The 60,948-nt window shown below is 43.5% G+C and overlaps 1 protein-coding gene across 2 annotated transcripts; it reads left to right on the forward strand.

Annotated features, from left to right (window-relative positions):
* Nucleotides 1-29,726: 29,726 nt before the first annotated feature.
* Nucleotides 29,727-50,822, forward strand: LOC147867462 (truncated transcription factor CAULIFLOWER D-like). 2 transcript variants are annotated; one of them, XM_087315249.1, is made up of 8 exons: nt 29,727-29,972; nt 30,069-30,168; nt 36,804-36,877; nt 37,244-37,349; nt 49,778-49,819; nt 49,943-49,984; nt 50,104-50,396; nt 50,598-50,822. In XM_087315249.1, the coding sequence occupies exons 1-8, from the start codon at nt 29,791-29,793 to the stop codon at nt 50,665-50,667; spliced, it is 909 nt and encodes a 302-aa protein (XP_087171375.1). In that variant the 5' UTR covers nt 29,727-29,790; the 3' UTR covers nt 50,668-50,822. The 2 variants fall into 2 exon arrangements, with proteins under 2 accessions (XP_087171375.1, XP_087171376.1); XM_087315250.1 differs by lacking the exons at nt 49,778-49,819; nt 49,943-49,984 and having other exon boundaries at nt 29,729-29,972.
* The last annotated feature ends 10,126 nt before the right edge of the window (nt 50,823-60,948 follow it).

A 60,948-nucleotide genomic window follows, 5' to 3' on the forward strand; every position in this document is an offset into this window, starting at 1 on the left:
CCATGTGTGCTTACCCTTGTAAAACCCGTGAATAATAGGATTCAAGTCGAGACAGAGAATCTCATGTAAGTTGGGATTTATCCCACATTGTAACGCATCCCTCTCCTTGTTCTATAAAAGGAAGGGATGGTCCCTTGTAGAGGGGTTGCCCATTTTGAGTTAGGAAGGGTATACCACGTAGGATTAGGGTTTGGTAGTTTTCTGGGTCTTCACCCTGTTTTCGTTTAGGGTTTCATCCTGTCTTCTCCTTCTTCTTCTTCTTCTGCCCCTTCGTGTCTGTTTAGGGTTTTGGCCCAGTGAAGAGCTTGTATGTTCTGTGGGGGTGTACTTTTACTCAGCCTCCTGTGCAAGACCCCGCTCAGTGCGACGAGCCCGAGAGCTCCCCCAACGTCGGCTTGGCGGCAGATTGTTGTTGTAACGTAACCTACCTTGGTCCGGCTCGAAGCCAAGGTTGTATCTTTCCCTATATTATATATATATTCGTGTTTGTTTGTGCATATCGGTGTCTTTGGTGGAGTCGGGAGCACGGCCCCTTGTTTCCTGTGTATAAGAGTCGGTGTCACGCGCACACTCTCCCTCTCCTTTGTCTCTCCCGCTCTCTCTCTCGTGTTCGGTTTCATCCGAGTCCTGTCCGGCATCAGTTTTCTTGGCATCCCTCTTCTCCCTAGTCCGAGATCCCCGTGCTCTCGCCCCTTCTACATGCACGCGCGTAATAACGCGACATATTTGGTGAACCCAACGTGAAGGGCGGCAAGGGAGAATGGAGCTGGAGGAAGACAACTTCGCGCAACTTTTTGTCGAACCGGTGAGGGAGTTTTGACGAGCAACAGCAAGACGAGAGATGGTGCAGTAAGCGGTTGAGCGAGTGGTCGAAAGAGTCAGTCGTTTCCACGTGGACAAAGTCCCATTCTACTTGGAAGCCTACAATGCGGAAATGGAGGAGCGAGATGTAGACAAGGCGTTGAGGCTGGAATTCTTCCACCGGGTCGTCGTCATCCGTATGCACGTGGAAGTGAAGGAGCTCCAAGAAGCTCATAGTTCGTGGGAGGCCTTCGAACAAGAGCTCCTGTCGGCATGTGGGGGACGGCGGAAGAGCCGGGGACGACACAACTTCGACCAGTGGGTTGCATCGGCGAAGACCCACCAGGGCGCAACGAAAGCGTTCCGAGAGTTTGAGCAACGGCTTGCTCGGCTCCCAGAGCGGGAACAAGGTTTGTTAGGGGCGAACAAAGTCCTGTTGTTCGTTAAGTCGATCGACCGAGCAGAACGAGAGGCCATCAGGGTTGAGCTCAAAGACGAGGACGGAGTGAATGGCCTTACCGAGAACTGGTCGAAGGTTGGAAGGGTATGCCAATGGCTAGATGACGAGCGAGTTGAAAAGGCTAGTAGGAAGGCGCGCGACGGCGTGCCATCACAGCGGGAAGAGGTCGAACGACAAAGAGAGTTGGCAAGGCTCGGCTTCGCGGCCAAGATTGCGGAGGCGTACGCAGCTCTCGAGGCAATGCTCAGGGAAGAGGGAAGATCGAGACCGCAAGCCGGCACTGAGGAGACAAACTTGCTGTTGTCTGTCTGGCCGGACTAGCCTCAACACAGGTGTCTATCCGACACTTCTCCAAAGGGGTGGTAAGGATTGGATGCTAGGTTACACGCGTAAGATGATTACAATTAAGCATAGACGGTAAACAATACAAGATACAGATAAACACGCAATAATTACTATTGTATTGCTTTCCGTCCAAACCCTTTACAAATCATCGGATCCTTTTATAGGCATCCGGCAAGGTTACAATCGGTGCGCTTAGGCAACCGACATCCGAATCGGTCCGGATCCGGATCGGTACAACTGTACCGGATCCTCCCTCCGAATAATAATTCTACTATTATTTACTTCCTATTATCCGATCCGATTCCGCCTTCCCACTTGTCCTTGCTCTTCTGACCGGCCAACACATGGCACGCCCGTGGGAAAGTGCCTTGCACTTCGAATCCACTCCCGGCCTCAGTCTTCCTCCAAAATATCGAGCACACTCTGCTCGATGGTGTCAAGTGGTGCTTCTTCCTCCTGTTCCTGTTCCTTGCCTGCCTGGTCTCCGACCTCCGGTTGGGTGGGTTGTTCCGTAAAAATTTGTTGCTCCGGCTCTGCTTGATTCTGTGGTGCCGGTGCTTCCTCACCGCTTCGTCCGGGTTCTTCCTGTTCTCCCTCCGTTCCTGGCTCTGTTCTGTTACTAGTGTCGCTTTCTCCGGTCTCGACTGGTCGACTCGATATGCCTCCTTCCTCTGCTCTGGTGTCTTCCGGTCTCAACTCTTCTTCTTCTCCAGCATCGGTCTGCTCCTGCTCTTCTTCAAGTTCGTCTTCGGGTATTCCTCGTCGGGGTTGTTCGGTGTCGGTTGGTTCATCTTCAGCCGGTCGCATTCCCTCACCAATAGTGGTTGGCGTCGTTCTTCCCTTAGCTTCCTGTCGTAACCGGTCCTGCTCATATCTCTCCAACTCCAACTGAATTGCGAGCTGCCCGTCATCCAACCTCTCTACCAACCCTCGGATTTCTTTGAGATGTTCTTCCGCTAAAGTGTAGAAATCTTCCGACAATTCTTCCCGAATGGCGACGATACTTTCCTCATCCATCTTGTAGAACTTGTCACCGGTCTTCCTCCGATTCTCGGCATCCGCTCGGAGTGTCTGCAGCTCGGCTGCCTGTTGTGCCCACTCCTTCCATACCTTTTCCGTACTTTCGTTGATGCTTGCCTGAGCTCGGGTACTCCATCCTGACATGATGAGCTTGATCCGGTCAACCCCAGCCTTAACATGCGCATAAGCTTCCTGCTTTTCCTTCCTTGCCCGTTTTATAATGTCGGCCATTATCTGAGCCTGGGCCTCGTAATCCGCTTTCTGCTTTTCATAGGTACTTTGCAGTTTGTTGATCGTGAAGGTCGATTTTTCCTTTTCTTCATTCCTGATCTTGGTCAGGTCTAGCTTTTCCCGCCTTAGCGCCTCTAATTCCTTCCTTCTCTCCGTTGCTTGGGCTATTTCCGCCGACAATGCTTCCTTGTTGGCACTAACCTCATCCATCGCCTTAGCCAGGTCTAATCGGGTCTCTTTGAGCTGTTCTTTCAGCTTCTCTATTTGCCGGTCGTAGTCTGCTGCCCGTTTTTTGTTGTCCGACTCGGTCGGCTTGTGATCTCGGTAGAGACGGTCGAAGTCCTCCGTCTTCTGCTTTAGGCGTCGGTTTGCCTGAGCTCTTAACCGATCGTCCCGGTCCTTCTGTTGTAGGAGTTCTTCCTGCAGTCGTTCTATCTCTTGCTCGGCATGTCGACGTAGTCGGTCCTTCTCCTTTTGCAGCTTCTCTTTTTCTTCTTGCAGTCGGTCATTAGCGGCTCGACCTTTCCGGAGGCCTTCTTCCATTTTTCGTCTGTCGTCCTCCACCGCTTTCCGCTGCTCCCTTTCTCTTTCCCTTAATGCCTCCTGAGCTTTTAACTCCTCTCGTAAGGTTTCTATTATTTTTTCGGTCTCAGGGCCGGTTTGCAAGGCTACCGGTTCCGGTTCCGGTTCTGGTTGCTTCCTTGTTGTCCCGACCGGCTCGGTGACAACTTTTGCTTGTTGAATTCCTTCCCTTGCCTGCAACAGCTCCCCTTGCATTTCCTCGATCTGTGTTCGGAGCGCGACGAACTCCTGAGTTGTTGTATGCGTCAGCTGTTGCCTACACGTTTCTTCTTTTTCTAACTGGTCCGCTACTCCCGATAACTGCTCCGAAAGCCATCTCAGCCATGGCTTTGTTCTTCCGGTGTCGGGGTGGCCTTGCTCACTTAACTCAGGCTGTTTTTCCGGCCTCTTCTCTAGCTCCGGCTCTGGTGCTTGTTCCTTCTTCTTCTTTGGGATGACCAGTTCTCTGAAGTCCGGCCCAACCGGTGTCGGTGCTGCTTCCCTGGGTACGGGTTCCGGTGCTGTTTCCGCCTCGGCTACTGGAGATGGTCCTTGCGCCCTCTGCTGAGTTCTGTCCACTGGTGGAGCCGGTCCTTTCGCCCGTTTCTCCCGACCTTGTCTTGCTGGGAGTCTTACCAGTGGTTCGGATGAGTCTTCTGTTTCAGCTTCCTCCTCCGGTGCGGTTACCAGACGAACCTTTTGTATAAAGACCGCTGGTTCTGGTTCCGGCCGTCGCAGCGTTATATGGATTGGTTTGCGCGCTACCGATGCCTCCTCGGCCGATTTCCCTTTGCCTTTACCTGCCGGTTTTGCCTTTGTTGCCGGTTCCTGTTGCTGTCGGGATGGTCCTTCCCCCTGTTGTTCTGCTTCTTGCTGGGTCCATCCGGGGGTGTGTTTCTCCAAAATCTGTCGGCGCTTTGTGACCTTTTTCGGCGTCGTCTCCTGCCGACCTCTTTTCTTTTGTGTGATGGGGAGCACTGGTGGGACTAACACCGTTAGCCATTGTGCTATCCCGGCCCATGGCTTTTTTCCTTCCACAAGATTTTTGATGGCCTCCTTCAATCCTTCGGTTATGAAATGGAGCCAGTCTATTTGTAAGCCTTCGTACGCTGCTATTAAGAACGCTGCCCGGTACTTGGCTATGGCCGGGGGATGGGGATTCACGAATCCGTATTCCATCATGGCGCGGGCCACTTCTCCGAACAGCAGGTTCTCTCCGCCCTGCGTTCGATACGCCTTGCTGCTGATAGAGTACTCCCCGAAATATTCGAACAGGATTTCACTTGAAGGGTTTTCGATTGTTTGAAGTCCTCCTGCTTTTATCCCCGTGAGCGCCTGCACCGCTCCTTCCGTGACTTCTGATATATCGATCGATGTTGTCGCCTGCTCTGGTTCTGCGTGTGGTGGAGCGTCGGAGATCCACAGCAATACTTTTAACCCGTTCTCCCTCATCCATTGGCGTGCCTCTTCCGACAGTACCATTGTTTCGAATTCTTCTTCTGCTGCCTGTTGTTCGGGATCGCGCTGTGTGTGCTCTGTGCGTCGGGTCGCTCTTCTGTGCTTCTGCGCCTGTATGTAGGAAAATTCGTAAAAAGTGAGCCCTTCGCAGGCCTGTGTCTTATATAGTGGGTTGTGCCTCGAGCCGCCCTTTTTCGTTTCCCGTGCATGTTCCTCTCCCGCCATAATTAGTATGTCCTTTCTTGTTTGCCGCGTGTGAGTGCCCACGTTCCATGCTTTAAATAGCAAGTCCGCGCACGTCCTTCTTTAATGCATGGCGCCTCTTCGTTGCATGGTGGCGCTCCCACCTCTTGTGATCTTCCCATCATTACTATGATTCGCGTCGATTTTGCCCACGTCTTCTTTTTTTCTTTTTTTCTTTTTTTTTTTTTTCTTTGTTTGGACCACGTCATTTGCTAGTCCCCCCCGATTTGTTCGGGTCGGTTCATGTGGATACCGGATCCTTCTGTCGGTTTTCCGGGATAGTCTTCGTCAGTATCGGTGTCGGTTCTTCCTCGGTCCGGATTTCCGGGTTTCGCTTGAACGGGTTGGCTGGCATATTTCCCTTATACGGCTTTAGCCGAAATCCATTTGCCCACTTGCCGATGACATCTCCAGACAACGTGCCGAGCTGATACGACCCATTGTACTCCTTGGTGATCCAGAACGGTCCGGTCCATCGAAACCGCAACTTTCCCGGCATGTTCCCCATCCATGTCTGGAATAGTAGTACCGGTTTCCCGACTTCGAACTCCTTTTCATTGCCACGCCGGTGTCGGTCCACGAAGGCTTTTCTCCTCCTTTGCTCCAGTTCGAGTTGTAGTAAACTGGCTATTCTGTTTTCCTCTAATTCCAACAACGTCGCCAGCCGGATTCGTTCGGACTCGTTCTCACTTAAGCGCTCCTTCACCTGAATCCGTAAGCTGGGGATCTGGAACTCTACCGGCATGACCGCTTCTAACCCGAATGCTAGTCAGAACGGGGTTGTCCGGATGCTGGTTTTGTACGTTGTTCGGTACGCCCATAGCGCGCTTTGCAATTTCGTATCCCAGTCGGTCCGGTTCTCGTTGACGATTTTTCGTAGGATGTTCTGCAGAGTTTTGTTCGTTGATTCCGCTAGTCCATTGGCTTGAGGGTAGTAGGGTGTACTCTTTTTATGTACCACCGCGTAAAATGACGTCAGGCTTTCTACTACCTGCCCGAGAAAATGCCCTCCTTGGTCACTTATAAGCTCGATCGGGCAACCATACCGGCACCATATGCACTCGTACAGGAACTTTGCCGTGGACGCGGCCGTGTTGTCCCGTAAGGCCTTTGCTTCTACCCATTTGGTGCAATAGTCGGTCGCCACTATGACATACCGATTTCCGGTTCGCATTGCCGGTGGTTTGAAGGGACCGACAAAGTCCAACCCCCACTTTTGAAACGGTTCCAAGGGCAAGACCGGGTGGTGTGGCATCTGGGCCTGCTCTGTGGGTTGGACCAGTCGTTGACACAAATCACATTCTCTGCTATACTTCACGGCATCTTTTAGGGTGGTCGGCCACCACAGTCCGCTCTGCCATATTTTCCGAGCGGTTGCGTCGCCGGCATAATGCCCGCCGGCAATTCCATAGTGGGCTTCCCTAAGGATTAGATCCTTCTCATCGCTCCGCACTGCTCGTCTCCAGATGCCATCTGCCCCCTTGTGATAGAGGGTGTCTCCAACCAAGCAGAAATGTCTGCTTCTTACTGCTACCCTTTTCCTTTCATCGCGGTCCATGTTCTCCGGGGGAACTCCGGTGCTCAGGAACTGATGCATCTCAGTTAGCCATGTGTCTTCATCGGCTACCGTTGTATCCGTTGCCGGTTTTGTCGTGATCCGGAACAATTCGGCATTGGGAAACTCATCCTGGACGCCGTCCCCTGCTTCTCCGGATTCGAGTCTGCTTAGGTAGTCCGCTACCGCATGCTGCGCCCCGGGTCGGTGGAAAATGTCGAATTCAAATTCCTGTAGCAGCAGTGTCCACCATGCAATTTTTCCCGTCAGGGATGCCTTCGAGACCAGGTAGAGTAGTGCCAAATGGTGGACATGGAAGGAAAACTTCCTTCCGAGCAGATAGTGCCTGTACTTTGTGACACTATACACCATTCCCAATGCCTAGCGTTCCGTCGTAGAGTAATTCCGTTTGGCTTTTGAGAGTTTCCGGCTTGCATAGTACACCGGTCAGTACCATTTCGGCTCCATGAGTTGCATCAGAACGCTGCCGATTGCTACGTCCGACGCGTCGACGAAGACGTGAAAGCTTTTACTCCAATCCGGCGGTTGCACCACCGGAGCTTGCGACAGCATAACCTTCAACGCTTTGTAGGATTCCTCCTCCGTCTCCGCCCATAGGAAGGGTACCCTATGTACGGCGGTATGTAACAGTGTAGCGAAGTCTGCGAGGTGCCGTATCATCCGGCTATGCCACCTTATTTGGCCCAGGAACCGGCTTAAAGCCTTTGCGTTACATGGTGCTGGTGCCTCGAGAATCGCCTTGACTTTATCCGGATCTACCGCGATTCCTTCCTTACTCACCACGTGCCCTAGTAAGTTGCCGCTTGCCACTCCAAAGACGCACTTGGCCGGGTTCAGGCTCAATCGGTACTCGCGGCACTTCTCCAAGCACAGCCGGAGGTGATCGAGATGCTCTCCGTGCCGGCTGTAGACTGCGAAATCGTCAAGGAAGACCTGCATAAAACCGGGGATATATTCCCCGAAAATTTCCATTATTATCCTTTGAAAGGTCGTTGGAGCCGTCTTTAGTCCGAACATCATCACGACCGCGATGAACACTCCTCATTCCGTCACGAACGATGTCTTCTCCTGGTCGGTCGGGTTCATTCGTATTTGGTTGTAACCGCTAAATCCATCCAGGAAGCTGTAAACTTCGTGGCCGGCTACCGCATCTAACACCCCTTCCGTAAATGGTAGTGGAAACGCATCGGTCACAATTGTGGCATTTAGTTTTCGGTAGTCCACGCATACCCGTATTTTGTCGTTCTTTTTCGGGACCACCACTATCGGACTCGGCCAGGTTGCCTGCTTGACCGGTCGGATAAATCCGACCCGGAGGAGCTTATCAATTTCCTCCTTCACCTTGGCCGCATAATTCGGATTCATCCGGTACCTACGTTGAGCAATCGGTTTTGCGTCCGTACTTAGGTGAATTTGGTGCTGATAGAGCTGGGGGTCCAGCCCTCTCATGTCTTCGTACGACCACGCGAACACATCCTTGAAGTCTGTTAATAATGCTACCATTGCCTTCTTTTCTTCCTTCGGCAATTCCTTTGCAACATTTACCGGTCGGGGCTTGTCTGCTGTGCCGAGGTCTACCTCCTCGAGTTGGGATGCTTTCACCCTCTGGGATATCGTCATTTCCCTCTCTAGGGATTCCTGCGCTTGTCGCAGTTCCTGGATTGCCGCTTGGTCCGGTTCTTCCGGCGTCGTAATGTACGGTTCTACTGCCGCCGTGATATCCACCTCAAATAGTGGGACGATTCGTGGGTGTTCCTCGAGGTACCGCTCGACTTCCTCGTCCGGTAATCCCTCCAACATGTTAATGCTTTCCGCATACAATGGAGTTGCTTCCTTACTAGTGATTACCCGTGGTTGCGTCGTTACTCGTACCTTTGTTTTCCCTCGCCAGAATGTGATCATGTTCTTTTGCCAGTTCTGCTTGATATGCACCGTTCGCAGCCATGGTCGTCCTAGCAGTAGGGGGTACGCGCCTTGTACATTCAGCTGCAGCACCACGGCCGATATCCGGAATACGTGGCCTCCGATCGTTACTTCCAAATCCCGGATAAGCCCGGTCAGTCGGACTGAGCTAGTATCCGCCATGCGTAACCAGAAGGGGCATGGTTCCCATTCCCGGATGCCCAGGTCGTTGCATGTCTGTTGGCTGATGACATTTACCCCGGAGCCTCCGTCAATAATCGTTCCAGCAATTTCCTTTCCTTTCACGATTGCCGTGATCGCCGGGCTACTTGTATCGACCACCGCTGGTCCTTCCTCCGGGTTGGAGAAGAATGCCGGTGCTAGCGTCGGCTTCGGTTTGCTGACGGATGCTTGTAGGTCTGCCGTAAATCGTGGCACTAACTGTAGTAGTCGTGCTAACGGCAGCACGATTTGACAGTCCTGTAGCGCTTGCCACGTCGGGTTTTCTCCTGGCTGTATGATTTCTTCGTCTTTGTTGGGATTTTCGGTCCCTCCGGATGGGATGTCCGGAGATGAATGACGGCAAGCCCGGTTGCGGTTACGGAACCGGATGATGAAGAGTACCCGGCATGAAGCCGGATGAAGAGTACCCGGATACGGATCCGGATGATGAAGACCCCGGTTACGGAGCCGGATGACGAATGTACCCGGAGAGAGATCCGGATGCGGGGAAATATTTGTGAATATGTTTGCCAAGGGCCCTTGAGGCTACATTTGTAAATAAGCCCGAAAGTCATATGTGTATAAATATGACTTAGGGCAAACAGTTTTTATGTTGCTACTCATTTTTTTCTGTTTTTCCACTCAAGAGGAGTGAAGAGAGAGCAGCCGTGAGAGAGATAGAGCGTGAGAGAGGAAGAGGTCGACGCCTCTGTGTAATTCCGCCGCCTGTGGTGAGGACAGCGAGCTCAAGGTCGTCGCCTTGCAGCTCGCCATTGTATATTTCTCTGTGCATAGTTTTGGTTCGGAGTCTTGTACTCCCGTGGTTTTTCCCGTACAGGGTTTTCACGTTAAATCGTGTGTCCACTCTATTTTTCGCATTTCCCATTTTCTGCAACAACGATTCGTGTGTTTCCTTGGTTGCGGCCGAGATGTGAAGTTTGGAAAGGGACGATTTTTTTCCATCAATTTGGTATCAGAGCGAGGTTGCTGCAGAAAATGGAAGGCGGCGGCAGCGGGCAGCCGGGGATGATGGTGCTGAATGCGCAGAATTACGCCGACTGGAAGATCAAGATGGAGGATCTTCTGATTGTTCGGGACCTGTACGAACCGATTGACAGGGCGGAAATACCGAAGGGGGTACTTGAGTCGGAATGGAGGCTTCTGAACCGGAAAGCCGTTGCAACCATTCGGCAATACGTCGACGTGAGCGTTCTACAACATGTGGCGAACGACACCAACGCATATGAGATGTGGCGGAAGCTGTCGGGCCTCTACGAGAGGAAGAATGCGTTGAACCGGACCTCCCTGATGAGGAAGATAGTGAACCTCAAGTACCGGGACGGCGAGAGTATGGTGGAACACGTAAGCACGTTCATGGGATTCGTGAACCAGCTTGCGGCGATCAAGTTCCCGTTGGAGGATGCAATGCAAGCCATCATCCTGATGTGTACATTGCCGGACAGCTGGGAGAACCTGGTGGTGACTCTCAGCACCTCCTGCACCGAAGATAACTTGTCCCTACAAACAGTAAAGACAAGTATTTTGAACGAAGAAGCGCGTTGGAGAGATAAAGAACCGGCCTCCGACTCGAAGGCGCTGCTTACCGAATCGGAACGGGGAAGACAATGGAACTGGAGTCCGCAAAGACGGGAGAAGTCGGGGACCCGGTCGCAGTCAAGAGGAAGACCCACATGCTTCCACTGTGGGAAGCCGGGGCACTTCCGGAAGAATTGTCGGCATTACCGAAAGGACAACGGAGCCGACGACACCGATTCGAAGAAGTCACCGGAGAGAAACGGTGCATACCGGGGAGCCACGGACCGGAGAGGTCCGGATCGGCGAGGGCAGGACCGGAAAGGAACGACGGCACTCGCGGCAAGTGAGGAAGAAATCATGCTCATCACCGAAGAAGGTGAACTAAACATTGCCGACGATGGGACGACCTGGGTGGTCGATTCCGGAGCATCGTTCCACCTGACCTCGGAGAGAAGATACTTCTCATCCTACACAGCCGGTGAGCATGGCTGTGTTCGGATGGGAAATGAAGGTACGTGCCGGATTGCCGGCATAGGAGACGTGTGGTTGACAACCTCGACCGGATGCAAAATGCTGCTGAAGGATGTCCGACACGTTCCGGAGGTTCGATTGAACCTGATTTCGGCCGGGAGGCTAGACGATGAAGACTACACAGGTAGCATCCGGAACGGCGTAATGAAGTTCAGCAAGGGGAGCCTGATAGTGGCTCGGGCCCAGAAAGTCAACACACTGTACCTGATGAATGCCCGGTTATGTCCGGAAGAGCTGAATGTGGCAGCCGACACTGCCGGTGAGCTGTGGCTCAAAAGACTGTGCCACATGAGTGAGAAGGGGATGAAGAGGCTTGCAGAAGACAACCTTATTCCAGTGAAGCATGTGCACCTGGAGAAGTGCACCGATTGCCTGGCCGGTAAGCAGAACCGAACCTCCTTCCACTCAAGGCCACCGACGAGACGTAGTGTACCATTGGAGTTGGTACACACTGATGTGTGCCAGGTAGAAACGAAGTCACATGGCGGAGCCCAGTACTTCGTGACATTCATTGATGATCACAGCCGGAAGCTGTGGACGGCACCGTTGAAGACAAAGGACCAAGTGTTGTCCGTCTTCAAAGAACTCCACGCGAGAGTGGAAAGAGAATCCGGCAAGAAGCTGAAAGCGATACGAGCGGATAACGGAGGGAAATACCGGGGGCAGTTCGCGGAGTACTGTCGCTCGAAAGGAATCCGGCTCGAGTTTACTGTGCCGAAGACGCCGGAACTGAATGGGCTGGCCGAGAGGATGAACCGGACCATAATGGAGAGGGTCCGGAGTATGCTGGCGCATGCGAAATTAACCAAGGGATTTTGGGCTGAGGCAATGTCGACGGCGACATATGTGATAAATAGATCACCCTCAGTACCCCTGGATGGAGACACGCCACCGAGAGTGTGGACCGGTAAGGAAGTGTCCTACCGGCATCTGAAGGTGTTCGGGTGTCTCGCATACGTGCATGTGGCAAAGGACCGGAGAGGAAAGCTAGATCCAAAGACCCGGCCATGCATATTCCTCGGTTACGGCGACGACGAGTTCGGCTACCGAGTATGGGACCCGGTCGACAAGAAGATATTCAGGAGTCGAGATATCATCTTCATGGAGGACAACACACTCGCCGACTCGGAGTCGGAGAAGAAGATGAAGAGCTCCAAGTCGACCGGTGAGGATCAACTCTACGAAGAGCAGTCCCGACCGGCAAGGGACCGGTTAGCACTCGAGGATCCGGCCGAAGACGGTGAAGAAACAGAACCGGCCGAGGAAGATGAAACTGATACCGGAACCGGCCCCGATCCCGAAATGGATTCGGATGAAGAGGAAACGGAGGAGCCGGTTACCGAAGCTCCGGAACGGAGATATCCTCTAAGAGAGAGAAGGGCCCCCCGGAGATTTCCGGAACCAGAGCACGTGCTGCTAACCGACGAGGGGGAGCTGGAGAGCTTTGAAGAAGCAAAACTTGACACCCATAGCCGCAGGTGGTTAAGTGCCATGCAGGAGGAGATGGTTTCCCTGCATGAGAACCACACATATGAACTTGTGGAGTTGCCGAAAGGAAAGCGGGCACTTCGAAACAAGTGGGTGTTCAAGCTGAAACCGGGAGATGCCGGAAACCCCCCGAGATACAAAGCCAGGATCGTGGTGAAGGGGTTCCAGCAGAAGAAGGGCGTCGACTTCGACGAGATATTTGCCCCTGTAGTGAAGATGACCTCCATCCGGACGATGCTGAGCATAGCGGCAAGCATGGATCTCGAGGTAGAACAGATGGACGTGAAGACGGCATTCCTTCACGGTGACCTCGAAGAAGAGATCTACATGCAGCAACCGGAAGGATTCGAGAAGAAAGGGAATGAGCACCTGGTATGCCGGTTGAAGAAGAGCCTTTATGGACTGAAGCAGGCTCCCCGGCAATGGTACCGGAAGTTTGACTCTTCTTTCATGACCGACGAAGGGTACCACAAAACGCAGTCCGATCACTGCGTGTTTGTGAAGAAGTTCGAAGGAGGAGACTTTCTAATACTCCTCCTGTACGTGGACGACATGTTGATCGTCGGACGGGACCAGGTCAAGATACGGATGCTGAAGAAAGCACTCCACCGAACCTTCTCAATGAAGGACCTGGGTCCGGCGAGGCAAATACTAGGGATGCACATCATCCGGGACCGGAAGAAGAAGCAGTTGTGGCTGTCACAGGAGAAGTACGTGACAAAGGTGCTTCACCGGTTCAACATGTCGGAAGCAAGACCGGTCGGGTCAACACTCCCGGCAAACTGCAAGCTGTCCAGCAAGCAAAGCCCCAAGACAAAGGCTGAGAAGGAGGACATGATAAAAGTACCATATGCCTCTGCCGTCGGGAGCTTGATGTACGCAATGGTGTGTACAAGACCGGACATAGGATATGCAGTCGGAGTGGTGAGCCGGTACATGAGCAATCCCGGCAAAGAGCATTGGAACGCAGCCAAGTGGATACTCCGATACCTGAAGGGCACGGCAAACGTGTGCCTCCGATTCGGCTCCGGTAAGCCCGAGCTCGACGGCTTCACCGATTCGGATATGTCGGCTGATGCAGATACCAGCCGGTTCACATCAGGGTATGTGATGACGTATGCAGGGGGAGCTGTTTCATGGCAGTCGAGGCTGCAGAAGACGGTTGCGTTGTCAACCACGGAGGCGGAGTACATGGCGGCTGTTGAAGCCGGCAAGGAAATAATATGGATGAAGGACTTCATTAGAGAGCTCGGGATCCGGCAGGAGGAGTACCGACTCTACTGCGATAGTCAGAGTGCCATCCACCTTGCGAAGAACGCGGCCTATCACTCCCGGACGAAGCACATCCAGCGAAGATATCACTGGATCCGGGAAAGGATAGAAGACAAGGAGTTCGTGCTGACGAAGATTCACACGGACGAGAACGGGTCGGATATGCTGACCAAGGTGCTCACACCCGACAAGCTGGAAGCATGCCGGAAGAGGATCGGATTGGAGAGACATCCCATGCCGAAGTGAAGGGGGAGTTTGTTGGGATTTTCGGTCCCTCCGGATGGGATGTCCGGAGATGAATGACGGCAAGCCCGGTTGCGGTTACGGAACCGGATGATGAAGAGTACCCGGCATGAAGCCGGATGAAGAGTACCCGGATACGGATCCGGATGATGAAGACCCCGGTTACGGAGCCGGATGACGAATGTACCCGGAGAGAGATCCGGATGCGGGGACATATTTGTGAATATGTTTGCCAAGGGCCCTTGAGGCTACGTTTGTAAATAAGCCCGAAAGTCATATGTGTATAAATATGACTTAGGGCAACCAGTTTTTATGTTGCTACTCATTTTTTTCTGTTTTTCCACTCAAGAGGAGTGAAGAGAGAGCAGCCGTGAGAGAGATAGAGCGTGAGAGAGGAAGAGGTCGACGCCTCTGTGTAATTCCGCCGCCTGTGGCGAGGACAGCGAGCTCAAGGTCGTCGCCTTGCAGCTCGCCATTGTATATTTCTCTGTGCATAGTTTTGGTTCGGAGTCTTGTACTCCCGTGGTTTTTCCCGTACAGGGTTTTCACGTTAAATCGTGTGTCCACTCTATTTTTCGCATTTCCCATTTTCTGCAACAACGATTCGTGTGTTTCCTTGGTTGCGGCCGAGAGGTGAAGTTTGGAAAGGGACGATTTTTTTCCATCAGTCTTTTGGCATATTTTGGTCTCTTACTTTTGCCGCATTCTGTTCATTGGCCTCCTTGATCCATTGTGTCGCTTGTTTTCTGATTGCCTCCTGGGCTTCCCACTCAGCGGTCTTTCCCTTTGACCGGGTTGTGACCTGCTGTACTTCTGTTATTTCGGCTGTAACCATGTTGACTTCCGGCTGCTTGTCATAGCTTTTGCTTGGGCATTGGTTACTATAGTGGCCTTCCTTACGGCAGTAATAACAGTACACCTTGTGACTGTTGCTCGTTTCTCCTTTGTCCCCGGTTTGGAGAGTGGGTATGCTCCGGCGGTCGTCTTCGGTTTTTCGGTTATCCGGTACCGATACCAGGTTGTCATTCCTTGCTGCCTCCCGACGTTCCTCTCTTCGGAAAAATCCACGCTTCCGATTCCGTCGGAAATTTCGGTTCCCTTGTCGCCTCTCTTCTCTACGTCGGTCGTATTCCGGGGATTCGTCTCGGTCGTACCGGTCCCGGGGGTAGCTATCTTTGCGTCTCTCCTCTCGGTCATAGTTATCGCGTCTTCTATCAGCGTATCCTTGTCGCCTCTCTTCTCTGCGTCGGTCGTCTTCCGGGGATTCGTCTCTGTCGTACCGGTCCCGGGGGTAGCTATCTCTGCGTCTCTCCTCTCGGTCATAGTTGTCGCATCTTCTATCAGCGTATCTGTTACCGCGTTCGCTTGGTAGCGGTCGTCTCTCCGGAATCGATCCTCGTCCGGGTTCTGATTGCGCGGTTCTATGTGTCGAACCGGTGCTACTTGCCGATTTAACAGGTTATATTCGCATCGGTCCGTTGTATGGGCTCGAGAGTTGCAGATCACACATTGTGTCCGCAGGGTGCAGTCTACTGTTGAGTGCCCCGAATTTAGGCATGTTGTACATTGTAAGGCCTGTCGGAACCTCAGGTCTTCCTCCTTTGGGAGTGCCCGGTGTAACATCCCCATCGACAAGAAGGGGCTAGTCTTGTTCATTTCTAAAACCCGATCAATAACTTGGTCCATTGTGCTGGTTTGGAAATCAAGGACTCCGCACATTGTTCGAAGTGGCTCTTTCAGTGCGGCCAAAAAGACTGCTTTGGCTTCGTCTTCGGGTGGTGCTCTTGTCAGTTGGCTGTGCAGGGTCTGGAACCGAATGATGAATTGTGGCACAGTCTCGTTCTCTTCCTGTCGGGTGGTGTAGAACTGGCCGACCAATTCCCTTTGCTCAAATTGTCTGTGAAAAAACCTGAGGAATCTGGCCTTCAAGGCATCGAATGTGGCAAAGCTGCCTAGTAAGTGCTTTGCGTGCCATCGGGCCGCTGGTCCTTCTAAGGTTATGCCGAATTCGGCGACTTTGGATCGTTCGGCTTCGGGCTCCGTCAGTCTTTGGGAGATATGGTTGGCTTCCCATGTTTGGAGGAATGCGTACACGTGTGCCTCCGCGTCGGCCTCATCCCGATACTTTGGGTATGGGTACGGCATTGTGTCGTCCAACTGACTCTCTTGTTTCCTCCGCTCTCTGTCTGCTGTTGGCGTTGGTGTGAGAACCTTTGGTTCCTCCGCGGGTGTTGCCGGTGTCCGGTCCGTTGGTTCCTCCGCGGGTGTTGTCGGTATCCGCTCCTTCGGTTCCTTCGCGGTTGTTGTCGGTATCCGGTCAGCCTTCCTCGGCGATTGCCGGTCACCGAATTCCAGGGTTATTTCTTCCTCTGGCGCCGGTGTTACGGAGTCTTCCGATCCCTCGTCCTCCCGGTCGTTTGGTGTGTCCTGGCTGCTTTTATACCGGGACGCAACGCTTCCGTCGCTTTCCGACTCCGCCTCAAGTGTTGCGAATGCTTCCGAGTCCCCGTCGCCCGTGGCGAGCGTCTGCAGTATCATTTCCGCCTCTTGCAGGCTTGTTATGCTACTGCCTTCGTCGGGGATTTGCAGAATCCGTAACTGCAGTGCTTCTTCTGCGACTCTCCGAAGAGTTTTGGAGAATGACCGATCCCGCCAGATCTCATCGACGGCTTGCTGCAGGGCTTCCCGTCGTTGCTCGCGTTCTGTGTATCGTCTCCCTCGTTTAGTGATGTGGTCGTCATTTGGTCTAGACATCCATCCCCCGGTTGTCCTCTACACTTTGCAGGAATCGTGGTCGCCAAAATTGTGTTGTCTGTCTGGCCGGACTAGCCTCAACACAGGTGTCTATCCGACACTTCTCCAAAGGGGTGGTAAGGATTGGATGCTAGGTTACACGCGTAAGATGATTACAATTAAGCACAGACGGTAAACAATACGAGATACAGATAAACACGCAATAATTACTATTGTATTACTTTCCGTCCAAACCCTTTACAAATCATCGGATCCTTTTATAGGCATCCGGCAAGGTTACAATCGGTGCGCTTAGGCAACCGACATCCGAATCGGTCCGGATCCGGATCGGTACAACTGTACCGGATTCGTCCCTCCGAATAATAATTCTACTATTATTTACTTCCTATTATCCGATCCGATTCCGCCTTCCCACTTGTCCTTGCTCTTCTGACCGGCCAACACTTGCCCCACGAGAAGGCAGAAAAACGGTACCACGGTACCATGGGAGAGGATGCGAAACAAAACGCCCTCTCGACTTGCGGAGATAGAACGGCCGAGGACAAGGCCGAGATACCGATCGCAGAATCGGAACGTTGGGACCGAAAATTTCGGGCACGTCAGCCCGAGGCTCCAGACATTGGAGAAGCAAGCCCAGGCGGGGCTTGCGCGATCGGTAAGGAGACGATCACCGACCACGAGGAGTCGGTGGCTACAGACAAGGCCGAAAATCGGATGGGCGCTTCTTCGCATCTTCCCACACTTGCTCCCGAGGCAATGGCATTCGGGCCTGAATGCCCACGAGAGTCCCAAGAGGAGGAAGGCGGCGGTGTGAGACCGAGAATCGCTGGCGAGATGATACGAGGAAGGAGTGGATGAAAGCCCTCGAACCCGATTCCGGAGAACTCGATATTCAAGCCCTTACGCCCATGTGAGACTGAGGAGATGGATGACGGTATTGAGGAGTCCTAGCACGATGCCAGCGAAGAAGGATGGGAGGTGGCCTGCGAGAAGGTCGACGAAGAGACCAAGAAACGACCTGACCGGGGACCGAACTACGCAACACTCCGAATCGGTTGGAGCGCGATCCGATCGTGGATTGTCCGACCGGGGCCAGAATCGGCATGAGGGTGCCGATACGGGAGAGGGTGCGGAATGAGCCGCCCTCTTTTACATGGGGAGAAAGACCAACCGGGCGAAGGTCGGGAATCGAGAAGAAGATGATCGAGGGTACGGAACAAGTCCGGCAGGATCAGCATCAGAGCGGAAACTCCGGACATTGGAGAAACAAGCCCATGTAGGGTTTGATCGATCTAAGGACGGATGCAGAGAATGAAGACCGGTCCTATGGGTCACCTCACACCGGATCTAGAGACTTCAGTGGTCGGCATCGGATCCGACGTAAGACCAAGTTATTGACGGTGGCGGCAGGAAAACGAGACCCGGCAATCCAGAGAATGACGGATGAACCCGGACGAGAACCGGGCGGACCGGACTTCCAGATAACCATTCCAAAAGGGAGGAAGAGAGCAGGCCTACGAAGAGGCCGGGAACATGGTACGTCGGTACTCCGGGAGAGGGTGTGGAGCGGCCACCCTCTCAACATGCGGAGAAGGACGACCCGGGAAAGGGTCGGGAAGACGAGAGGCCCAAGGAGGATCCTTCACACCGGATCTAGAGACTTCGGCAATCGGTAGCGGAGCCGACGTAAGACCAAGAGACTGATGATGGCGGCGAGGGGACGAGGGCAGAAGGCAACGATGGACAGTCCTATGGGTCACCTCACACCGGGCTAGAGACTTTGGCGGTTGGCATCGGATTTGACGTAAGACCAAGATACTGACGGTGGCGGAAGGAGAACGGGACCCGACAATGCAGAGTGACGGGCGGACCCGGACGAGAACCGGGCGGAGCAGACTTCCAAATAACCGATCCGGAAGGGAGGCAAAGGCAGGCCTACGGAGAGGCTGGAACATGGTACATCAGTACCACGGGAGAGGGTGTAGAGCGAGCCACCCTCTCAACATGCGGAGAAGGACGACCAAGGAAAGGGTCGGGAAGACAAGAAGCCCAAGGAGGATCCTTCACACCGGATCTAGAGACTTCGGCAATTAGCGGCAAAGCCGACGTAAGATTAAGAGACTAACGGTGGCGGCGAGGTGACGAGGGCAAAGGTAGCAAAAGACCGGTCCTATGGGATCCTCACACCAATCCGGAGACACTGGCGGTTCAAGCCAACGTGGCAACGTGAGACCGAGTGAGAAGGATGGTGACGGCAGGAAACGGGAACCAGCGATGCGGAAGTGTGGATGGCCGATCCTACGGCGATCCTCACACCGGATCTAGAGACTTCAGCGATCGGCATCGGATCCGACGTAAGACCAAGACACTGATGGTGGCGGCAAGTGAACGTGATCGGACGACGGGTAGCAAAGCGAAAGGAGGTATGAGGCTGGTGAGGTGGCCACGAACTGGATACGAGCCCGACTAGCAGGGTCGGCAAGACAAAGATTGGATGCACTTGGTACACGAGTCTGTGACCCAACAAAACGGAGGTCCGAGAAGGATCCTTCACACCTACCCGGAGACCCCGACTGTTCGGCCGACATGGCAACGTGAGACCGAGGGTAATTGAAGGTGGTGGCAAGGGGACAAAGGTGGCAACAACAGAGGCACCGACCTACCAAGGTGTTACGAGAACAAAGGAGGCCATGCGGGCCAGGACGCGACAAGGGTGATCTTCCAGTAAGCTATCGGGGACACACGGTTAAGGAGCGGTGTGCGAAGCCGGGAAGGGCACACCCGAAAGCAGAACGGAAGGCGTGCGTGTGGCACCGAGGGCCAAAGCAAAGCGCGAGTACGGGATGGTGCTCGGCACAGATGGTGTCGAGCAAGGAAGGCGGAAGACAGCACACGGTGGTGTCGGAAACGAGAACATGGGCGCGCGCAAACAGACTACGCAGAATGGAGGCCGGAACAAGGTAGATGGCCGGAGAGGGATCCTCCACACCGGGTCCCAGAGACCTTGGCAGTTCGAGCCGACGTGGCAACGTAAGACCAAGGAGAAGGAAGGTGGCGGCAAGGGGACGACGGCAAGCAGGAGGCTCCAAACCGGTGGCAGCAGCGCGAACGAAAGCGGCCAAGCAGGCTACTATGAGGTGATCCTCGGGCGGAGGACACCGCGTATCTGAAGGAACGAGAAGTGTGCATGCGGTCGAGAAGTGTGAACTTTCTTGGGGGCCTTGGGTATCGCTATAAATAAGAGGCCTAACTACCCTCATTTGATCATCTTGTTGACTACGTCAAGACTTTGTCTTCTGGTGGGTCAACTCTCATAGTTAGCGCGCCAGCACCAGGTACGACTCGACACCACGACGGTGGTATGGGACGTCGATCGAGGCCACGGAGGTGGTAGGGGATGTCGATCGAGGCTCGAGTCCATATCTATCCCTTCGCTCGGGGGTGGTTGGGTGGATCGGCACCCTTCTTTCTCTATCTCCTTCTATCTAGATCTATCTTTTATCCTTATTTTATGCTTACATTAGTTCATGTCTCTAATATGTAGCCATGTGTTTTGGTGAGTACATATGTGTCAATCTAGTTGTACCTTGATCACATCAGGATCTACAATCCATTTATGCCCAGTATATGTTAGTACTAGAATTGCCTTATTATGTGTTGGTGTCTCATTGTCTCGCAATTCAGAGCTTGCGATCCTATTCGGTGTTTCCCTACCTCTTGGGATCAAAGAGCCCTCCTCCTTGTAGCCTATCCATTTCTCCATTGTCATCCTTTGATTCGCAGCTTCCCTAATCAATAGAGCGTTAATGATTTCATATCTTATAGCCTTTCCGCCCCTAATTCCATGGAGTATGTTGGCTTGGTCTTGTATTGTCAATGACATAAACCATCTCCAACATTCTATACTTTTTCCAGGACCTTCCACAATGTATCCCCATGATAGCCCCTTACTTGATCCAATTAGTTGATTAGATTCATCTCGGATACATGGGTTCCATACGATACGTTGACTGAACCAAGCAGGTTTAGAGTTAGGTTGATCGCACTTGAGCCCTTGTCTAATGTCACACCACGCCTTCCACATGGATGCACCGAATCTATCCTCCAATTGGCGGGAGAAACTAGGTTTGAGATCTATGTTTAGAATACATCTAGTTTGGGGGAGCCAATTGGCCTCTTTTTTTGGCTTAAAGTAAGCGGAATGTAACCGCAATAGCATTTTCCAGCAATCATTCCCTGGTTGGAATCCTCACACCACAAATTTGGCAAGTAGGTGTCAGGAACAGTGCTGAGACAGAGAAGGAATTAGTACTAAACGAAGGATTAGTACTATGAGAGGTGTGGAACTTCTTCGAGAGAGAGAAGGAAGAAGTGAGCGAGACGGAGAGAAAGAGAGAGATCGAGAGAGAGAGTGTGTGATGATAAGAAAGATATGTATTATATGAAGAGAATATACAATGGTGGCTAAAAGGCTTAAGACTGGCGTTGAACCAATTTGGTTCAACATAATGCCTAGTGCCCTCTTTTATAGTGTTTTCAGGAGTAATCCTGAAGCTTCTAGAATGTTCCAGAGAAATCTGGAATATACACTTAATTTCTTATAATAAAATGTAAATGAAAATAATATCCTACGTATTACAAGAGATGATCTAATGGTCAAGAGCTCAACCCATATAACCTAAGATCATGGGTTCGAGTCTTGCCATATCATGACACTATCCCCCCTTTAAAACGACGAGTGTTACGGGTCGTCTTGGATTGAGGACCTGGTTCGTGTGGATATTGACGATGGAAGTCTTCAAGAAGAGCACGAGCATTGGTCACATTCTCGATCGGTTCCCAAGTACGTTCGTTGGGGCTATAGCCTAGCCAATCGACTAGATAGTAGACCTTGTTGCGAACAATCTTGGAATCAAGGATGGCGGCAACCTCGTACTCCGGCCCATCTTCAAGCTCGATCGGGGGTGGAGGTTGGATAAGACGTCCTGGGATGGTGCTCTCGTGGTAGGGTTCGAGGAGAGAACTATGAAACACCGGATGTATCCGAAGTTGAGGAGATAGCTCGAGACGAAAAGCGACATCATTAATTTGTCCAATAATACAGAAAGGACCTAATCGCCGATAATCTAACTTCTCACATGGACGAGTAGTCTTGATGTGTCGTCGTATCAGCCACACCCGATCTCCAATATTAAAATTTGATGGAAGTCGATGACGATCCGCATAGACCTTGTGTGTTTGTTGAGTTTGTTGGAGATGAGTAGATAAATCCGTTTGTATCTTGCGTAACTGCTCCAAACGATCCTCCGCGCACGGATTTGTGGACACTTTTGGGGTTTCAAGTACACTCCACCGGGGATGATATCCCGTATAAGCATAAAATGGCGTAACTTTAGTGGATGCGTGGATAGAGTTGTTATAGGCAAATTCGGCGAAGTGGAGAATATCTGCCCAGTCATCTTGATGATAGTTGAGAAAGCACCGCAGATACTGCTCCAATGTTTGATTTGTTCATTCAGCTTGGCCGTCGGTTTGTGGGTGGTAGCCGGAGGAGAGGTTACAAGTGACCTTGAGCATGTTAAAAAGGTGCTTCCAGAATTTTGACACGAATTGGGGTCCACGGTCGCTGATGATACTATCGAGAAGTCCATGATGCCGACATACTTCACGCATGACAATGTCGGCAGTGTCTTCACTGGAGATCTCCTTAGTACATGGCAAGAAATGAGCCATCTTCGTATATCGATCGACCACCGTTCGAATCGCATTGAACCCCTTAGAGACTAGAAGATCTGTGATGAAGTCTAGAGCAATGGATTGCCACGGCTTGCTTGGAATTGGTAATGGTTCTAATAAACCATATGGATGATGCCTTGGCATTTTCGCTCTGCAACATGTATCACAAGTCCGAACAAAATCCTCGACAAATTGTCGCATACAAGGCCACCAGAATGTTCGTTGTACTAAAGGTAATGTTTTAGTACTACCAAAATGCCCAGCTGTATATGTGTCATGACAGTTTTGTACTACTCGAAGGCGGCAAGAACCATTAGGAACATACAAAAGTTCTTTAAAGAAGAGTAATCCATCATGGTATTTGAATTGCCGATAGTCCGTACCTGGTGGTTGCGACTGTGAACACGACACTCGAGAGGGATCAATTTGTGCTAGTATAGCTTGGGCGAACGCATCTGTCTTCAAGTCTTCACGTATGGTATCGATAACGCGGGAATCCATAGGCATGTCAAAGATTTGTGTTGCTTGTAGTCGTGCCGGTCCCAAGATGACTTGTTTTTGGTTATCGAAAGCCAGCTCCTCGGGACGGGGTGCTAGATACGAATGCCGTGATAATGCATCTGCCTTCCCTTGGTGCCTCCCCGAATGATATGTAATTTTGAAGTCGAAACGCGTGAGGAAGTGGGCCCACCAAGCTTGACGTCAATTCAACACACGAGCATCCTGAAAGTAGGCAAGATTCTTGTGGTCACTAAATACGGTGACTAGATGAGAGGATCCCTCCAGAAAATGCCTCCATTGCATAAAAGAATCCACTATTGCCAATAGCTCCTTATCATGAATTTCGTAGTTGATTTCAGCGGCATCAAACTTGCGTGAGTGAAAAGCCACAAGGTGTAGCTTCTCATCATTCCCCTGTTGTGACAGAATGCTCCGCAATGCAAAATCCGATGTGTCAGCTTCGATAATGAATGGTTTTTCCGGATCGACATGAGCTAGAATTGGAGCCGATGTAAATGCCTTTTTAAGACTCTCGAAAGCCATGTCCGTTTCTTCAGACCACATGAACGGTTGTCCCTTCCTGGTAAGTTGTGTGAGAGGTAGAACGATCTTTGAGTAATCTTGTATGAACTTCTGGTAAAAATTGGCAAAGCCTAAGAAGCATTGCACATCCCGCACTGAACGCGGAGTCTGCCATTCTACCACCGTTTTGACCTTAGCTGGGTCCATGGAGATGCCTTCTGACGAAATGATGTAGCTGAGAAATTCCACTTGGTTGCACCCGAAACTACATTTTTCCAGCTTTGCATACAGACCATGTTCTCGAAGTCGTTTTAGTACTAATAGTACATGAGAATCATGTTCTTCTTGGGTCTTTGAATAAACTAGTAGATCATCCAAATAGATGATCAAATAATCATCCAATAGATCTTGGAATATATCATTAGCCATGTGCTGGAAGACTACCGACGCATTAGTGAGGCCGAACGGCATGACCGTATACTCGAAGTGCCCATATCTGGTGCGAAACGCGGTCTTCCATTCGTCTCCTGGTCAGATCCGTACGAGGTTATATGCTCCCCGTAAGTCGATCTTCGTGAAGAACCTGGCACCATTGATCCGTTCTAAAAAACTTGAGATAAGGGGAAGAGCATACCTATTCCTGATTGTAACCTTATTCAAGCCACGGTAATCTACAACGAGACGAAGCGATCCATCTTTTTTCTTGACGAAGAAAATGGGCGCGCTAGTTGGAGATTTCGAATGCCGGATGAAACCATTTTCCAAATTCTCCTCTATATAGGCCCGAAGGACTTCCAGCTCAGTTGGTGACAAATTGTAGATCAGTCCCCATGGCGGCTCTTTTCCCGGTTGTAAATCGATGGGGCAATCGTACGGTCGATGATGAGGAATTGTGTTGGCTTGTACTTTATCGAACACATCGACGTAATGACGATACTTCTCGGGAAGTTGAACGGTGGATTCTTCTTTAGTGTTGTTGGAGGGGTTTACTGATATTGCAAAGAGGAACATTTCCTCCTTGCGCCCTTCTTTATGCAACTGACGTAGCGAAATGGTTGCCATCTTTTGAGTTGACCCTTGGGTTTGTCGACACCGGATTTCTCTTGTTCTCCAATCTATGTCTAGGTTATGTAACTCGAACCACGGTAATCCTAAAACTATAGGATGTTCTAGGATACTAATAATATTAAATGATACTACACATGCTAAGTTATCTAGGACAATATTAATGGGCTCTGACTCTTCTATGATATTTCTGGAAGCAATGGGACGTCCATCAATGACTACTACAAAGGCTGGACATTGGAGTTTTCTTAGGGATATCTTATGAGCTTGAGCAAATTTCTTATCGATAAAGCAAGAGTTAGCTCCGGAATCTAGGAGTGCTAGGACACGTACTGGAGGGGTACTTTTAGTACTAACTATTACTTGGGCTACGAACACATCACTAACTTGCTTAGAGGGAATGGAACCACTAATGGGCTGCACAGATCTAGGACTGTCCAACCAAACGGCTCCTATTTTGGCTGGACTTAGTCGTTTAACTCTTCTTCTAACTGACTAAGGACATCAAATTTGTTTGCTAGATCTGGGATATTAGTACTATTAGGACTATCAGATATCCCTACTGAAATAGGCTCGGGTTTAGTACAATTAGAACTTGCGACTATTTGGTTTACCTGTCTTCTTGGCCTATGGGGGCAATTTATTGCGATATGTCCTGGTCCACCGCAGTAAAGACATAGTCAATTTGTACGGTGTCGCTGCTTTTCTTCTTCGGATAATGGCCCTCGACGACGTGCAGTGTCAATCTCCATCAGAGTCGGAGTATTCACTGGAGGCGCATTATATGCCTCCCTTGAAAAAGGTCTTGCTACCACTGAGGCGTAGGGGGGGCTCTGATCTTGCCCTCGGCTTCTGTAGCTGTCGTTTTGAACGTCGCTCAAAGAGGCGGTTGTCACATCTCACCGTGCGACTGATTGCTTCTGTTAAGGACTTTGGCTCTTCGGGGAAGGTCAAGAGTAAATCCTTGACGTCGTTGCGTAAACCATAACGGAATTGCTCCATCAACGCTTGATCATCCCAAGGAATATCAGCGGTGAGTAGGCGAAAATCTGCAACGTATACGGAAGCTGGACGGTCACCTTGGCGTAATCGCCAGATTTTGTTGATTGCGGTCCTGATGCTGTCAGTATCTCCGAAACATGCTTTAAACTCACCTAGAAACTCTTCAAAATTGTTGAGTAACGGAGATTCCTTTTCTAATAGTGGAGTGAACCATGACAATGGTAAGCCACTTAACAAAGTGCCTACTAAACCCACTCGTGATGCATCGGTGGGATATCGGGAAGGATGCATTTGAATAACTAATCGTACCTAGTTAAGGAACCGTCTAAACTGCGTTCGTGTTCCATCGAACTTCGTGGGAAGGCCAATCTTGGGTTCTTTATGAATCCCTTGTGTTCCGTGCCCTTGTTGTTGCATCGCTACGATGGTTGCTTCGAGTTGTTGCACGCGTAACGCAAGTTCCCCATGCTGTTGTTGTGTTTGCTGCTTTTCTAAGGAGATTTGCTGAAGATCCCCCAGCAACTGTTGGTTTTCTTGTTCCAAAGCATGGAACTTCTCCTTCAAGCATTGAAATTCCGAGAAAACAAATTGATATTCTTCAGCACTAATAGTGGCCATGGGATGGAAGAAAAGAGGAATAAAAGATTAGTAGGAAATGAGAGAGACAGAAGGTAGGGCAAATTGGTTCAAACTGTCAGGAACAGTACTGAGACAGAGAAGGAATTAGTACTAAACGAAGGATTAGTACTATGAGAGGTGTGGAACTTCTTCGAGAGAGAGAAGGAAGAAGTGAGCGAGACGGAGAGAAAGAGAGAGATCGAGAGAGAGAGTGTGTGATGATAAGAAAGATATGTATTATATGAAGAGAATATACAATGGTGGCTAAAAGGCTTAAGACTGGCGTTGAACCAATTTGGTTCAACATAATGCCTAGTGCCCTCTTTTATAGTGTTTTCAGGAGTAATCCTGAAGCTTCTAGAATGTTCCAGAGAAATCTGGAATATACACTTAATTTCCTATAATAAAATGTTAATGAAAATAATATCCTATGTATTACAATTGATGATCTAATGGTCAAGAGCTCAACCCATATAACCTAAGGTCATGGGTTCGAGTTTTGCCATATCATGACAGTACGGCTTTTGATTATGAGAGGGGATCAATAAGACCCAATCCTCCTCTCGACTTAGGTTATGTGAGTATAGGCCATGCCACCTTGGCCCGAGATGCATGATCTTCCTTACCAGACCAAATGTAGTTGCGTACCAATCGTTGAATCTGGTGTATACTTTCCTTGGAGATTGTCCAACATGATATGTTGTACCATGTTGTTGCGAGTAATACCTAGTTTGCCACTATGATGTGCCCCACTAGCGAGAGTTTTGTCGAATGGAGTGAATAACTAGTGCAATCATAGTCTCCGGAGGTATGTTGAACCCAATTTAGAAACCCAAATATTTGGTGGTCGCTCCTTGATTGATCCACTTGAAAGCAGGATGGGGGTGCCACGCAGGATGTGCTTCATGAGAAAGCCATATTGCACAGAATTTGTGCCAATTGATCATGACATTGGATCTCTTGCAAAATACGTCTAGACCACTTTCTAGCTTTTGTAGATTTTCCAAGTCCCCTTGTAGGTAAACAGGAGGCTTTGGTCAACATGTGGCACACGAAGACCACGTAGGTTTAGATGTCGCGAGTCGAGAAAGCAAGAAAATGCTTTGGAGTATAATAGAAATAAGGATGGAGCTAAAGGGCATCCCTGTCGTACAGACTGCGATATTCGGAAGAAGGAACCTCTTTCACCTACTAATGAAACACCATTGTTGGCGTTCCTATAAAGTTCTGCAATGCCTTGGATCCATTACTCTTGAAAGCCGAGTTTCCCCATCACACTTTCTAGAAAGTTCCAGCATACCCTGTCATATGCTTTCTCAAAATCTAGGAGCATCACAACTACCTTGTTGTTGGTACGCTTGCAAGGTCTACTCCTTCCCAAAAAGAGAAAAGGTTGTCTAGGATGCTCCGATTACTAACGAAACATGTCTGGGACAGATGAATGAGTTGAGGGAGAAGTGGTGCTAAGCAGCGTGCCACGGTTCTTGCAAGCAACTTATTGACAGTATTGAGAAGAGTTATGGGTCGCCACTTACTAATGTCGTTGGCACTCCCACCACTTTTAGGAATGAGATGTATCATCCCCTATCCAAATTTCTCTAGCATGTTTCCAAAGGTGATGATCTCCTCTTATGCTTGGAGGATGTCTTCTTTAATAGTATCCCAAAGGCACGTGAAAAAGTGAGGGGTGCAGCCGTTGATTCGGGAGCAACTATCTGCATCCAAATCGGAGAGGGCCTCTCGTATCTCGATGTTTGATAAGGGACGCAAAATCCATGTATTCATATCTGACGTGACTTTCTCGGGTATGCTCTGGAGGATAATATCTTGTCTTATGTCTTCCCCTGTGGCTATATTATCTTCAGTAAGTAGTCGCTTATAGTAACTTGTGGCAATATTCCTCATTTCGTCGCTGCCCTCCCTTCCCTTCTAGGGCCTAGCCTACATAAATGCGGTCGATGCAAGATAGGGTGGGTCCACTATTTCACCCATCTGATCGGGAGAATAAGAGAGAGTCCCTTTTTCGTTGGAAGTTGTCAGAGTCCCATCTATCTCTCAAGTTAAGGACTTGTACACATAACTGCTCGCATTGTTTTTGTTCTCTTCCTTGTAGAACTATGGGATTGTTGTTGGAGCTATCGTGAAGGGATTCGATCATATTAAAATCCCCTCCAATGCACCACTCCTCCGCATCAGCTACTTGTAGGCGAATGCCCGTTCTGTGCTGCTATTTGGAGCATAAACATTCATGAAATTGTAAGCTATAATTTGTTTTGTTATTGTGGTAGTTGTTCTAATTCTTCCTTTTTGTTTGATGCAAGGTCATATTTATTCTAATATACAAAAAAACATTATCGGTTTGGAAATGATGCCTCCGTGGTAGACACTAGAAAGCATAGCATTTATGTATTACTTCAAATAAAACATATGTTTAAAAACAATCTATTTTGGAGATTGTTGACGAGTCCTCAAGGAATCTTTGGAGGGCATCTTCTGACATAAACCATTGACATTGGAATTGTTGTTCAACACTATGATTTACATAAAGAATTTCTCTAATATGGTTCTATTTCTCAAACAAACAGTTTACAAATATATTTATGACACGAACAGTTCATGGAGTATGCTTTACACAACGAACAAAACATTTCCCAAGTATGTCTCAATATAGACCAAAAACGTGAAATGTTTGTTATGGGTAGCACAAGAATCGATTTACTAAAGTATTGATACCATAAGGAGCTTGGTTTTTTCTTTTAACGTCCAAACACGGTAATAACGAACACGTCATTATTCAACCACCAAATTGAATGTGATAACATGTAGGCGTAATCAGTTCAATAATGCAAAGGGGTATGCATTCGTGATTAGTTGGAGGAAAAAGCAAGATAGAGAGGATCACCCCCCCCAAAACAAAAGACCCTCTTTGGGGCACCACCTAAATGGGAAGTACGCTCAAAAGAGCTTGTTTGGGGCCCACATTTTGGGCTGGCTCCCAATAATGTAGGTTTGCGAGTTCTTTTGTTGAGTGCGACTACATATGTACTAGTAACTACATACTACTAATGTAGTAACTAACATGTTGTAGAAAAGCGACCCATCAATTATATACATATACGGTGCATAAATAAATATATATATAGAGAGAGAGAGAGAGGGAGAGAGAGATTTTATAATAATTGTATTTATGGGCATATGTACATATGTATTATGGATGGAAGGAAATTCAATTGACGCGTGGCAGGAGGCTTTAATTCTAGAAAATGGGTAAAGGAGAATGCTTCCTTTTTATGAAGAGAGAAAGGCGGGCGGGCCCCTCAAGGAAGGGGATATCTGACCACTGTTCGGCAGACACGTGCCCCCAGCCACTCGCGGTAAATCACGTGAACCATTTTAAATTTATTTATTTTACGTCACATATTTGATTACCACGTCCAAGCGAATTTGTTTTTTAAGACAAATAGACGACGAAGTATGTGTGTACATAATATGTACATAGATACATACATAAATATGTATGGCATAAATAACAATAATTAATAAATAAAAAATAAAAAAAATAAAAGGTATTTAAAGAAGAAATAGGCGGTGGGGAGATAAAAACAAAAGCGACAGCCGAGCGAGAGCGAGAGAGTCTGAGAAAGAAAAGAGGCGGGGCGGGCTCTGAGAGAGAGAGAGAGAGAGAGAGAGAGAGAGGTGTTGGATGGGTCGCTGCAAGATACAGATCAAGCGTATCGAGAACGCGACCAGCCGGCAGGTGACCTTCTGCAAGCGCCGGGTGGGGTTGGTGAAGAAGGCACGTGAGCTCTCCGTCCTCTGCGATGCCGACGTGGCCCTCATCATTTCCTCCAGCTCCGGCAAGCTCTACCACTTCGCCTGCCCCCGGTATCTCCTTCCATCCATCAGGCCATCCCATCCCATCCCATCCATTCTTTCGTGCCGTATTATTAGTCACGATTTTGCTTGCCTCTTTTTTCTCAGCCGTTTGGAAGATATCATTCAGATTTACCGCACTCACAGCCAGCATGATTTACCGCTCTCTATGGACTCCACCCAGCTGCCTTCCCCAGCTTTTCATCCTGTGAGTCCCTTGCCATTAATTTGAATATTGAAAATTTGGCTTCTCTTCTTGCTTTCTGGAATTATTTGTGTTTTATCTAGCAATTATTGCCAGCCTTGCTTTATTTTATGCTCATTTGCAGACATCATATTGTTTAATATGGAAATATATATTAAGTAATGAGCAATTCGCCAGCGTTGCATAATTCAGCTGGGCCGTCATCCACTGTATGTTTTGAGTTTGGACCATCCATTTGCCTTTGAGTGGCAAGTGTTTGTCTTGTTACTTTGGATCTTCCTATCTTTATAGGAAAACCCTTAATAAGCTCCCTTGATTAGTATGGAATAGGTCCTGTGATCCAGCTGCTCAGCTACGTACTTTATATGCGAGCAGCATATGAAAATATTACATTAAGAAATTTTTGGATACAAAATTGGGCCCAAATTAGGCCTTCTAAGAAAAGCCATATCGTTATCTCTTAGAGTGAACTTTATCCATTTGAGGGATGGTTTTTGTTAATGGGTTTTAAGTAAATGTCATGTGTTATTCAAAAAGGTCTACCATGAAATTCTCCCACTTTCTTATTGGTAAGGGAGAATCATCAGGATTTGTTCCAAGATCTTAACAGGCCAAAGATTAGATCCAAATTTTCCTGATATATTTAGTCCTGACCTTCATTTGAGAAGCTTGAGATATTGTGCCATTTGGAATATGCTTTAGCCTTGAATCCCATGTTGATTAGGGTTTGTTCCAAAAACGTTGTCGGACAAAATGTGTGTCCAAGCAGATGTTTTGAACCAGGAGAGCCTAGAGTGTGAGAAGGAACGGAAGAAGAAGAGAAGGAAGACACAAAGCCAATCCACCAAACGAGCAAATCCCAAACCGTGAGCAACAACTTTTCGCAGACACCACTAAACTCAATAGCAAGCTCCTCTGGACAAGCTTTCCAATGAGCTATAGGACTGCCTGCACAACCAACCCTAAAATGGAAAAGAAGGAAGTACGGGAACAGATAATCTGTCTTCCAGAAAAACATTTCCCACGATCTGCTAAAAGTTTCCCAACATTACCATACGTTCAAATCACATCTTCCACCAAAAATTTCGGAACAGTCGATGTAGACTTGTTTCGGAGTGGCCTTCCTTCCAACTGATTGGACAAATCTTCACAAGCAAGAACCAGGTACTTCATCTGATTCTGACATTGGGGTCATTTTGGAATATATTTTATATAATATGCTAGGGAAAACCTCCATTCAAGCACATCCTATTGTTCTCTCTACGTCCTTTATGTCATCGTTTTGATATTCATGCACTCCTATACAATGGCATGGTGGTTGGTTGTGTTTTATTAATTCCTACCTTTCCATTATTGGAATGGCATCAGTTTGGAGGATATATTGGCAACGTGCTTTCTTTACAGGATAGATTTAAATAGCATTATGCACTAAGATATGTCATTAACCACTGCTAAGACATGTCATTGAAATGATGTTGAAACCATATTAGCAGGCTATAGCTAGAATAGTCAACTCTGCACTCATCATGACGTTAAAAACATAGAAACTAGGTACTATGTTGTCGTCATAAGGCTATGCCCATTATAATATAGATTATGATAATCTAATAGAATCTCCTAAAGTATCTGCAAAATCTGCAAAGTTCGAGGGCATCAGCTTGGGGGATATGTTTGCGACATGCCTTTCAAGATTTTGGTTTCAATAGCATTAAGGACCACCTTTAAAGGCTAATTTTTGTCTCTTTAGGAGTCAAAAAAGTGTGAAATGGATTATTTTGGTTCTTGGAACAAATCCGTAATGGTTAGCTGGGGTATGTGGCCATTTAGGAACTTAACGAATTTAGCTATGTAAAGAACTTTCACAAGCTACCCCTTTGAGATGGCATCATGTTGAACTGTGTCAAATGTAGTAGAATAACCGGTAAACCATGAAAATCACCCATTAAATTTGTTGCATATGTCTATGCTCGTAACAATACTAAATAATTATTATTATTATTATTATTATAATATTGATAATATAATAGGATCTCGACTTTTCCTAGCCTTAAAACCATGAAAATTAGGCTTTAAATTTGGTGCAGAAGGCTCTGCTGATAACAATAATAAATCATAATAATGTAATAGGATGTGCTCAAGTTTCCGGCAATAAGACATTTTACTCTAGTAGTTTGTATATCGCATTGAATTTGATTTAGCCATATTATTGCATATTCTAGACTTATGTCAGCCATCTCTCAATCTTGATGTTAATGTTTAGATTATGAAAACGCGTTCTGAAGTATGGCACTAAAATTTTATAAGAGTAACACATATATTGCGCAACATTGCAGAGAAAATAATGTTTTGATATTCCCATTAACGACGTTCAAAACATTGTCCAAAAAAGGAGAAAATATCAAGGATTTATCCGTTAAGGCACACATCAACATAAGATATTAGCAAAATGTATGAGAAGTAAATATTCATAGTGTGTTGATAATTGTGCTTCAAAATTGATATTTGCATCTCTTCAAGTTGCACAACAAAAATGTTATTCGTCTTGAAAACTGCCCATTCTATTGTATTGAGCATTGTAGTTTAAACTGGTTCTGCCATTAATATAGGTGATTGGGCTTTAGCAAAAACTTGAGGGTTACAAAAGATATTCAAGAAAGGAATATAATCTTGACAAAAATATACTAATAAGCTATATGTAAACCTCATAGAGTATTTTAGCTCCTTCCCTAATGGTTCTTGATCTTCATTTCCATATCCCCACTTCGACACTTGCATATTCAGTCATATGTTTTCTTTCATTAATCACCCTTCCATGCTAAATAGCCTTGTCAGATATCAGGGGCATCAATGTCTTCAAATGCAACTTGAAAAATCTATTTTTCTCTGATCATATGTGCTCCTACCTCATCTGCCAAAATGGTTACAATGTTAGGCATGATCATGATCACAATCTTGATGACACCAACACCCCTTAAGATTAGAATTATGTCTTCATTTTTTAAGATTTTCCAATTACGCTATCTTTTAAACCATGGCCATCTGTTTTTACTCTAGTTGAGTTGTAAGATGCCCGTAGAGAGAGTAAAACTTGTGAATTACCCAATTTTTTCCATATACTCTTAATGCAAAGAAATATAGAATATGATTTGTACACGCATGCAAAATTATTTTTGTATATTGCATGTGTGTCTCACGATTATTTGCCAGTTATATACAATCGTGTGTGACACGCGTTGATTGCTTGAATGTAGGTTGGTGTTACATGTTCCGCATGAGATTGATTTATGGAAATGGAACTATTAGTTTACACATTGAGAAATTACCAATTAAATTAGTACATGAACTCACTACATGCTAGAAACACTCCTAAGTAGGATTTTAATTCTAAAATCCGAGCTACATATCAAGGCATTAACATTTGAACTGCTAGTTGTAACAACTCATTGTAAGTTGGAATGATCCCCATCTATTAAGGCCAGATATCTATTAGTGTAAATATCAAGCTTGGCGGGATTAATATCTTAAAATTTCATGAACGTTGAATAAGAAGAGGTTGTGTGTGGACTACTGGATAAGAGCAGATCAGAGGATGAGGATGAGATAGGGCAAATAGGGTGGGGTTTACCATGAAGAAAAGAGGAGGATGGGAGGATTTAGAGATGATGTACTAATGGATGAGCCGAGTCAGCCAAGTGGGCAGAACGAAGGTGCAATTAGTTGCCTATCCACAGCATAGGGTTGAGTAAGAGAAACCAAAAGGAAGCGGAAGTGCAAACTATGGGATGAGAGTGGATTTGGAGTATAAGGATAAGAGAGGATTGGAATGAGGAATAGGAATGCAAACTATGGGAATAGGAATAATTGGAAAAGTAACCTAATTCCGATTTGAAAATTGTCATTTTCTTATTTGGTTTCCCTAGTTCTTGCAGCAACCAACCTTCTCATTCTCATTATGAAAATTATGGTTCAAGTTTCTCCGAATTTGGATCTCTACTCTCCTTCATGTCTCAAATTTATCATGGCGAAGGGTAGAAGTTGAATATGGAAGGAAATAGATGAGACTGTAACCTTGTTTAATGAAAATGATAGCAATGGTGATTTTGCATTTGCGACTAACTTAAATGATGTGAGGCTGTAATCTTGTTTAGTGAAAATGATAGCAATTCTGATTTTGCAACAGCTATTTTACTTTTTCAACTAACTTAAATGGATGAGACGAACATTTTTTAGTGAAAATGATAACAAAGGTGATTTTGCACTTAAATGGATGAGATTGTCACCTTTTTTATTGAAAATGGGAGCAAGCGTGATTTTGGATTTGCAACTAAATTAAAGGAGATTTATAATTATGATGTTATTATGTGCGAGTCTTTATTCGATTATGAATGAATTCAACAGCTATCCACGCTAAAGCTAGAGACATTCTAGGATTTTGGGATGTTCTAATTGGATTTTTGATATTGAAAAATTACATCCATGTGACAAACTCTGTGATTTTCTTGCTAATCCAATATATTGAATATCAATATTTGGAATACGGATATGCCATTTAATGTATCCAACCATACGCATGGGAAAGCAATGAAGTGATATAGTATGCTGTACATCATTTATGTGCTTCAATTTGCACGCAGACATGGAGAAAGCAATGGAATAGATGGATTCAATTCCTTTTCATGCAGCGGAGAGGTTTCTGACGTGTCAAGAAGTGGAATGTCAAACCTTGTTATGGAAACCCCTGCAAAACCAAGCTTTTGTTTTCTTGTCCTCAAATTCGACTGCTCTCGCACTGTGGTATAAAAGCCTATGCATTCAAAGGGATTTCTATTATATTAAAGTCCGATTCCAATGTTCATGCTTTATATTATGCCAATCTCTCACACTATGATATAAAAGTCTACCCATTGAAAGGATTTCTATTGTATGCAAATCCAATTAATAATGACCAAGAACATGATTCCTATGTCCAATGTTCATGATTTATATTATGCCAATCTTAGATATCAATGATATCTCTAATAACAATCTTCAGCAGGTTGAGTACTAGCTCTTTGTGTGAAATGAATAGTATTATCTGATTGTTATGGACCACCAGCTTTGCTTGCAAGCTGTTTGCGATCTCAATTCTCAAGACCGCATGAGAGTGTCTGAGAAATAGAGCCTAAAGTACGGGTGGAACGTACCATAAATACTTCGTTTTGAGAACCTATTGGAATCTTCTAGAAATCTATTATTGAAAAGTTTGTTGTTTGGTATTTCCTTCAATTAATCCAAACTTATCCATATATATATATATATATATATATTATATTTATGTATAATATATATATATGTATGTATGTATGTATGTATGTATGTATATTATTGTTATATTTTATTCCCATCTCTAGCTAATAAACCATAAGGATGAGTCTACATCATGTAAAGCGAAAGTATTGAATATCTGAGGTCATAGATGCCATCAAACTTGTCCTAGTAGTTGCTGAAGTTTATGAAAAAGCAAAGTAGCATCCTATCAATTGGTGCCACGGTTTTGCTTGGCTCTCATGACTAAACGTTACTCTAGCTTGTTATTTAGGCATTCAAACACCTGCAAATTACAGTATGTCGTCTGTACTCAATTTGAGTGTGGTCATCGACTCTTAGTACAATGGTACTCGCAATCAGTGGTGTATATCTACGTCTTTTGAATGTCATATATTTGCAAAGCACGTCATGTGCATAAAAAAGGTGACCAAATCATATGCTACCACCAATATTTTGAACGAAGAATATAGGCAGTTTATAATGTAGTTATCTCATAGATTTGCTGGCAATCCGTATTCAAGCAACAATGAAACATCAAATGAGCAGGAGAATGTTGTATTTGGTACCATCAATCCTGAATTAAATGCCCATGTTCCTTTCTTCTGGATACTATACATCAAAAATCAACATCATTAACAGAATCCTTAAGTACGTACCATTCAAGAAAGATCGCAAGACCAGCTTAAGCTAATATGAGACCAAGATTTAATTCTATTGTGGATATTTATGACAAGCAGAGATTCATGACACCTCATAAAATTTTAAACGCCTTTATATTTGTTCTGTTCTATATCTTATGGAGAACATACATTCCACTACCCCTGCAAATGGAGCCAAAGTTTTATATTAAATATGCAATGCATCCAACATTGGGTCCTCGATTTTAAGTGATTACTTGACATGATATTTTGAGCATATGCAATATTTGTTGGTGTGCTCTCTCATTCGCTCTACACCGTTGCCTCTCTACTTTCTCATGTCTGTTTTCTGCATCTTTGTTTTATTGATGTCTAGCATATGCACATGCTACATGCTATAACATATTAACGTTCTATATATTCACAAAGAGCATGATAATGTTTTTTGCCACTAAGTCTATTATGTTCATAAAGGTGACCGTGGATAATTTGAGCAAATGCAATATTTGTTCGTGTGCTCTCTCATTCGCTCTACACCGTTGCCTCTCTACTTTCTCATGTCTGTTTTCTGCATCTTTGTTTTATTGATGTCTTGCATATGCACATGCTGGATGCTATAGCATATTAACGTTCTATATATTCACAAAGAGCATGATAATGTTTTTTGCCACTAAGTCTATTATGTTCATAAAGGTGACCGTGGATAATTTGAGTCAGGAGGTAATGACATTACGAAATGAGGTGGAGAGGCTTCAACAAGAGCAAAGGTATTACATGTCTCTAGAGGCCGGCTCTTAATGTTTTTGAGCATTACATTTTTTACCATGAACACTTCATTAAAACCATTATGATGGTCATCACTCTCATGAAATTGGTGGGCATATTTACTCCCAATGTTTTCAATGGTGTTTATGTGGGTTGTTACCTCACACTTGGAAATCTACCATCAATAACATATGTACTACATAGCTAAATATATCTTTTGAATATTTCTATTCATAAAGCAAATATATCAACCCTTTGTTCATTTTCATTTTCATAATAATTTATTGGGATTTTTTACGTCACATTTACATGTCCTACAAATAGATATAATGTAGTACAGAAAAAGAAGTGTCTGTGTATGTATACAGAATCTGGACCGGAGATATGGAGGCACTACGAAAGCTGTCATTTGAACATCTTAACAAGTTGGAGAAGGAAGTAGAAAAAGGATTGAAAACAGTCCATCACATTAAGGTAAGATGTGTACTCAATCTAATGATTATATGTTGTTAACTTTCACAGTAAAGTTAAGTGGAGCGTTATCCAATAACGCATACATTCGTTGAAAATATGGGAAGATTGCCTAAGCAGATTCTTGGCAATGAAGCAATGAACCAAAGAGCCAAAAAGAAAGTGTTTCACGAAATGATTTTAGATGATTACAATTAGGGTTTCTCAAAGGCGAGTTATGCGCCCTTTGATCATGAATGAGAAAAACAAATATAAGGCCATGAATGTAGTTAACGGACAAATATTTAATTCCTTCTATAGTCATCCCATGTATAATAGGCATTGTCTAAATTGTTAGCCCATGTACCATGATAAATATCTATTGCTCACACGTGCAGTTGTACGTGCTTGTTCACACCCAACGCTACATCTCAAGTGTTTTATCAATACCAATCACATCATCTGTTCAATGAGGAAACTACTTCATCATTTATATAGCAAAATCTTGAATCATTCATTCTTTGAGCACCAATAACATCTGTTATTGACTAACATATAATACAATTGTTGCACTTCCAGATTGTACTTCGTTGTTATTCTATCCCACTTAAACCTTTTTGTTGTCCTCTTTATCAACTAGGGTCCTGAAGCCTCTGTGAAAAGATCAAGATTTCTCTTTCATAAAAAGCTCTAGCTTAATCGAAATTGTTGTACTTGGATAGGTTTTCCCCATGGTCAATCTTGACACACTTGTATTGTGAGAAACTTGTGAATGTTGTGAGCGAGGGCACGGGGGTCCCATGTGCGTGCTTTTGTGATTTGATACCCCATCAAATTCTTTTCATCGAAGTTTGGGCGCTTACTCTGGTAACATTCTCAAACCCGATAATGACCTCCCTCTCTCTCTCTCATAATATAGCTCTACTAAAAATAGATTTTCCCTTTTTAAATCCACCAGTGATTTTATGATAACCTTCTTACCCTTATCTAGTTTTCATGGGTGCCTAGTTTGAGAAAAAACGCATTGAACATTTCTTTCTTTCCACATGTTCTCTTGTCGTCACTATGTAGAACTCTTTCATCCTTTTCCTATTTGTGTATAGATGGCATCAGACCCTTCAATAGAATCAAATGACTGCCTTGGCTGACTCTTTCATCATAGTTCTAGTTCCAAACTCAAAGATAAAGCGAAAACTTTGCCGGTTGCTAATCTAGTGATAATTCAAGTTATTAGAAATTGCATGCCCGGTGCCGATAGATCATTGCTATCCATCGTCCGAAGAGAGGAGAGCCTCGACAACTATTCGTCCACCAGAATTAGAAGTCAAAGACCCCAGCTGCTTGCTGCTTTCGTTGAGATTCAGATAGTCTTTTAGGCTTGCTAAATGGTTCATTTGCTATTTCTACATAAATAGAAAGGAAATAAACCGTTTTCACCTTCTTTAGGGATGGTTGGCTCTTAGTGTTTGAGCTGTCGTTCATTGATATCTCAATTTGTCCTCTTTTCTTTTGCCTATAGTGCTTAGTTTGACGTGATCTATGAATAGTGATGAAGGTTGACCTCGTTTTCTTCTCCTGTTCCAATCACCATGTCATAACATTTACTCCTACCATACCAGCACATTCTCTGGTATGTACCAAAATTGCTGGCATGGGCAATTTCGACAATTAAATTACTCTTCATCCGTTGGCATCCCCCCCTTAATCTTTGTCTCTATCAAGATCCTCTATTTCGTGATGTGCATATTTCTGCTTGTAGAAAAACTTAATCCTTTTTCCTCACTATCAGTACTGAAAATGTTGTCCAATTAAGCTCAGTGTATATTACCATGTATGACCCAAACCATGGCTTCAAGAACTTCCATGTCAAGTTGTGTTCGTTGTTGAAGCTATTGTCAAATCTTCATTCCAAAGTGTTCAGTACTCATGTCCTTGTCCCATGGTACAATCGCCTCTGAGATAATCATAGTTGTAGAATACTTGGGATGCAATACACATAGAGTACGTATACGAAGTATTCTATCTTTGTTTTAAATACTTAGAATACCTATTCTATATTAAGTACATAAAAGACATGTAGAATATGTGTAAAATATGTTAAATACGTCTTCAAATTTTAAATTTAAAAAAATTAATTAATTTCTTTAACTTTTTGGACACGTTAAATACGTAGAATACTCAAATAACGTGAAATATTTTAAAATGGAAGTTCTAAAACGTAGAATAGATGTAGAATACTTCAGAGTATTATAAACATAAAATGCATGTTTTTAACAAGTGTGGATATGATTGACTGTCAAGTGTCCACTACATGCTTTTATTCATCCCGGTAGATCATGTATCCAATCACTGGTACTAAGGGTGGTTTTGTCAAACCACAAGATGCAAGGTAGTAGTCATGACCATTCACCTCTACTTCCTTCACAAGTATTAATGATAGGACCATGCCCTTGTCAAACCGTGTTGTTAGCCATGGGAGAGTTTGAGACCAAGTCATGAGAAGAGGTCCTTTGCTTTGTGAGAATCCAACTGGCCATTCTGAGGCATGATTTTAACTACACATCTGTGTTGATAGATAACATCTTGTAGCATCTTTTCCATGGCATAATGCTACTTAGAATCTTTGTGTTTTATGAGCTCATCTACGCTATGCACCTTTATGAAAGAACATCCCAAGATCATGCTGAGATTAGGAAGGTAGTCTTTCTTGATGATGATTACCTCTTTGCTGATAAGATAACTGTTGAAATGCCTGGACCAACAGCACAGTTCTGTCTCAGCAGTTCTTCCAACCAAGTTCCCCACAACTCTATTTGTTGTAGCTCCTCTACTTCTCACTAAAAAATGCTTTTTCCTCAAACCTGTTTGCACAGTGACTCCATCTTCACTCTCTTGATTAAACACCCAACGAATTGGTGTTTACCATCACAAAGATGGAAATTTCATCGACATAGTTGGCTTTCCATAGTAATGTTGGTGCTTCAAGGAATGCCCTATTCTATCTCAACATAAACCATCTGTTCTCTTCTTCCCATTTAATCTTTATCCCCTTCTTTAATAATTCATTCGCGCGTTTGGCAACATGGGCATAGTAATGTGGGATCAAGATGTGATCAAATGCACTTGGTTGGAAGAACTGCCTCACTTCTGTTTTAGTTCACACAACTCTTTCATCGTGCACATGAAACTTTCTTCTCGAAAGAGAGCTTCCGCCCACAAAAATGTCTTATCACTAGTCTTGAATCCGAATATTTCATTGTAGAACATCAACTATGCATCCATAGTCACCAATGTGACTAGACATCCTTCTAGTCCTCCAAGCATGGGGGTGTCAAGGATACAGTCTTTCAGCACCTTATTCATTGCAGTCATGATGTGGGATATACAAATGGTGGCACCTTGACATCATCTTTACAAGGTTGATAGGAGTTTATAGCATGATGAATATATGTCTACTGTCCATGTTTGGTTGAAATTTCTCATAACTCAATCGAGCAGAGTAACCTCCCCATTAAAGTTTTGGCCAATATCATCAGCACTTGGCCTGATTCAGGCATTGCAAATTGTTATTTTGTTGATGGTTTGAAGGTCTTGAGTAAAATATAGAGGTTCATACATTTTCAATACAATATATATTCTAGCAACATTTTAGAGTCCATGGAACATGCAGCACTAGGAATATCATGATTAGCACTATAAATGTACAATTGGCACACTCTAGTTCTTGCATGGAGTCGGGGAAAGTCTTCTTATGTATTTCGAGCATTTCACTAACTTTGACTCCTCTTCGGACAATAGGAACCTAGCCCCACCAAATTACGTTTCTCTTGTGACTTGATGGTGTAGGTTTGCCTAATGCCCTTCAGGTCCGTAAGGCTTGGATCAATCTCTTCTTTGTTGATACATCTTTTCGCTAAGGAAAAACCATTGGCTTCATCTTTTTATTCACTATCTTAGATTTTGTTTGGAATTCAACCTTGTCTACTGTAATACTTTTATCGTATTCTTTGATGGCAATGTATATAGCAAAAGACTAAATTGGAATTACCCTTGTCTTCGGAGTGCTTGACCTAGCAACACACTCCATTTCCCCTATTGTGACATAAAACAAGACTTCCTGCATGGCCCCATTTTTTCTATCTTTTTCAGGTATTTGATATATATATATATCATATCCTTTTCTTCTCTCTTTTGTTAATCACATTAAACTAGCATGTGCGAGGCAAATCTTCTTATTATTGGGATGGAAAGTTTTATTGCCAATATTTATGGACTTATCGTGCCTTAAGACTGTTGTTATTCCACATCCCAACAGCCTACCTTAAAGATTCCCCATTTCTTTGGGATTGAGATTATCCCTATTTGGCTCATTGTTTTACTTGCATGCATTGTCGAGCCATTATCCAATGGTTTCACCTCCATTTTGGTTGCCATAATATAGGGTTCTTTGAGGATAATCTACTGAAATGTTGGAACTTCGATGAATAATTGTTGGCCTTCCAAGGACCTCTTCTCTCGATATTCGCTCTACAACATGAACAACTCCTCTCTTCTAGGGTTGGAGATCTACCAGTTGATCCCTCTTTTCCATTAACCTCGAAAAAGCCAATACTTGGATAACGCAAATGATTATCAAAAGTATAGATGGAAATATTGACTCTTGTTATGACCTAATATATAACTTTTATCCACTGAAGGTCACATTGTTAAAAATTGATTGGACCTTGTTGCCATAAATAAAAAGGTAGTCACCAACTTGAGCAAGATAAAAAAGTGGTAGAGGTCATAAAAATAGGATCAACCCAAAATCTTTGGGTTCTCTCCCTTTTGTTTAATTTGTATGATTACTAACTAATTGTGTTGAAGAGCTCTTGATTAGGTATTTAAGAGGTTGGGTATACTTTTGGTTGGGAGTTTAGAGTTTCTTTATTGTACTTCTTGTGGGTTATGATTCTGCAATCAGTGATCCTAGGGAGCAATGTTTGACATGATGTAATTGGGCACTCAACCTAGTTAGGTATCATTAATTTGTGTAACCCATGACTACTTTATTCTTCATAATCATGGAAATCTGTCACTGTTTCCTCCAATTAATATACTTAGATCTTTTTAATTCACCTAAATTTTGATTAAGCTTCCTAGATTCTCTACTTTAATCCGTAAATTGGGGTTTATTTGCCTCTTGCATAAAGGCCCAACGCAAGAGAAGTTCTCATAGAGACTGTAGTAGAGAATACATGTTTTCTTGTCGAACCTACAAAGACAATTCTAAGTTAAAGGCTATGTGAGCATCTTGCCAACCCACCCCACTCATGAGTGCATTACTTGACATTTGCAATTGTTTTCTGGTTACTTGCTGCTCTCAAAACGCTCAACACAGGAGAAGCTCTCGTAAACGCTATTCATAGTGAACATGCATGTCCTCTCATGAAACCTACAAAGTCGTTTTATTGTGAAGGCTTGACTGAGTCTCCTTGATACCGGACCTACTTGCTTCTTGATCATCATAGGCTTCACTCCGAGCTGAGGGTTCACACTGCATCTCACGCTGCCCTTTACACCTAATAAAATTTGCATAAGCACTAAACCACATCACACTCCGCCATAGTCCACAGAGTTGAGCCTAGGGTTCACACTACATCTCACTCCGCCCTTTACACCTAATAAAACCTGCATAAGCACAAAATCACATCACACTCCGCCTAAGTCCACAATATTGAGCCTAGGGTTCACACTGCATCTCACTTTGCCCTTTACACCTAATAAAACCGGCATAAGCATTACAACCCCACTCCAAACACAAAATCACGCACATAAATACTAGCGCATTTATGCACGATGCACTCACATAATTATATATAAAAGCATATATACATAGAAGTGTGCACTATTTTCTGAAACAAACTTGCATATAGACATCTATCTATGCAAATACAAATTTGAATATACATTCATATTATTTGCCATTCACAATTGTGCACATGCATAAAATTATAATTTACACATTCAGAAATAGAAGCTCCAAACATACCTTATACACATAACATTTTCTTGTTTACTTGTACACAATCCCAACGATACATATAGTACTTTTGATATATATTCTAATACACTCAAACAGAACCTATAAGCATATTCGTATTTTTACTCATACATAGTCAAAACTACACATGTTACTTCGTATACATACATAAGCACATGCATACAACCACCCAAACTAGGATAAGTGTACACACATATTTGCATCTTCTGAGGCATATTGCACACTTCTGAGGCATATTGCATCTTCTGAGGCATAAGTGTACTCGCCTAGTATACAAGCATTCATAAAAACATTAATTCAGACACTGATCTACACTTCTACATACAATTTTCATGAATATGGCACTCTCACAAATATTGAGAGAGGAGAGGAAATTATTAGCATGATCTTGTGCGTCTTCTATGTTCCAATTCGACTAAGATTTTGAAGACATAATCCACTGCCTTTGCTTCCTTGGTTTAGAAGGTCATTGGTCCCGATCACGCATCACACGTGACAACATTATCACATTATGACTGATTTTTTTGTGCTTTCGTAGACGACGTATATAAACTTTCTAAATAATTCCATACTTCTTTAGAAGTTTTTAACTCCTGAATATGACCAATCATTGAATTTGAATTATATTTTGTGACAAAACAAAAATTACCATGTTATCTTTCTCATTGCATTGCCTGAAAGCTTCATGTTGTTTATCAGTTGCTCCTCGGGTTGCCTCAAGCTTGACCCTTGATACCATTATATTTCCCCTAAATTTATCTCTGAAACAAACTTCTTTAGTTTCACTGAATCAAGAATGTTTGTAAACATATCAACAATTTGTTCACTTGTTCTAACATGCATTAACGTTACTTCTTTTGCCATCACTTTTTGTCGAACATAATGATAATGTACTTCTATATGTTTTGTACGAGCATGAAACGTTGGATTTTTTGCTAACTAGATCGTTGACATACTATCTGAACATAAAGTAAAATCGTTAGAACTTTAACTATAAATCTTCCAATAGCTTCTTCAACCACATCACTTCATTTCAAATCGGTAAATGCATATAGCAACAAGTTTTCCTTCTGTCACATTCACAAACAAAGGACTATCATCTGATTATTTTAACATTTTGCATCAAATATACCACCAATCTATGGTACCATGCTCTTGGAACTTTCTTTAACCCATATAAAGGTTTCCTAAGCTTGCAAATATAAGTTAGAAGTTTAGGATGAACATACCCTTCTGGCTATTCCATGTATATTTCCTCCAACAGATCATCATTTAGAAAAGCATTTTTTACATCTAGTTGATACAATTTCCAACTTTTTGCTGCAGCAATTGCTGATAATGTCCGTACTGTGGTCATTTTGGCTACACGACTAAATGTCTCCTCATAGCCTAATCCATATGTTTGTGCAAAACCTTTTGCTACCAATCTAGCTTTATATCTAACAATTGAACCATCAGAATTGTGTTTTACCTTAAATACCCACCTATATCCAATTGGCTTTTGTGTTGTACCTTTTGGTACAAGAACCCATGTCTTATTATCCACCAGTGCTTGCATCTCCTCGTTCATTGCATCTTGCCATTTCTCACTTTTGTTTGCTTCCTCAAAACATGATGGCAGTTCTACTTTTATAACTTATGACATATGAGCATAATGATTAACCATGAATGAATCATTAGTAAGTACTTGAATAGGATAGCTTACTATTGACGAGCATCACAACATACTTTGGCTATGTTGTTCTTCATCTTCATTCCCACTTGGCCTTTCTATACTCAACTCTATACTCTCTTGTGGTCTTTCATGTCTTTGTGGTATTTGACCTCCTTCAAACTCTTCTACTTGCAACATTTTAGACTCTATATACCAAGATGAAAGCTCATCGAATACAACATCCTTACTCGCTTTTAATTCTCTTGTGGAAGGATTATAACATTGATATCCTTTGTGCTCAAGTGAGTATCCAATGAGCTCACGCTTTTCTGACTTAGCATCTAATTTTGTTCTCAACTCTTGAGGAACATGCACATAGCATATACAACAAAAAAAATTCAAATGAGCCAAGTTAGGCTTCTTATTTTGTCTAAACCTCTTCTGGTGTAACACTATGTATACCTGCAGTTTGACATCTATTGATCAAATACACCATAGTATGAACAACATCAACCCAAAACAAATGAGGCATACACTTTTCATTAAGCATTGACCTTGCAACTTCGACGATGGTCCTATTCTTTCTTTCAACAATGCCATTTTGTTGAGGTGTGTATCTACATGTGTATTGTCTTTTTATTCCGCAATCATATAAAAAAATTGAAAATTCATGAGAGAAATTTTCTCCCCCTCCATCTGACCTTTATATTTTTATCTTAGCATTTGCTTCATTCTCTACTTGATTTGTAAGTATCTTAAAATAATAGAAAACATATTATGTACTTTTCACAAAAAACACCCAAAGCTTTCTTGAATAATCATCAATGAAGGTCACATAATACTTGCTTCCTCCATGTGATACTTCTTTTGACGGGCCCCAAACATTAGTATGTATTACTTGCAACACATGCGAGGTCATCAATCTTTCTTTCTTAAAGGGAAACCTAGCTTGTTTTCCAAATTGACAAGCTTCACATTTATTCTTCAAATGAGGCAAACCAAACACGAATTCATTCAACTACATACTTTGTAACTTTTGTAAATTCACATGACCAAACCTCTTATGCCAAAAATCAATTTCAACAATCTTTTCATTTCCATGTGCAAGCATGTTCTATCATCTTTCTTAACATCCATAGTAAACATCATTCCCTTTTTTTCCCTTTAGCAATCACCTTATATCCTTTCTTAGGATCTTCTATAAAACACCCTTTATAATTAATAAATTTTAGTTGTAATCAACTCTCCACCATTTGTCCTACAGAAATCAAAATCTTTGTGATTGTGGTACATGCAACACATCAGTCAACTGACTTTTAGTACCACATATATCTTGTAATGATATTTGCCCAACAAATTCAGCACTTGGCCTAGTATCATCTCCAATTTGTTCATAACCAAACACATTTGGGGCAGGCAATTTCTCAAACACTTCCTTATTGTATGACATATGGTTACTACATCCACTGTCTATATACCAATCATGATCAATATTTGTATAATTATTACTCGACACATGATTCATAACAAGGAAATTTTCTGAACTGTTTTGATCTTTAGATGTAGAACCATAATTATTGTTATCTTGATTTCTATGGTAACATTGATGTGCATAGTGACCTTGTCGTCTGCACACATAGTACATGACATTACATTTCCTTGCTCCGTATCAACCTCTTTGAGTATTTGTACTTCCACCTCTTCTTCCTCTTATCTTCTCATTACTTTGATTTTCTTGACTTTCTTCTTGAAGGTGTGGTGAGATACTCCTTCCTCTTCCATGACTCCGATTGTATCTGCCTCTTCCTCAGTTTCCTGCATTGAATACTTGAGATTGATTTGAACTAGAAGTTGAACTTTGCAAGTTCATTTGCTTTGTTACCATTAGTGCAACAAGTTGATTAAAATCAGGCATACTATCTCTAACAAATACATTACAACAAAAAGCAACTTTATCATCATTATCAATCAGATCCTTGATTTTCAAGACATAATCATTAGCAGACATTGAGGGAGTTTTTTTTATATTATTCAACTCATTCTCTGGCTGAGTTTTTTGTGCTTTCGTAGAGGATGTATATAAACTTTCTAAACAATTCCAAACTTCCTCAGAAGTTTCTAACTCTTGAATATGACCAATCATTGAATTTGAAATATTCTGTGACAAATCAATCATTACCATCTTATCTTTCTCATTCCATTGCTTGGAAGCTTCATGGTGTTCATCAATTGCTCCTCGGGTTGGTAAGAACGGCTTCACAATTGCTCCTGACAGATATCCCCATAGATTTTTGCCTATCAAGTAGTTCTTCATACGAAACTTCCATGGCTGATAATTGTTCTTGTCTAACTTCTCAAGTATTTATCCGCTTGCTAGAAAGGTTTGCAAAATATGATCGTGATCCGATTTGGGTAAAAGCATTGGATAAAGAAATGCAATCTCTTTATGACAAGGAGATGAGTAAACTTGTCTTGTTCGATCCGTTCAAGGTCATATCAAATCGATGTGTCAACAAGGTGAATTATAACTAACATGGATCCCTTGATCCTTTCAAATATTGGTTTGTAGGCGAGGGTTAAAATCAAAAGCACATTATTGAAAATGATGAGGGCTTTCCTCCTATGGAGAAGTGCTTACCATGAGAAATTGGTGGCAAGTGTGAAATGGATTTGATCAATGTCTTCTTCCAAAGAAAGTTTGAGGAAGAGGTCCACATTCAACAAGCAGATTGATTTAAGTGGGAACATCCTATTGGTGCATGGTAGTGGTTTGAAGAAGTCATTACATCTCTTTAATCAAGCAACAAGTGTGTGGCATTTGGTCATCATGAAGAAATTGATTTCTCTACTCACTATAAAGTTGGAACTAAGGACATGGATGAGATTCATTACGTCCTTGGTATTGAGATCGTTTGCCCATCTTGTGGAACCTTGTGCTCCTAATGCAAGTACTTTTTGAATCTATTGTTCAAATTTGGCATGGATGATTTCAAGTCAATGAGGACTCCAACTATGTTATTCTCAATCCAACATGGTACCAATCACCCCAACTTTAGTTGCACAATTGACCTTCTTAGGTAATTTGTGCATGTATTGTGTAACAATACAAGGTTGATCACAACAAATTTCTTTGGCCTTCTTACTTTGATGAAAGAAGAAAACTAGCTTTAGAGCTAATTTTTGAGGAACCCCCATGGATCACCTAAAGTTAATGCTAAAATTTCAATGAACACCCATAAAATACCCTAATGCGCTTTTTAGCTCTCACTTCCTATTTTAGATGTTCTTCCATTGCTATATTTAGTGTAAAGCATGAGCACATATTTGACGTCATGAAGGGCATTTAAGGAATTAAACAAAATTAGAAGGCTACAAGGATAGTTTTTCCCCTCATAAGAAGCCTACAAGGATAGTTTGAGCATGTTATCAATTTTGAAGCCAGGAAGGGTATTTTGGGCATGTTCAAATTGTGAAGCTAGGAAGGTTAGTTTAGAACTTTTGCCAAATCTCAAAATACAATGGCTAATTTTGTAACCTTTGGGCCGTTCTTGGAATTGAAGCTACATATTTGTACGCATGCAAATATATTTACATCATTTTTGCCATGGAAGCCATGATGGTTATTCCTGTAGTTTTGCAAACGTTTTTAACGGTTGAAGATATATTTATTAGTGTTGTAATATTGGAAACACTAGAGACATTTTTGCAATCGAAGCTCTGATAACTAATTTTATAGTTTTGCAAGCTTTTGGGCCATTGCCATTTTTGTAGTTTTGCAAAATATGGGCCTTCATACTTTTTTGAGCCAATTTTGAACTGGAAGTCATAATGCCTATTTGGAATTTTACAAACCAATGGGCCTCTATTACGATTGAACTACAAGAGCTATTTATATAATTGCGCTAAATTTTGGGGATATGTTGCCATTTATGGTTTTCACTCTTATTACCATCCGTTAATTGCTCATTTCCTCATTTCTTCGAAATTGTCCATGTGTGTCAAACCACCACAATAGGAGTTCTAGTATAACAATTGAAGGCTACACAAGTGACAATTACTCTAGTTGTTCGTGGGATTGACGACCAAAATTAGGCTTCGCCTTCTTCTTGGGAAGTAATATCATCTCTTGTAGTCACGAAAAGCAGTTAACTACAACTTTATCAAGTGGGGAGGTGCATTAATTGCTTGTGAAATTGTTGTATGGCTTAAGCAAATTTTTAAAGACTTGCCATCCCAATATATGGTGGTAACCTCAACAACTATAAGTGGCATGAACCCCCTTGGTATTCCATATGTGCATGAAGCACATCCAGGTGCATTACCAATACATCTGAGAATTCATTCTTTCCAAACATTCCAACCGATTGGTGGACAATGGTTATATGGATTGGAACAACTGAAACAAATCTTGACCTATGTCCAATATTGGATCTCTGGAGGTAAAGGGAGCAATGGCAATCCAAGCTCGGTAGCCAACATGGTAATGCTATGTAGTTGAGCTGGGTCAAGTGTGCTCGGGCAGAGCTATGAATCAAAAAGTGTGCACCTCCATTGCCATACTTACCGTGTTGCGCATAACACCATAAGTACGCAACATGGAATGTGTAAGAAAGAGACTAATCATATTGTATTGAATCAATGTACAGGCTACCTTTCATCATGAAGAGTAGTGAGAAGGTAGAGCTATAAATGGTGTACTGCATGCTAAAAAAGAGATACATTTCCTAATGACGCTTACCATTTTTGTAAGTGTAGGAGGAAGGGTTGTCAAGTTGCGTGGAGGCCATGGTCCACAAGGTTAGTAATTAGAATTTAGCAGTAGTAGTAGCGTCTTTTCTCCTGCCTGCTGCTTTAACTGTTAACTAACTGTGTGGATACGTGTGCCGAATTAATGGCCTTCTGACATAATCCCGTGGGCAGCAAAGAGAGCTCATGACAGAGAATGCGAGGTTGAGGAAGGAGGTGAGAGACCATCTGTTCATCCATCCATCCATCTCCATATAGTAGCTTACCTGTTTTGTCTGTGTGTGTGTGTGTGTTTGTGTATACATATGTACCAACGAATATGAATGGTGTCGTAGTTGATGCAATTGAGTCCTCATAATCATGCCCTCCACCTGGAAGATGAAGAAGAAGAAGAAGAAGAAGAAGAAGAGGAAAAGGATGATTATGATGGAGGCTTGGGCGGTGCATCCTCCAACTCAGGAGAAGAAAATGAAGAGGTAGCAGTTTTAGAAGCAGCAGCGGAAGCAAAAGGAGATGGTGAAGAGGAAGAGAAGCTGATGACGAGCTGCACCTCCTCTCACCATGGCAACGAACGCCGCCATAGTTCTGATGCCGCGAGCACTTACACTGATGAGCTTTTGCAACTCAGGTATCATTCACTCATTCATCCCTCCCCTCCGGTTGTGCTTTTTTTATCTCCCCATATGTCTTTGCTTCTGGTTTATTTTACCCACAACACTCACTTCTGTTTTTAAAAAATCATGTCCACATTTTTCTTATGCTTTTTCAAACTCTCATAACATATAAACTACTTACTGGTGACCTTTAATATGCTAACTTTTGAGAGCAGACTTAGCAGCTCTTTTATTCAAGTTATAATTAATGGCGATGGAGGCAAGTTGCAAAGTACTTTGGATTAAGACGCACCTACTATGTCAAAAGATAGTCAACGTAGAAATAGAATTCATTCAGTGACGATTCATGGTTATCGTCCATCCACACAAGACCACATGCTGTAACTTGTGTTCATTTACTTAGGAAGCTTATAATAATCAAATGTATCTATATTCATTGGTATCCCTTTAATTAAAGCTTTCTTTGAAGTTGTGTTGATATTGACTTATGACATACAACAAAGATAGAAAAACTGGTTTAATTTGGATTATTGAACCTGTCAATGCTTCAATGAGCTTATTAGTATTTTCTCCTTCTCAAGCATGTTGATCAAACTTTGTTTTCTTTTACAAGAAACTAGTGGACAATCCATGGTTGAAAGTTTGTCCATCTCAACTAGAGGTTGTACAATGTTCAGTCCTACCATCACCATGGCATAGAGATGGTTCTTTTGGTCTCAGAGTATGTGCTCTTAAATCATGTATTTCCTAATGAAATTGGTGTATAAATCTCCCCATGGAGTTGAATGGAATATCACAGCTACCAGATAATGAAGGCATTGGAGATCGTATCATTGGTCCACCTCATGAAGATAAGGATGTTCTGAAAGACACATTATCGAGAGGGTTTAGGGTTTAGGTAACTCCTTTAAATAACTCAATCTCATCTTCTTAGTTTTGTGCCAAGGAGGCCAATATTTTGTCCCTTTCTGCTCTATTCGCCACGTGTGGTCTGTGGATGCTTTGTTTTGTTCCCCAAACATATTAATGTAGGTCGAACAACACACTATTATCAGAAGTTTGTTAAATTCAAGTGACTAACTTTTATTTTTCAAGAGAATGCTTCTATTCATTCTTTTGTGAGGAAGATTTTGCATGTAGTAATGGTACTAGTTCCTAAATTGATGTGGTTTCTTTACTTGGCCTATATCTATTGTTGGTGCTATCAATGCCATTGGGGCTATTGGTGGAATCCAATGTTGTAACTGTTACCATCGATGTTGCTTATAGAACTAGAGTAGCTCATCCGCCGGTGGTTGAATCTTGTATCAACAAATGAATTTCTCTTTGTAGATGTAAACCTAAGAAACTCTCATTTTGTGATCCTTCCTAATTTTTGAAACTGAGATAATGACTTATTCAATGTTTTTGACTTTTATGATGTTTAGTTCATTGGGGTGTTTCCTTTGTGCTTTCAAGATCCACTCAATTTCTTCCTTGGGTTTCATTGTTAGTTCCTCAACTGTTTGCTTTTCTTGTTCCCTTGTCAACATAACCAGTTGCTTTATTTGATTCCCATCTAGGTGATCCATTTTCTAGAGGGGTGCAAACCCTTGGTTATCGGCTCACCCAAGCAAGTGGTTCTTCCATTTTCTTGGCGTCCATTTCCGTTGTTATTTGTCTTGATCCACTGTTTTGGTTGGCTCCAAAACCTGATGCCTTTTGCAGGCCATTTATCCTCTTATTTATGATGTGGGAACAAGGTGTGAGCCATTTCAAGATCACGTGGGACTTTTTTCTACCTTCATGCATCCAGGATGGTGTTCTAAATCATCTATGATTAGGCATCACAGTATATGAATGGTGGATTTTCCTTGTAGGATGTTGTAGAGCTAATGGCATAAGAAGCCATTATGAAAGGGAAACATGGAAATATTTGGAAACTATAGTTAGGGTCCTCGGGTTTGATACTCTTTTTGCTTACATATCAGTGGACCATAATTGAGAACATGTACTTGTGAGTCCATGTTGAAATTGATCTCCATGCCCTAACATTAGCTAGACCATCAAATGATTACATTATCGTGGCGTTGTGAATATGACCTTGGAGGTTGATGAGTTCTACATCTTCTACTTGTTTAATCATCGAGTAGTGCAAGGCAAGGAATGGTTGCTCACACCTATTGTTTGATAGACGGGAATGACTAAACCATTAAGTTGAAGGGAAATGAGAGGAAATATGGTAAGATAACAAAGAGAAGGGAGGCCCATATGGGATGAACAAAATAACCATTCCAATGGGTCTTCCCACAACTTGACTCGGGTTTCACGTAATCATTGTAGGTTTGTAATACTTTAGGTATTGGAGGTTATGTCATGTTTGAAATATGGAAAATGCTTTCGTATCTATTGCATTGTTCTAGTTGTATTGACATAATTGGTTAGTGAAAGGTAGAATATTATGGGTCCAAATAGATAGTCATTGATGAGGATATATATTTCCATCCTTGAGATATGCTAAAAATTCATATATTCCATCCTTGAGAGATAGATAATATACTTATATTGATCTCCCATCCATCATGATCTCGTGGATTCTTTACAATTGTTGATTGAATTGTTCATAAATGTTAGATAATGTAGTTCCATTTGGAATCTATTTACTTGTTCCTACAGATTCGAAGTTTTGAAGTTTTGAACAACAATTTGTCAATGGAACCTTGATTGGTTCACACCTTGGGAATCGTAGATATCCTAGCATTAAGATTATTTTTCTCTCTTGAAATTCTTGCTCATAATGCTAGCATTAGTTGATAAATGCATTTTGTAATCTTTGTACTCATTAAAATTTGACTGTTCCCTAAATTTGCTCTTCATCTTGTTTTAATTAAGCTACTTTTTTGGTGTTGGAATGAGTCCACTTTGTTCTCTTGATTTGGATCCACAATCTCTATATGTGATATTGTAATGAAGTAACTACTTCTATCTTGAAGACTTATCAAATATATATTGCAATGGACACCCCCATAAGAGCATCATTAATGTTGGAGCTAGCTAGAGTGATAAGGTGACCTTATGGACTTAAAAACAACTGGGTGACTAGTTATTCTTGGAAGTCATATATTTGCTATCATCATCACATTCTATTGTTAGATGTTGCTTGGCTTCATAATGGTCACAAAGTGTCATCATTAAACATTATTAACATGAGCTTTGTTGGGAGTATTCTAATTGGTCCTTGTTAGACTTCTAATTGCTAATAACCACAAAATACATATAAAACAATTCCATTGATACCCACAATGTGATTAGGAGGGCAACCGTTCTTAAGTAGTGTTATAGTCCATTGTTTTATGTGTCTCTTCATCTTTAATTCCTCCCCCCCAACCTAGATAACCACCACAACCTTTCTCCTAGATCACTCCTCATACTCATCCGCTCTACTTCCCTCCAACACACCTCTCTTATTACCCTCCTAGTCCCACTCCAAATCCTCTTGACATTTCTATGGCGAACTTGACTAACTCAATCCTCTTCATTGCCATTGGTGTGCCTAAGGTTGGGAGGGATCCAGGTAGGTGGAGAGAAGGGTACTGCATTCGGAAGCAATGCCGGATTCTGGCCGCTCTTACTGGAAGGCCTCTTGGGCGTGAGGCTATGGAAGGAAGAGGTGGACCGCGCGGAGAGGCAAGTCCAAGAGTCACCAGATGGAACGATTTGGTAGAGGAGAAAACTGGCTTCGTGGAAGCTACCTGTCAAAATTATGAGGTTATGGTAGAAGATAAGTGGGTCAAAAAATTCGGAGGGGCCGAACCTTCGAACCGATATGAGACCCGGAGTGGTCCAAAGAGAAATAATGGAGGTTTGATCAGCCCACTGGAGAGGACAAAGTTACTAAGCTTCTGGTTGAGCTTGAAGATAGAAAGGGCGATGGACCTCTGAAAGGTCTTGGAGGAGCGGATCCTTGACAATCACGTGGAACTCACGCTGCGAGAAGTGCTAGGGATAGCAAAGGAGTTCCACGACAGCATCATGGATTTGGTGATGAGGAAGCGACTCTCCTCGGAGCTGGAACCGGAGCATCCCGTCGAGGTGAGGTTGGCGTTGATCGATGAAGTGGTGGTAGAAGACGAATACGCCAAAAGCCACTACATGAGACCACATTGGGCAAGGGCTCCAACGGACATGTCGGTCCAAATCGGTGATGTGCTAGAGCCTATAATAGCATTGATCGACCACAGAGCCCAGATCAACCTAATGTCGATGAACTTCTACGAGAAGGGTAAATAGCCGATCAACACCAATCATCGTTGGAAGATATGCGTTGTGACTCGCGCTACCGTAGAGCTTCATGGTGCGTGCCCGAATGTCAGAGTAAAAGTCGGGGATGTCGAGATCGACCAACGTTTCTCCGTCCAAGAGGCATCCTCCCATCCGATGATTCTCTACAAACCTTACATTACGGCGGCTCGTCTGGAGACTAAAGTGCTAGATAACGGTTTGGCATACGTGCAAGTGAAGAGCTAGGACGGTCGGCATTTCATCCAATTTTTGAGAGTTCGGCTCAACCACGAGCGGAATCATAATACGCTAGGCAATGATGGCCGAGGCTAAAGTGTTAGATAATGGTTCGGCATACGTGCAAGTGAAGAGCTAGGACGGTCGGCATTTCGTCCAATTTTTGGGAGTTCGGCTCAACCACGAGTGGAATCATAATACTCTAGGCAATGATGGCCGAGACTAAAGTGCTAGATAATGGTTCGGCATACGTGCGACTGAAGAACCAGGACGGTTGGCATTTCGTCCAATTTTTGACAATTCGGCTCAACCACGAGTGGATTCATAATACTCTAGGCAATTATGGCCGAGAGGATTTTTGAAGAGGACCATCAATGCGTGGGGCTGTGATAGTCTGGACAAACGGAAAAAACGTCAAGTGTTAGAGACATGAACTAATGTAACCATTAGATAAGGATAGAATATAGATAGATAGATAGAAAGGAGAGAGAGAAAGAAGGGTGTCGATCCACCTGACCACCCTCGAGCGAAGGGATCGAGATTGACTCGAGCCTTGATCGACGTCCCATACCACCGTCGTGGCGTTGAGTCGTACCTGGTGTTGGCGTGCTCGCTACAAGAGTTGACGCACATAAGACAGAGTCTCGACGTAGTCAACAAGATCATGAAATGAGGGTAGCTAGGCCTCTTATTTATAGTGATACCCAAGGCCCCCATGCAAGTTCACACTTAGCCTAATGAGTTGTCTCAATCACGAGGATTAAAAGTAATCCTGCCCTTTACACTCTCGTTTAACCCGCACACTTATTGACGTGTATAGAATACTATGGTAGAGCAGACCATTAGCAATGTGGAAGTATTTTTTTGAGGATGTGGGGGTGTCTGTTCCAGACTCAACTCTTGCCTAGTATTTTGCAAAATAATTGTCATCATGATACTTTCCTCAAAAGTGATCATAAATATCTGACGATATTTTAGTGAAGCTAAGCATGTTAACTTCACGGATGCGACTTAGTGTATCAACGACAATGTTCATGGAACCTTTACGATATCGTATGGAAAAATCAATGTCCTGGATGAGATTAGGCCATCGTGTCGTACGACCTTTTAGGTCTTGTTGGTCACAAAAATATTTCAAGGACTCGTGGTTTGTAGTTATCATAAATCGATTTCCATAAAGATAATGATGCCATGTTTTGAGTGCATGTATAACTTCAAATAATTGAGCAGAATCAAGTTTCTTACTCTAGAATGTTATTGGTTTATCATCTTGATATAAGACAACACCTATAGCATAATCACTTTCATTCGTTTCAACCACAACAGGTTTTAAAGGAGCCTTGCACACTAGGTTCTTGAGTTCCTTAAATGGAAGGTCTAGTGTAGCATTCTAGACAATAGGTTTTGTAGACTTACGCGTTTGACCTTGTAAAAGATCAGTAAATGGCGTCATCAATTGGGAGCAATTACGAAGGGATTTTCTCAAAAACCCGACAAAACCAAGGAATGATCAAACTTCTCAAATGTTCTGAAGAGTGGGCCAAAGCTTGATTTTCTCGATGCGAGAAAGATCAATTTCAACTCCTCATTTGATTATGAGATGTCAAACATAAGTAATTGGTTTCTTAAAGAACTCACAATTTGAGATCTTCGCATAAAACTGTTTGTCACGCAATGTTTGTAAAACAAAGCGGACATGTTTCGCATGTTCTTATAATGTACGACTATAAACTAAAATATTATCCAAGAAAATAATGACAAATTATCTAAGTTGTTCTCGTAAAATGTCATTTATTTCTTGTTCAAATGTAGTCGGAGCATTGGTCAAACCAAAAGGCATAACTAAAAACTTATAATGGTCATAGCGCATACGAAATGTCGTTTTAGGAACATCGTCTTAACTTATATGAATTTGATCGTAGCTAGTATAAAGGTCAAGTTTTGTAAAATACCGAGCTCCTTGTAGATGGTCAATGAGATCGTTAGCCCAGGGCAATGGATACGAATTCTTGATCGTCACTTTATTTAAGTGTCGGTAATTAATACACATACGCCATGTGCCCTCTTTCTTTTAAATCAACAGAATTGGTGCACCCCATGGAGATTTACTATAACGTATACAACCCATTTGTAAATAGTCCTTGAGTTGCTTAGATACCGAATCCTCTTAAGATCGACTTAAGCGGTAAGGAGTTACTTATTGGTGCAATGTCAGGTACAATATCTATACGATGGTCTCTATTACGTTTAGGAGGTAACCCATATGTTAGTTTACTCGCAAAAACATCACGAAAATCATTTAAGATTTCATCAAGTTAGTGTTGTTCAAAATATATTAATTGAATCGAGATATTATCAATATTGCAAACGTGAATGTTTGGATCAAGTACACAATAAAATAGAGTAGAACAAGACAACTCGGATATTGATGGAGAGGAAACAATCAAGACGGATTGTTTGTTTACACATTGAATTAAATGAGTACAGTCGTTCAGTACAAATTTAATTGAATGATAAACCCAATCAATAGATAAAGAAGAGTTTTTATTATAAAACTAGGGATAACCCAATATTAAATAAGTGATACAAAGATTAATTACATGGAAGTCTACTTGCTCTACATAAGGAATGAATCGCCTCGTTGATGTATTGTACTCTTCCATTAGCCAAGTGCACTGTATAAGTGTGATCACTTACGGTGGGTTGGATTCCTTATATTTGAACGAAATGATCATTCACAAAGTTGTGTGAGCTTCTCAAATCAAACAAAAATTGTACGGAAGATCCATTGATATACTTGTTTGCACGTAGTAAATCATTGGGACCCAATACATAGTGAGGGAAAGAACATTAACAATTACATAAATGATGTGTATAGACTTGAAGGACATTAGGAATCTGACCTTTATGGTCTACAACTTTAGTTTTGCTGTCTTGCTCTTTCCGTTGGAGCTTTCGACATTGTTCTTTTGTATAACCCTTCTTTTTGTAGAATACACAAAAAGGATGTTGTCGCTTACAATCACGATCCATGAATTCGTTGGGTGTCTTGCGTTTCCTAACGAATTGCGACTGCTTACTCCTGGGTGCTTCGTTGAGTTTGTTGTGGTCCTTCGAAGTGCATTGATAACAAAGAATGATTTCAACAGCCTCTTTGAAGGATTTTGGATCCTTATCGTGCACTATCTAGTGATAGTCCGAATTGGGGAGGCCATTGACAAAACAAGTTATTAACCAATTGTCCCCTTCTAGACCTGACTTTTGGATTTGGGTTCTAGCATGGTGGACATAGTCTTCTAGTGAGGAAAACTTCCTGCTAGAGAGGTTCATTAAAGCTTGTGTTGCCTCGGTTCGAGCGGGAGGTTGTAGAAATTGGCCCTTTAAAACTATGACAATATTTGTCCAGGTATTGGGCAATTTCCCAAAGTACGGAGCCCACGCCACCAAGCGGCGGCCTTACCCCCTAGTTCCCGGCCGACATATGCAATCTTCGTACTATTTGGCGTGGGATAGACCTCAAAATAAGACTCCCATCGGCTCAGCCACATGCAGATTACTTTTTAAGTTCTTTCCTTTTTTTCTCCCGTAAATGGCTTAACGACAAACGATGGTTCACCTTGTCACTCATCAAGTCTATTACTCTCACGTTGTAAACTAATGACACGTGCCTCAAGAGCACTTTGAGATTGCTGAAGGTCAGTCATCTATGGAGCTGTGAAACTAAGGAATTGGGTTATTTCCGAAAAGTACATCTCAATGGACATTTGTCGAGGAGGATTTCCTTGAGTTCCTTCCGTTTGAGCGGATGACATTGGGTTGTTATTTTGAGCCATTGAATGGTTATTTTGGCAAAGAAATAGGATAAGGTCAGAAAAATAGTTGTAACATCATGTCGTGATGCAAACATATCATGGCCAAACATTAATCGATATCATGATCTTACGTCAATACCCCTCTAGAAGTATGAGATGAGGTTCAAGTTTAGGTTACTATGGTAACACAAAGGTGTTTTAAAAACCATGGGGGTGACAAATAAATGTCTTTCCCTTATCTCTATATCGATTTTTTTCATGGCGGCTCCCCGAGGCTCAACCATATATGTTCACGTCATGAATAGTTTATACATGAAAAAAATGTTAACAATAAACTATGTTTCGGTGCCCACATATGTGGTTTCGGCTCTTTAAGTCCTATTACGAGGACCTCGAACTTCACTTAGACCTCAAGTCTAAACATGTGTTATACTCATATGTATCAACGATATTGTATGGTCTTTGTCATATTTGAACTCGAGACCTCGAGAACAAATGCATTAAACAATTGAGCCAACCAAGTAGGTTGCTCTTCGTGAATGTTTAATGTTTCATGCGTATAAGAGATATGCGAGGCATTTTCCCATATATGTTTTTTTAAAAGAAACATATATGTCAAGAGTCCTTATTTCCCCCTCGTTTACTACAAAATATGTTGGTACGTTACTTAACCTCAAGTTTTGTAATTACAATGGCATACACCAAAGTGCAACCTAATGGTCAAGCCAAATGAGCCCTCTTTTCGTAGTAGGCCCACGTGGCCCATCACAGGGTTACGTCATTACGAGTGTCTCTCATACAAATGATCTCATGGTGGCATCGTATCCATGTAATGAGGGAGGGATGTTGGATGTGTGACATAGGAGCGACCTCACATGAAGTGGGTTAAGCCCTACGTACTCAACATCTTTGTGGCTATGATTGTTTCATTACGTAATGAAATATCGAAGTGACTAACGGGGATTTCAACAAAAAATTGTTGAAAAAGGGATGGTGAAAACCCCATTCTCACAAAAATGTGAGGACGGCCACCAAGATCCTTTTCCCGACAAGGACAAGATTCGATAAAAATTGCGTAATATCAAATATACACATATGTTTATTTATCACATATATACGACCAAATACGTATACACGTGACCACATATGCGTATATTAAAAACATCATAACATCAAATAGCCAACATATGATGAAATCAAGACACGTAATTGAGGCATGTAGCCTCTACGCACACGAAACATCCAAAAATAAGGGATAATCGTAATACGCAATTGAGGTATTGACCTCATACGCATACGACACCAAACACATATCATTTAAAACAAAATCGAGGTATTAAACTCATACGCATACATAACATATGTATGTGAGCGTAATACGTAATTGAGGTATTAACCTCGTCCGTATACGACACTAATCACAAATTAAATATATGTCAAATGAGGTATTGACCTCATACACATATGTAAACGTTTTATACAACAAATTAATTACCACTACAACATCATTGAATTAATGAAAACAATTACATATAGACTATACACATGATTAGATGGGAGAAGAAAATATAGAAAAAAGAAGGAAAGAGTTATCGATCACCATCAATCAACAAAACAAAAGACAACAAAAGAAACATTAGCACATTAGCTCGGATACCAACTATTACATGAACTATGGCTCTGATACCAACTGTCAGAGACATGAACTAATGTAAGCATTAGATAAGGATAGAATATAGATAAATAAATAGAAAGGGGAGAGAGAAAGAAGGGTGTCGATTCACCCGACCACCCCCGAGTGAAGGGATCGAGATGGACTCGAGCCTCGATCGGTGTCCTATACCACCGTCGTGGTGTCGAGTCGTACCTGGTGCTGGCGCACTCGTTACAAGAGTTGACCCACCACAAGATAGAGTCTCGATGTAGTCAACAAGATGATGAAATGAGGTTAGCTAGGCCTCTTATTTATAGCGATACCCAAGGCCCCCAAGCAAGTTCACACTTGGCCTAATGGGTTGTCTCAATCCCAAGGATTAAAAGTAATCCTCCCCTTCTTTACACTCTTGTTTAACCCTCACACTTATCCACGTGTATAGAATACTACGGTAAATTCTCACCACGGGATATTATATGGTCATGCCCGTAACATCAGGCATGTACACTAGGTAGAAAATTTTGGCCCTCTTTTAATGGAGGTTGTACCATAACCAACATTTGTACCCGCGAGAAGAAACAGGTTGAAAAATGCTTGAAGGCA

Source organism: Azolla caroliniana, unplaced genomic scaffold (assembly GCF_043228905.1).
Source record: "Azolla caroliniana isolate FFs.n. ecotype wild unplaced genomic scaffold, voAzoCaro1.0.p SCAF_2, whole genome shotgun sequence".
In the NCBI taxonomy this organism is placed as follows: domain Eukaryota; kingdom Viridiplantae; phylum Streptophyta; class Polypodiopsida; order Salviniales; family Salviniaceae; genus Azolla; species Azolla caroliniana.

Excerpts from the sequence above, each read along its gene's own strand:
- LOC147867462 (XM_087315249.1), top strand. The coding sequence starts at position 29,791 with ATGGGTCGCTGCAAGATACAGATCAAGCGTATCGAGAACGCGACCAGC. Across the intron at positions 29,973-30,068 it reads TACCACTTCGCCTGCCCCCG|CCGTTTGGAAGATATCATTC; the intron begins GTATCTCCTTCC and ends CTTTTTTCTCAG. Across the intron at positions 49,985-50,103 it reads ATGCGAGGTTGAGGAAGGAG|TTGATGCAATTGAGTCCTCA; the intron begins GTGAGAGACCAT and ends ATGGTGTCGTAG.